Raw genomic sequence first — 72089 nt, 5'->3', positions numbered from 1 at the left:
GTGTCTGCCACCCGCTGCATCAGGTCTTGTAGTTGGGTGGTAAAGTCCGGCACTGCTTGTGCCAGCTCCTTCCGGAACATAGCCTGGATGATGCGAAACATGGCTGCCGGTGTCAGGTCATCTGATGAGGTCTGATGTTCATCTTCAGAGTGCTCGTCTGCCATGAGGGAGTGGCGGCATTCTTGGATCTAGTCTCCGCTCTGAAAATATCAGGAATAGAATGTGAAAGCCCTTGTGAACATAATGGAAACTTCTTCTTTGAGGAGCGGGACATATTCAGAGGGATCCGGCTAGGTTCTCCGGTGCTATGGAGCCGATTTTTGGCGCTGTAAGTGGCTTTTAAGGCACAGCCAGCACGGAGTTCACATCAGGTGCGTCCTTCTCAGTGCGCTGCGTGCATGTGCCCCTCCCCCCCCCAATTAATTATTTTACCCTGTGCCCCCTCTATTAATTATAATTCACTGTTCCCTGTATTAAGTATTCTACACTGTGCCTCATCTATTATTACACATTGTGCCCCCTGTATTAATTATAAGTCACTTATTATTAAGTAATATACACTGTGCCTCTTCTATTATTATACAATGTGCCCCTCTATTAATTATTATGCATTATGCTCTCTTTTTTACTTATTATACCCTGTGCCCATTTTATTATAATGCACTCTGCCCCTCTAATAATTATACTGCACTGTGCCCTCTCTAGTAATTATTATGAACTGTGCCCCCTCTTTAATTTATTATGGACTCCTCTATGTTTATGCACCTTGCCCCTTATATGAATTTTATGGACTATGCCCCTTTTATTATTATACACTGTGCTCCTTATATAAAATGTATACACTTTGCCCCTTATATTATTATATGCTGTGTCCTGTTATTATTATACAGTATGTAATTACCGGTAATAGTAATTATTACCCACTATGCCTCCTCTATTATTATTATACACTTTGCCCCTTCTATTAGTATACACTATGCCTTTTCTTTTATTATGCACTGTGCCCCTTCTATTAGTTTAAACTATGCATTCCCTTCTCTTTTATTATGCACTGTACCCCTTATATTAGTTTACACTATGCCTTCTATTTTATTATGCACTGTGCCCCTTCTATTAGTTTAAACTATGCATTCCCTTCTCTTTTATTATGCACTGTACCCCTTATATTAGTTTACACTATGCCTTCTATTTTATTATGCACTGTGCCTGTTCTAATATTATACACTGTGCCCTTTCTTTTAGTTCTTATCCACTGTGCCCCCACTATTATGCACGTTGCTCCCTTTATTAATTATGTATTGCACCCACTTTATTATACACTGTGTCCCTTCTATTAATTATTATGCCCCCTTTGTGCCCCTTTATTATTTATTATGTATTGTACCCCCTCTATTATACAGTGTGCACCTTCTACGATTATACACTCTGTCCCCCTGTAGTAATTTTGCCATGCGCCCCCTTTATTATTATTATGCACTGTGCCCCTTTAATATTATGCACTGTGCCTTTCATTTATTTACCACTAACCCCTTCTCCCCTGGTTTGTTGTGGTATGGCCGCTACATCGATGACCTCCTGTTTATTTGGGGGTCCGATGTGGCTGCCATACAGGGGTTTGAAGAGTTCATGAATTCCAATGAGCTCAACCTCCATTTTACAATCGGCCTGGGGAGTAATGTGGTTAATTTCTTGGATCTTACATTGCAGGGTGACAGTGATACCGGCAATATCATTACATGCACATTTAGAAAATCTACTGCAGTAAATTCCATTCTGCATGCCGGTTCCTGTCACCCCTCACACGTAATTGAGAACTTACCCACAGGAGAAATGATCAGGGCACGCCGCAACTGCTCGCTCGATGAGGATTTTTCGAACGAAGTGGTTGCTATTAGCAACAGACTCAAGCAACGCGGCTACCCTGAATGGACTATTAAAAAGGCGCACAATATTGCTATTAGAAAGGGTCATTGTGATCTAATAAAAGAAAATACCCATAGCAAGAAAACTCATAGCCTTAGTTCACCTGTGGTCTTTTCTACTCAATTCAGTACTGAGTTTAAAGTAATGAGCAACATCATTAAAAAGAATATGCCGATTCTACATACAGATCCTGAGTTTCGGACAGCATTGAAGGGGGGCATTAGGTGTGTATCCAGGAGAGCCCCAACTTTGGGCCAGACTTTATCCCCCAGCCTCTTCTCTACCTCTCCGAAAAAAGCTTCTACTTGGCTTAATTGCCAAGGTACATACAAATGTGGATCTAGAAAGTGTATTTGCTGTAATTACATGAACAATTCAGTGTCATTTACATCTACAAGCAATAACAAAATATTTAACATCAGACAATACATCAATTGCAACACAGCTGGAGTTGTATATCTATTTACGTGCCGTGCCTGCAATATTTTTATCAACCCACTAAAAATTAGAGTACGAAAACATCTCTCAGATATTGCACATTTCCAGGCACGACACGTATCAATGGTCAGCAAGCATTGTGCTGAGGTACATGGTGGAAATACCTCCAGTCTGGTGGTACAAGGTATCGAGAGGGTGGACAAACCACTGAGAGGTGGAAACCTGAGACAGAAGGTGTTGGATCGTGAAATATACTGGATTCTCACCCTTGAGACTAGGATACCGCTAGGTCTGAACAGGAGACTGGATACGATCTTGCACTATTGAATGAGTTGGTTGTAATGACCGTGGCACTATGATAATCCGAATATTACTATGTATGTCTTAGTTGCTTTACGTTTTCCAGTCACCTGTTCAGTATCCTTTTTCATATTTACATAGGTGCATAATAATGATTATAATAACCTTTTTTGTAATCTGTTTTTGTCATGAGATTTGACAAGCTGCATTTCTTGCTCTGGTAAATAACCGTTCTCCCAGTTCAGCATTGTGATTCTTCAGGTCCTAGTGCTAGTTGTGTATTACCATCTGATATATTCTTAAAAGGATGGAGTCCGGTTCTCTAGGTTTTGAACCAGATATATACAACTAGTGCATAAGATTTATTTTAACAATGTTTCAATTTTCCTTCTCTTTTATATAATGAATTTTGTTATAAGTGTGATGAAATAAAGATATGATACGTACGTTTTAACATTGTTTGTAATTATATGTGCAGATGGGATGTCACATGATTCGGGGCTTAGCCCCGCCCAGGACACTACCACCCTGCATATATAAACGATCTAAGTGCTTGTAACATGTGTATGACTAAGGCCTTGCTGGCCGAAACGCGTCACGTTACCTGAGTGTCCGATGTTTCCTATGGCAACTATGCAATAAAGCAGCTCAGTTTTACACGTGTGTGCGCTGGACATTCTTCCTCTTTTTCATTTATTTAGTATGCTTTGTACCCTTTCTATTAATTATAGTTCTATTAATTATAATAGAGGCAGATTTGCAGTGTGTCTTATACAAAATATATGTTCTAAAGCAATGGTGCATAAAAGATTTTATATGATAAATTTGGCCTTATCCACCACCAAAGAATGAGAAGCAGGGGCGGTGTTGGCTTATGGAATTCAGTTGTCCTACTAGAACAAAATCATAAAAATCTTCAGTGTAACGTTGTTGACAAATGAACCGATCTCCATACATTATTTTTTCCAACACAGATCAGCCATATTTCTACAAGCCCTCTCCTCAGTGACCGAACAAAGTTTCCATCTTTCTTTAGAACAGTCCCCAGTGACATTTTCCAGTCCAAAGGTCTTGCTCAGATGGTTTTGCATTTTGGATGGACTTGGATGGGGCTTCTAGCAGTGGACAATGACTATGGCCAACAAGGGATCCAACTTGTCAGACAAGAGATAATAAAGGTGGGGGCATGTGTTGCCTTCACAGAAACCATCATCCTAAGTCGACCGGATCGCAACGCTCCACACATTGTTAACACAATAAAACAATCTTCAGCCAGGGTTGTGGTTGTCTTCTCTAGTGATATTAACATGTTTCCAATATTGGCCGAGATGCTAAGACAGGATGTTACCAAAAGGATATTTGTTGTCAGCGAAGCCTTGTCAACTTCAAGTTTCTTCAAGGGAATGACTGCGAGGCTTGTTTCGGGCACCATTGGGATAGCTCTCAATAGTGGAACAATACCTGGCTTCAAGGATTTCCTAAACAAAGTCCATCCATCTAAGCCTTCAGGAGGAACATGGGCAAAAAATCTCTGGGAAAAAAGTTTTGATTGTAAATTTATTAAGGAGAACAATGTGACAAGTTCTTTAACATCTTCAGCGAAATCATGTACAGGAGAAGAAGACCTCGAGAGCATAACAAACGGCTACAATGATGTTGACCATTTACGAGTCACCTACAACGCCTATACCGCGGTACAGATCATCGCCATGGCTTTGGAAGACCTGAGATCCTGTCAAAGTGATGGAAATGCAGGTCTTCACCAGACATGTGCTGACATTTTTAAGTTTGAACCTTGGAAGGTATTTTCTATTTCAGATAAAGAATGTAGAAAAGACGTAAAAGTAATTTACAACATTAGGTGAAGGCTTTAGAAGATGTGTAGAATTTGTAGACTAGTTCAAATAGGAAAACAAATGGTTTTTGCTAAGGATGGACCGTCCATGCTTGACTGGTCCACCACTTCCACAACTCCCACCAATAAGTTGAATGAAGATTGAGCGAGTATCACATCCACATGTCTACCAGATCCATATTAACAACTAAGTGTGATGTAGTCCAAAATCGGATCAGTCCTTATAGGATGAGAGTTGGTACCTTGTTAGCCTTAGAAATATAGGAGACAAGTGGAGTAGTGATGATACCTTTATTGACTAACTGAGAAGATATAGCTTTCAAGAACTCTTAGGTCCCTTCATCGGGCATGCTGCGATCTCCTGAACGGGGCCCTGGCAGTCTGCCTAAAGCGGCCTTTCCGACCCCCGCAAGAGAGCCACAGCCAACACACCCCCTCCATGTATCTCAATGGGATACATGGAGGGGGCGTGCCAGCCAGCGCTTAATGCAGGGCCTGCATTCCCCCTTCCAGCAGGCTGCCGGGGCCCCGTTCAGGAGATCGCGCTCGGACACCATTCCCACCTCGATCTATAACTTACACTTTTCACTACAGAACTCTTTTAAAAGAATTTCCTTAAGCATATGGCTAGAAATGGGTCAACGAAGCATGATTAATCAGTTCAGGATTTTCATGACATTAGGATACATTGGGTAAATTGATTTGATTTCAGCTTATCAAAAAGAATAAGCCCCCAGTTAATATCATGGTATGGCCCAGCATTGGAGTGGCAAATGTGTATTGATTTGATTATATGTACTTCTCCCATTTGCATTCATGGTAGACAACCCATACCTCTAAACCTCCCCCCTACCCCTGGTTCTTATCTCCACAAGAAGGTTGTAGGAAACCATCAAACCTTCCTAAATAAATTATGAATTTCAAATCTTGTTTAAATAAATTCCAAGTTGTTTTGATCTTTTTGCAAACTTTTTGTCTTTTTTCACCCAAACTTTGTTTTTGTTTTGTTTTTTAACCTTTTTTTCAGCTTCTACACTACATAAAGCGAGCAAGGATAAGACTGAGTAGTGGTCAAGAACTCTATTTTGATAAAAATGGAGACCCACCGGCAGTCTATGATATAGTCAACTGGCAGCTGGGACCAGACGATACCATAAAACACATCAAGGTCGGAAGCTATGAAACTACTAGAACTTCAGCTGAAGTTTTCCACATAAACACAAGTATCATCCAGTGGCCTACCGGAGAACAGATGGTAAGAAGATAAGAAAAGGCCCACTGGTCTGTACCAATGAAAACAATGTCTTCATGGTCATCAATCCCTATCAAAGTGTGATCACTGGGGATTTGGCACATAGAATCCCAAATGAACTGTAGAATGAAGGTGGTGAGGTGCTTTGTGGATCATCTTGATCCCATTGACTACAGGGACACAACTACGTCCATATTCAATTGGTAATGTTTGGGTGGATTTAGTTTGTCATTTTTGTCTCATCAGTTGTAATCCTGGCCATAAACATGATCATAATTGATGAAATTTTTGTCCAGAATGGCTATTAATAGGATAATATGGAGAAACTTGAATTGAACCCTTCTACTTGTCTAACCTTCGGTTCTTCCAAGATTTGTGCCTCTATATACTCCATACATTTTTGATACCCCGGTACCGCATCCTATACGGTACCTGTGTATAGGTCCCCATAGCCAGAGTCCCTAGGACATCGGGGTCCTTCTTGTCTAGTCTGCCCCTTGCCACCTCTCATCTAGATAGTCATTAAGCTAACAGTTTATTCAGGATATATATAAATATAAGGGTACTAATGTATATAATTAGTTAATTACCTGTACAGAGCGTAGCAGGACCTGCGGGTCACGTGATCAGGTAAACTCTATGGTTTTTGCTTAAGGACCTTTGGAGGTCCCTGTGATGTATTGCACCCATCATTCTTTGTAACGGTGAGTGACAGTTGACCTGGACCAATCAAAACGTCCCCGCCCCTGCCCATATAAGGGCGGGGCGGCCATTACTCGCTTTCTTGTTCCTGGGTTGTCAAGCGAGGAGTAGCTCTTGTTCCTGGGTTTTCAAGCAAGCAACATCTCTGCACAGCTGTCTTCAGTGAGTTTAGGCCCGAGCCTTGCGGCGACGGCTGATCTCTTCTTAACCGTGAGTGTATCAATCCCTAAGCACTCTGCAAGATCACCGGACCTTATCTATCCCCTAAATCCGGACGGATCTTCAAAATTAACCCTAAATTCAGAGCCTTATAACACAAGTCAAGGTCCGCAACAACTGTCAGTCACTGACGTGTATAGGGACTGCTTGAATGAGACTGTTACTGTTCATTGGATGTACCGCAAGCCTTTAAGTAAAGTTTATCCAAGTTCAACTACCTTGTGGACCTTCAGAAATTATTCACATGCACCTGTCGTTGCTGGGAAGGGCGGCGATAGGCCGGAGAATTATCTCAGCATACTAGCCCTCAGCCTGGCGTCACGAACTATAGGGTTAACTTTAACCCCTGATATACTGAAGCAATACCCTGACTACATTACCCTTACCCCAGAGGCCTACCACACAAGCATCTTTAATTGGCTGTGTGCAGGGCCAGAATGGGACCCAAAATAGGCCCGGGCATTTTAGATTAAGCAGCCCATTTCGGTCCTAGATGTGGCTATGTGAAGACGGAGCCACAAAGGGGAGGGCAAAATGTCAATCATAGTTGGGAATATACAGAAATATATATTAGCCATAATATATATATATATATATATATATATATATATATATATAACAATTCCCCATGATAAACACTTATTCAGTATCTCCAAATTAATCATATAGCTACCAAATAAAAATGGAAGGAATATTATGAACATACATATTACCATCATACTTTTACTGACCAAATCCTGTAGTATACTGAGACCAATATGTGGTGCCTTGGGGGGGGGGGGGAGGGTGTATGGCAGTTGGGGTGTTGCTGTGAGGTATATCACGGTTAGAATTAACTCTTGTCAGTTGTGACACCAGGGTGAGGGTTAAATGCTGTATGGCTTGGCTTATCGCCACCCTTCCCAAGAGCGATAGGTAGATGCAGAATAAAGTATTGTCCACAACCAGAGCTTTGCTGAAAACTTTACTGAAGATTTTCTGTAACATGCGAACATAAGCAACAGTCTTTGTAACAGAGTTAATGAACAGCTTAGCTTAGATTGACAGTTGGTTGGTAGACTTGTGCACAAGAAAAATTTTTGTTTCGTTTCATATTTTCGTTTTGGATAAAATTTTCGGTTTGGTAATATTTTCGGTTTTGATTTTGCGGATACATTCGGTATTCGGGTTTTTATTTTCTTTCGGATACATGTGGTATTCGGGTACATTCAGGTAAATCTTTTTATTCTTTTTTGGACTAAACTTTTTTGGACTAAAATTTCGTAGGGTACCATAAAAAAAATAATAATAAAAAAGATACAGTAGTGATGGAAAAAATTGTATCTAACGAAATGTATCTTTTTTTATTATGAAATGTTTATACATTTTTAAACAGGGATCAATTTATGTGAGCGGGTAAAGCACAAAAAATGTAGCCGAAAATAATAAAAATGTAGTGTGTGCGTGTTTTTCACTTAAAATTTTTTTTTTTAGGTAGTACTACTACTCCCAGCATGGAACACACTTTTCCATGATGGGAGTAGTAGTTACATGTACCTATTAACAGAACGCCGGGGTCCCTTGCCATCCTCTTGTATAATGTATAGATGCGCGGCCGCTCTTCTATGGTCCCCTGCACTGACGTATATATACACCTATTCATATTTCCCGCAGAGCTGTGATTGGCCAGATGGTTCCAGCCAATCACAGCTCTCTGTGAGAAATAGGAATATGTGTATATATATACGGCCGTGCAGGGGACCATAGGAGAGCGGCCGCCGTATCCATACATTATACAGGAGCATCACAGCGGGTGTCAGGAGTGATACCCGCAGTGATCTTTCCATAACTACAAGTACTACTACTCCCAACATGGAGTACACTTTGCTCCATGCTGGGAGCTGTAGTACCTGCATTAATAGACAGATCACAGCGGGTGTCTGAAGTTACACTCACTGCGATATGTGTATAAATGCAGGTACTACAGCTCCCAGCATGGAGCAGAGTGTGATCCATGTTGGGAGAAGTAGTACCTGCAATAAGGGACAGATCACAGTGGATGTCACTCCTCCGGACACCCGCTGCGATCCTCCTGATGTGAATGTCGGGATCAGCTGTTCTCAAGGCTCGTTTCAGATCTGTGTATGCAGAGGATTACGGCGGTTTCGATGGATTACGGCGGATTCATTTTTTTTTCCTTTAATAAAATGGTTAACAAGGGCTGTGCGGGAGTGTTTTTTCAAATAAAATAATTTTTCCAATGTGTTGTGTTTTTTTTTATTGAATTTTCAGGCTTAGTAGTGGAAGCCGGTCTTATTGACGGAATCCATTACAAAGCCAGGGCTGAGCGCTAGCCCCAAAAACAGCTAGCGCTAACCCCCAATTATTACCCCCAGTACCCACCGCCACAGGGGTGCCGTGAAGAGCCGGTACCAACAGGCCTGGAGCATCAAAAATGGCCCTCCTGGGCCTAGGCGGTAACAGGGATACCGGGGTAATGATTGGGGGTTAGCGCTAGCTGTTTTTGGAGCTAGCGCTAAGCCCTGGCTTAGTAATGGATTCCGTCAATAAGATCGGCTTCCACTACTAAGCCTGAAAATTCAATTAAAAAAAAAAACACAACACATTGGAAAAATTATTTTATTTTAAAAAACACTCCCCCACAGCCCTCGTTAACCATTTTATTAAAAGAAAAAAAATTAATCCGCCGTAATCCATCGAAACTGCCATAATCCTCTGCATACACGGATCTGAAACAAGAAGAAAAAAACACAAAAAATTGGTTATGACATTTTTGGCGCTGTCCACTGGGGTGAGCACCCATGATGCAATGTTTACCTAAACAGAGAGCCACCAATTGGTGCAAAACTACAACTCTGGGCATGCTGGGAGTTGCAGTTTAGCAACAGCTGGAGTCTCCCTGTCTGGGTAGACACTGGCAGAAGGGTCTGTTCCCATTATCCAAAACGGACAATGTGAACCGAGCTTCAGACTAGCCTGAAACCCGCCTGTAGCTCCGCCCCTAATGACGTCATCACTAGGGGCGGAGCTACACGGACCTTCCCGGGACTCGAGGGAAGTAAGCGGACTTCGTCTTCTGTATACACTACATACAGCTATCTTTAGATAGCTGTATATAGTGTATACCTCCCAAAGGGTTAACCTACACTGTCCAGCAGTGTAAGTTAACTCTTTCCTTGCTGGGCTTGCGCATAGCGCACAGCTCAGCAATGGGTTAAGTGAGCCAGCAATGTGTATACTGTATACACATTGCAGGCTCACTGTAAGTTCTTGCTGGGCAGTAGGTATACATGTATACCTACGGCTCAGCGCCAGCTGTTCTCCCGGCTCTGTAGCCTTGAGTACAGCTGATCCCGACATTCACATCAGGAGGATCGCAGCGGGTGTAGGGAGGAGTGACATCCGCTGTGATCTGTCCCTTACTGCAGGTACTAATACTCCCAATATGGAGCACACTCTGCTCCATGCTGGGAGCTGTAGTACCTGCATTAATAGACTAATTACACTTCTTACACCCACTGCGATCTATCTATTAATGCAGGTACTACAGCTCCCAGCATGGAGCAGAGTGTACTCCATGTTGGGAGTAGTAGTACTTGTAGTTAAGGAAAGATCACTGCGGGTATCACTCCTGACACCCGCTATGATGCTCCTGTATAATGTATAAATAAATAATAATAAGTAATAATAAAAAAGATACAGTAGCGATGGAAAAAATTGTATCTAACGAAATAACAAATGCATTCTTTATTTTGCTATTCGTATTATCGTGGCTATTCGGGAATGTTCAAAATATGTTTTCGTGCATCGGTCCAAATGCCCGGAAACGGTAAAATTCGGTAAATTAGACATTCGTGCCGAAACTAATTGCACATGTCTATTGGTTGGGACTTGAGTAAGTTCCTCAGCTTGTAGGGATTAAGTATGCGCAGATCCGCTGGATTTAGGGTTATATTTAGGTCCAGGGTCCTTGCCGATATTTGCGGGGAAATTTAGAAGAACTCACTAACTGATTCAGCCGAGGCCGCAAGATTTTGGCCTAGTAATTGTCGTTGAAAGTTGCGAAGGTCCTACCTCATCCAGTGACAGCAACCCAAGAGCTGATGCTGCTTGCTTTGCAGCGCAGGAACAAGAGCACAAGAGAGATGATGCTGCTTGCTTTGCAGCACAGGAACAAGAGAGCGATTAATGGCTGCAGCTCCCTTATATGGGCAGGGGCTGGCCGTTTTAGGATTGGTCCACACCATCTGTCAATCAGCTTTACAAAGGATTATGGGTATCACACGACCCAGAACCTCCAAAGGTCCTTTTACCTACCATAGAGTACTAACCCGAATCACATGACCTAAGGTCCTGCGACGCTATGAAGGTAAGCATACATATTATGTACAGCATTTACATATAATTTAGCAGAATATTAACTGTATGAGGGGTGACTAGGGGATGACTAAGGAAGCGGACCCCCACAGTTCCTAGGAACTCTGACTTTGGGGACCCCTAACCAAAGTACAGTATGAAATACGGTAGCGGGACACCACAAATATTACCAACAATACCGGTATAGAAGGGGGGCTGTTGCTACCAAAAGGGAGTAACTATCTAAAGGGGCAGCTACCTACAGGAGGTACCTACCTACTTAGGCCACCTGCTTAATGGGCGTAACAACGTGAAGGGATTTGTGAAGGGAATTTTATGACCATACACATTACTATCATACTGTAACTGACCAAATCTTGTATGCGAGACCAATATTACCAATAATACCAGTATAAAAGAAGGAATATTATCACCATACATATTACCATGATACTGTTACTGGACAAATTTTGTATACTGAGACCAATATTACAAGTATATAAGGAGGAATATTATTACCATAAATATCACCATCATACTGTTACTGACCAGATCCTGTATACTGAGACCAATATTTCCAGTATATAAGGAGGAATATTGTCACCATACATATTACCATCATACTGTTACTGACCAAATCCTGTATACTGAGACCAATATTACCAACAATATCAGTATACAAGGAAGAATATTATTACCATATATATTACCATTACACTGGTACTGACCAAATCCTGTATACTGACTAATATTACCAATAATTCCAGTATAGAGGGAGGAAAAATTTCCCCAATACAGTGACCATATGGTGATAGATGTCACGATTCGGCTTACGGGTTGTGGATCCGCTGTGTCAGCGAGGGATTGGCGTGGACCGTGCTAGTGGACCGGTTCTAAGAGGCTACTGGTTTTCACCAGAGCCCGCCGCAAAGCGGGATGGTCTTGCTGCGGCAGTAGCAACCAGGTCGTATCCACTAGCAACGGCTCAACCTCGCTGACTGCTGAGAAGGCGTGGGACAGAAGGACTAGGCAGAGGCAAGGTCAGACGTAGCAGAAGGTCGGGGGCAGGCGGCAAGGTTCGTAGTCAGAATGGATAGCAGAAGTTCAGGTACACAGGCTTTGGACACACTAAACGCTTTCACTGGCACAAGGCAACAAGATCCGGCAAGGGAGTGCAAGGGAGGAGATCAGATATAGCCAGGGAGCAGATGGAAGCCAATTAGGCTAATTGGGCCAGGCACCAATCATTGGTGCACTGGCCCTTTAAGTCTCAGAGAGTTGGCGCGTGCGCGCCCTAGAGAGCGGAGCCGCGCGCGCCAGCACGAGACAGCAGGGGACCGGGACGGGTAAGTGACCTGGGATGCGATTCGCGAGCGGGCGCGTCCCGCTGTGCGAATCGCATCCCCGACGGCCATGACAGTGCAGCGCTCCCGGTCAGCGGGACTGACCGGGGCGCTGCAGGGAAAAAGACGCCGTGAGCGCTCCGGGGAGGAGCGGGGACCCGGAGCGCTAGGCGTAACAGTACCCCCCCCCCCCCCTTAGGTCTCCCCTTTTTTTTATCCGGTAACTGCCTCCCCTGGGATGAGGACACAGGGAAAGAATGGAGGGTTTCCTCAACGGCAGGCCGTACAGCAGGAGTTGGAATGGGGAGGGAGGGCAGAGGGTGAAGCTTGGCACGGGGCAGGGTGACACAAGGACGGGAGCCATGAGGAGGCACAGAGGCTCGCCTGACGGGACTGGGAGGGGGGGAGAGGCACTTCCTAAGGCAGGCAGAGTCCCAGTTCTTGATCTCCCCGGTGGTCCAATCAAGGGTGGGGGAATGAAGCCGGAGCTATGGCAGACCGAGGAGGACCTCAGAGGTACAGTTGGGTAGGACGAAGAGCTCAATCACTTCGCGATGGGGTCCGATACACATCAGGAGGGGTTCTGTGCGGTAACGCACAGTGCAATCCAGTCTGACTCCATTGACCGCGGAAATGTAGAGCGGCTTGACGAGACGGGTCACCGGGATGCGGAATTTATTCACAAAAGACTCCAAAATAAAATTCCCGGAGGCACCAGAGTCCAAGCAGGCCAGGGCTGAGAGGGAGGAGTTGGCTGAAGGAGAAATCCGCACGGGCACCGTGAGACGTGGAGAAGCAGACTTAGAACCAAGAGACGCCACACCCACGTGAGCTGGGAGCGTGCGTGCGTTTCCCAGACGTGGAGGACGGATAGGGCAATCCACCAAGAAGTGCTCGGTACTGGCACAGTACAGACAGAGATTTTCTTCCCTACGGCGATTCCTCTCTTCCTGGGTCAGGCGAGACCGATCCACTTGCATGGCCTCCTCGGCGGGAGGCCCAGGCGTAGACTGCAAAGGATGCTGTGGGAGAGGTGCCCAGAGATCTAAGTCTTTTTCCTGGCGGAGCTCTTGGTGTCGCTCAGAAAAACGCATGTCAATGCGGGTAGCCAAATGGATGAGTTCTTGGAGGTTGGCAGGAATCTCTCGTGCGGCCAGCACATCCTTGATGCGACTGGATAGGCCTTTTTTAAAGGTCGCGCAGAGAGCCTCGTTATTCCATGATAACTCGGAAGCAAGAGTACGAAATTGGATGGCGTACTCGCCCACTGAAGAATTACCCTGGACCAGGTTCAACAGGGCAGTCTCGGCAGAAGAAGCTCGGGCTGGCTCCTCGAAGACACTCCGGACTTCAGCGAAAAAGGCCTGGACTGTGGCTGTGGCAGGATCATTGCGGTCCCAGAGCGGTGTGGCCCAAGACAAGGCCTTTCCTGAAAGAAGGCTTACTACGAACGCCACCTTAGACCGTTCTGTAGGAAACAAGTCCGACAACATCTCCATATGCAGGGAACACTGAGACAAAAATCCACGGCAGAGTTTAGAGTCCCCATCAAATTTGTCCGGCAGGGACAAGCGGAGGCTAGGAGCGGCCACTCGCTGCGGAGGAGGTGCAGGAGCTGGCGGAGGAGATGGTTGCTGCTGTAGCAGAGGCAGAAGTTGCTGTAACGTGGCGGTCAACTGCGACAGCTGCTGTCCTTGTTGGGCAATTTGCTGCGATTGCTGAGCGACCACCGTGGTAAGGTCAGCGAGACTTGGCAGCGGCACCTCAGCGGGATCCATGGCCGGATCTACTGTCACGATTCGGCTTACGGGTTGTGGATCCGCTGTGTCAGCGAGGGATTGGCGTGGACCGTGCTAGTGGACCGGTTCTAAGAGGCTACTGGTTTTCACCAGAGCCCGCCGCAAAGCGGGATGGTCTTGCTGCGGCAGTAGCAACCAGGTCGTATCCACTAGCAACGGCTCAACCTCGCTGACTGCTGAGAAGGCGTGGGACAGAAGGACTAGGCAGAGGCAAGGTCAGACGTAGCAGAAGGTCGGGGGCAGGCGGCAAGGTTCGTAGTCAGAATGGATAGCAGAAGTTCAGGTACACAGGCTTTGGACACACTAAACGCTTTCACTGGCACAAGGCAACAAGATCCGGCAAGGGAGTGCAAGGGAGGAGATCAGATATAGCCAGGGAGCAGATGGAAGCCAATTAGGCTAATTGGGCCAGGCACCAATCATTGGTGCACTGGCCCTTTAAGTCTCAGAGAGCTGGCGCGTGCGCGCCCTAGAGAGCGGAGCCGCGCGCGCCAGCACGAGACAGCAGGGGACCGGGACGGGTAAGTGACCTGGGATGCGATTCGCGAGCGGGCGCGTCCCGCTGTGCGAATCGCATCCCCGACGGCCATGACAGTGCAGCGCTCCCGGTCAGCGGGACTGACCGGGGCGCTGCAGGGAAAAAGACGCCGTGAGCGCTCCGGGGAGGAGCGGGGACCCGGAGCGCTAGGCGTAACAATAGATATCAGCTCTACACAGACTCTGCAGACTACATAAGTCATTATATACAGTCTCATGAGGTGACTTGCAGGTGACATCTTCTCTGATCAGAGTTGTTCATTTTCCTTTTTCTTCTCCATGTGTCCCAGATGGTCAAGAAGATTTCTTCCAGCGACAACTGATCTCCAGAGAACCTGCCAGACAAACATTTTAGGATCTGCACTTTTCCAAACAGAAATGATAAGCCTCTTGGTGTTCTTCACAGTAGAGTGGGTAGATAAGTGGGTCAGGGAAGAGTAGGTAGGTCCCTCCCCATTAAGTAGTTAGATAGTTACTCCCTTTAGGTAGTAGCAGTCCCCTAGTAGTAGACCCCCCCCCCCATTTATATTAGTAGCAGACTCCTGCATATAGTTGTAGCAGCGGCACTCACCTTTTAGGTAGTGGTATTAGCAGTCCCCTTTAGACAGTGAAATCACTGGGAGGACACTAAAACTTAACTTTTAATATATTTTTTACACTAAAAAGCCAAAACGAAAATCAGAAAAATGTGTTAATATCCACCAAAAAATTATAAACAAAAAGCAAATCAAAATGTTATTGCCCAAAAGCCAACGTGGACTAAAAATAATCCCGAGATTGATATCTCCTGGATATATCAGATATAGAAATAATGAAATCGTGACAGCCACTTAGGCTTATCAAAATATGTATATTTTATGCTCCACCAATCTGGAGACTTGCCATAGCCGGAGATCCAGTAAATGTGCTAAAGGATAAGATGGGGGAAAAGGTAGGTGGAGGGGGGGGGGGAGGGGACGGACCTAGGGAAGATTGATGGCCTTATGGATGAGCGGCCACTACCTCCTTTCCCTACTGCACAGGTCCCTATTACTACCCCTGTACCTAGGCGGGGTGGGCGTCCTTATAAGGATGGTCCCGCACAGGAACCTACCCCTGTGATGGCCTGTTAATGCCCTGTCTATATCACAGTAAGGAGGCTCTCTGTCTCACTAGAAACAACTGTCTAAATTATGTTGGGTAGGAGAAGGGAAGATATACCTATAATCACACACAGATATCCCCCTATTCACACCCCTAAGGTATGTGGATGAGGTGGTGATGCTGAATGATTATTTGTGAATCGGGAATTAGATGTTGTTGCCCTCTAAAATATGACTAAACACATATAACAAAGCTAATAATATTAAGATATTGCACAAATAGAGACAGATGTTCCTCAAATATAGCAAATGACTGTGCATTTCTTATATATCAAAATTGAGGATGACAAACAATGATATAGATATTAAGATATTGCACAAATAAAGGTAAATGTCCCTTCAATATAGCAATTGACTATACACTGAAAATTCAGTAGTCTCGGAATATGGTATACATTCCAAAGAATACCCCAATTCAACAAGTAGATTGTAACCACAAAAGTAGACAGGAATAGATAAAACTGTATTCTCTAGTATGACCCAAAAGGTACTTAGCTGGACCCCGGGTATGGTAAGTTGTAGTTTAACAAAGACATCCCGACGCTTTTCTTGCCCCAGTCATCAGGGGACAATGAGGGGCGGTAGATGAGCTCATGGTTAAATGTAGATAATCGGATGGCTGATGATGGCAAATGCTGTCAGATGAACACTGCCCTTTAGGCAGAGGTAGCAGCAGCAGCACCCTTTAGGTAGTTGAAGTAGCAGCCCCTTATAGCCAGTTGTACCAGCATCCCTTTTAAGGAAGTTGTAGTGCAGCAGCGCCATTTTGGTACTTGTAGTGCAGCAGTCCCCTAAAGGTAGTTGTAGGCGCAGCAGCCCCGTTAAAGGTAGTTGTAGTGCATTAGCCCCCTTTCGGTAGTTGTAGTGCAGTAGCCCCCTTTAGGTAGCTGTAGGTTGGGCAGCCCCCTTTAGGTAGTTGAAGGTGCAGAAGTCCCCTTTATGTAGTTGTAGGTGCAGCAGCCTTCGTTAGTTGTAGTGCATCAGCCCCCTTTAGGTAGTTGTAGTGCAGAAGCCCCTTTAGAAAGTTGTAGGTGCAGCAGCCCACTTTAGGTAGTTGTAGGTGCAGCAGCCCCCTGTATCTAGCTGTAGTGTAGCAGCCCCATTTAGGCAGTTGTAGGTGTAGCAGCCCCCTTTTATGTAGTTGTAGTGCAGCATCCCCTTTTAGAAAGTTGTAGGTGCAGCATCCCCCTTTAGGTAGTTGTAGGTGCAGCAGCCCCTGTAGGTAGCTGTAGTGCAGAAGCCCCCTTAAAGTAATTGTAAGTTCAGCAGCCCCCTTTAGGTAACTGTAGTGCAGCAGCCTCCTTTAGGTAATTGTAATGCAGAAACCCCCTTTAGGAAATTGTACTGCAGCAGCCCCCTTTAAATAGTTGTAGTGCGGCAGCCCCCATTAATGCATAAAAAAACCATATGCACCTGGCTCACCCGTAGTCCGTAGCAGCGTGGCCTCTCTTCTCCGGTCTGTACTCCGGTGCATGATGATGACGTCCCTTATACGCCGGAGCATAGAGCGCAGAGGACGGATGCATGGGCCTCTTGTTTGCTGTCTGCATATTGCGGGCGGTCGCAAGAGTGATTGACAGGGCCAGGAGCCAATGGCTCTTTGCTCTGTCAATTAGCCGAGCCCTGCATTTAACTATAGGCCCAACTATTAGTTAAATTTGTCTTGGACCAGCTGGCCCTGGCAGTGTGGCATAAGGATTATGGAGTTTCAAAAAATAATGCATAAAAAATAGAGACGACTACATTTTCATTTCCAAATCTTGTACCCTCAGGTTCCTCTCTCGGTCTGCAGTGAGAGCTGTCCTCCAGGTTTCAGGAAGGCGACAAGAAGAGGACAACCTGTCTGCTGTTTTCAATGTGTTCCATGTCCTCAAGGGGAAATCTCCAACCAAACAGGCAAGAAACTGTTCATCGTTACATGTGAACTATCCATGCCATAACATACCAGATTGCTTATGTTTTTGTTTATTGTGTTTTTAGATGCTTTGGATTGCATCAAGTGTCCAGCGCATAAATGGCCAAACCTTGAAAAATCTTTATGTCTCCCAAAAGCCATAGAATTTCTGTCCTATGAAGACCCATTGGGATCAACCTTGGCAGTGACCGCAGTCATTTCCTCCTTAGTTCCTACGTCCATATTGCGGCTTTTCATGAAATATAAGAATAGTCCCATAGTGAAAGCAAACAACTACCATCTAAGCTGCTTTCTCCTGTTCTCATTGACTCTATGCTTCCTCTGTTCCTTGGCTTTCATTGGTCCACCCCAGGCTGAGAAGTGTCTCCTACGACAGTGTGCATTCGGTATTGTTTTTACACTTTGTGTCTCTTGTATCTTGGCCAAAACTATGACAGTAGTGTTGGCTTTCACGGCTAGGAAACCAGGCAGCTGGCTAAAAAAATGGATAAGTTTTATGGTTTCTTTCTCATTTATATTCATATGTTCCTTATTACAATTCATCTTGTGCATTGTTTGGGTGTCACTTGCTCCGCCATTTCCCCAGTACATTAATACACAAATACAACCCACTATTATCAGCTATGAATGTAACGAAGGGTCACCTATGGCATTTTGGTGCATGTTGGGATATCTTGGCCTCTTGGCCTCTATCAGCTTCATTGTAGCTTTTATGGCCAGGAGACTTCCCGACAGCTTCAATGAAGCTAAATTCATCACTTTCAGCATGTTGGCCTTCCTTAGTGTCTGGGTGTCTTTTATTCCGGCCTACCTTAGCGCTGTAGGAAAGTACACTGCAGCTATGGAGATATTTGCCATTCTTTGTTCAAGTTGGGCTCTGGTCATCTGTATGTTTCTTCCTAAATGTTTCATAATCTTGTTCCGACCCAATATGAACTCTCGAGAATACCTTGTGAGGAAAATTAGGTTCCAACGTCACAGATGACATCAAGATAATATGTGCTTTTGATAAGTGTTTTTGCAGTATATGAAAACCTTACTGTAAGTATCACTTTTAACCATTGAGGAACCCCTTCATCCATTGCTATATTAAAGAAGCTGGTTGAAGTCAATTTGTCCTCCCTACTGAGCGGAATTGGTCTTTCTACTGCTGTTTTCTAGGGATTCCATAAGTTAGGAGAATGTGCCCCAGGGTCTTCACAACTTTGGGGGCTTAGTATTCCTCAGCCACCCACAAAGGTGCATTATCCTTTGGGGGTTCGATGCATATGGCAGAATGACACACTACTTGGTACAACCAGGTGAGCCCAACCCATCTATGTGAGTGTAATAATTGGTCAGATAAAGTCTAAAAGTCATTGATCAAATAGTGGTCCCCATGAAACCTTTGGCCCAGAGACCATCACCAACCATAATCAAGCACTAGGCAACATAGGCAGCCGGGTGGAGCGCCCTCTTGAGGGGGGAGTGCCGGCTCTGCCCTCAGCAAATTAGCCAGACAGCATCCGAACCACACACTCACAGCCAGCACCACTTCCCCTGATGCCCCCCAGCGTTTGCCACATGTTTCATCCCAGTTGTAAGAAGATTACATAAGGAGGGGGTTTGTTATAGTGCTTGACCCCAGTGCTAAGGTGATTTCATGAGGAGAAGGTTTGTTACAGTGTGTCACCCCAATAGTAAAGAAATTACATAGGGAGGGTGTTTGTTACAGTGTGTCACCCCAGTAGTAAGGTGGGGAGTGTTAGGGCAAGACAATGGGCGGGGTCAAGGGAGGTGACAAAATAAGCTTTCGCCTAGGGTGTGAAAAATCCTTGCACCAGCCCTGACTGCACTCTGCAAGGTTCCATAGAATGCTAAGGTTCTTGAGAATCCTAGTTGCAAACTCTGTCAAAATTGGTTCTAAATGGCATTTACTTTTCTTGACCATACTACTGAAGATTATTCATGTATTTTCTTTGAAACTTGGAAGAGCTAATAAACTAATTATAAGAATCATATACTGTGCGAATAAATCTAATTTGTAAGTAAATGTGTATGATGGTATCCAATTGCTGGACCTCAGTATGTGCGAGTGCAAAGATATAATGTTATACTTACCGGAGCTTTTTACACTCAGAGCCCCAACATCTGAACAGGCATGTAGAGATACAATGTTGGTTCAGCAGGACTCCACTGCAGGACCGGAAGTAGTACAGGAACACGAGAAAATACAAAAGGACCCGGCTAATATTTTTCTCCAATAAACACTAGTTTTTTAGAACAATAATTGTAAAACAATCTAGGCATGGCACATCGTGTTTCAGGTACGACCTGGACCCCTCTTCAGGCATGTGCATAACAAACACCCAAACCAAAGCAAATTGAAAAAATACAAATGTGTGCCAAAGTCATTTAAGTCAAAATCACTTTATCAAAATGTTGCACATATTTCTGCAATTTTTCTACAGCAAAAAAAAAAAAAGGCTCTAAACCTGTTGATAAATTCACCCCAACGGTGCCGCCATTTTGTGGAAGAATTACTTTGCCAAGTAGAGATTGTTTTGTATTTTACCATCCCAGTGTACGTAACTTTCTGCACCATAACGTCAAGAACATCTAACACCATCAGGCATCTACTATCACAGGCCCAGCTATAACTACTGTGTAGACCCCGTTCACATTGCCGTCCTACATAGTGTAGAAGCCCTCGTGCCAGTGTGACCAGCATGATAGGTACTGGCCGTTCTCTCTCTACTGCAGCAGATATGTACCTTTTAAGCTGTCACAGATAGTTACCTGGCAACTTGACCCTGTGATAGTAGATGACTATAATGGTTCTGTGGGATCAGCGGCCTTCTCTCCTCATTCTTGAACTGTTCATACATAGTTGTCTGTTTCCAGCCCTGAACTGGAGCTAGCCCTGATCCCATATCTGCACTAATTCCATAAAGGTTTTGTATTTTTGGGCATGGGAAAGCTTGCCAGTAGGCCCTGACTCAAAATGTACATCTAGGTCACCTACAGTATACCAAAATATAGATAAAATACATACAGTATATGCAGGTAGCACAGAGAGGCAGTGTCTGGACATAAAGGAAGGTCCATTAGCTGATCGTCTGCGTATTAAAGACTACCACTTGGATATAACCACAGGGAGACTCCATGTCACCATAGTTAGGAGTGGGACACCATAATAGCTTTGGTTTTATGTGTACTTCTGACAGACTGTGGCACTTACATCTAATAGGACCACAATCTGTGTTTTTTCTTTGTGGTACACTCTCTGTGTACTGACACACTGCTATTATTTCCCCTGATGACATCATGACCAATCGTAACAGAAACGTGTAGGGTGTGCAATGTGAGGACCTTTGTGTACTGTGATGACTCGCTCTTGCGGACAGGTCCAGTTGCAGTTATAGAGGCAAGGAATCAGGATTTTAAAATCAAAGTTCAGTGTTTTATTCACACTTGGCAATAACAAAACAGTCTTAGTGCAGCAAAAGGAAAAAACCTGCGTTCCTTAGGCGTTGGTTCACACCAGAGTCCATACTGTGTGGCAATAATAAAGTCTTTTCCAGGCCTCCAGGCAGGTTGCCCACCAGCTTTCAGACTAGAGCCAGAGCATGGAGGAGTTCAGCTCACCACTAGTATTGAGCGGCATAGGCCATATTCGAATGTGCGATATTTCACGAATATATGGATGAATATTCGACATATATTTGCTAAATTCGCATATTCGTAATATTCGCCTTTTATTTTCGCATATGCGAAAATTAGCATATGCAAAAATTAGCATATGCGAACATTCGCACGCCAGTCTCACACAGTAGTATTAGAGCCTTCTTTACACCACACAAGCTGGAAGCAGCGAGGGGTGATCACTGTGATTTGCACTGTGGAAAAAAAATAAAAATAAACAAATATTCGTAATTGCAAATATATAGTGCTATATTTGCGAATTCGCGAATATGCGATATTCGCGAATAAAATTTGCATTGCGAATATTCGAAAGGAACACTACTCACCACTCACACAGAGTGGGCTACAAACATGCAATGCCCTCCAGCTGGTGGAGCAAGCTGCCTTTAAGGCCAACAAAAGGTGACCTGGATTGTGGGGAATGGCCCCCACCTAACACTTGGCCATTCCCAGTAAGAGCCATCTCGGGTTAGCTTTACAGCTACACTACGACTACAGTGTCAGTCTGCAATCTGCAGCGCAGACACTAGAAAATTACCAGCTCTTACTCCACCGAGGCCAGGAACCTCGGTGACACACACCGACCATCCACTATGGCCCCTTTCACCTTCTCACAGTACATATGGTACTGACTGCAGCTAGCTGAAGCACGTCTTAACCAGTAAAAGCCCTGGCAACTCTAGAACTGGATTAGGTCCGCCCCTTTAACCAGAAGAGAAGGGTTGGACTTGGGACTAGCTCCGGCATTAATCGGCTAGGAGACTACATGTGACCAAATCAACCATTAAGCTGTACAGGACAATGCAAGAAATGAAAAAGTATTAAACCTTTCCACTCTGGCTACCTAGGTGTATGTATGACAGAAAGTATAATGTATAATGATAAAAATTAACTTTTACCTTCACCTTCAGAAACATTCAGAAACATTAGCAGCTAAAATACAGTAAAAAACGTGTAAAAAATTCTGTAAAAAGTCTACATGTAAAACAACTCATAAACCAACAAAACACTTACTGGATAGGGGGAAGAAATAGAGGGGCAACAATTTAACCCCTTAAGGACCAGGCCATTTTACACCTTAGGACCAGAGCGTTTTTGAACATCTGACCACTGTCACTTTAAACATTAATAACTCTGGAATGCTTTTACCTATCATTCTGATTCCGAGATTGTTTTTTCGTGACATATTCTACTTTATGTTATTGGTAAAATTTTGTCGATACTTGCATAGTTTTTTAGTGAAAAATTCCAAAATTTGATGAAAAAATTGAAAATTTAGCATTTTTCTAACTTTGAAGCTCTCTGCTTGTAAGGAAAATGGATATTCCAAATAAAAAATTTTTTTATTCACATATACAATATGTCTACTTTATGTTTGCATCATAAAATGTACGTCTTTTTACTTTTGGAAGACACCAGAGGGCTTCAAAGTTCAGCAGCAATTTTCCAATTTTTCACAAAATTTCCAAAATCACAATTTTTCAGGGACCAGTTCAGGTTTGAAGTGGATTTGAAGGGTCTTCATATTAGAAATACCCCACAAATGACCCCATTATAAAAACTGCAGCCCCCAAAGTATTCAAAATGACATTCAGTCAGCATTTTAACCCTTTAGGTGTTTCACAGGAATAGCAGCAAAGTGAAGGCGAAAATTCAAAATCTTCATTTTTTACACTCGCATGTTTTTGTAGACCAAATTTTTAAATTTTTACAAGAGGTAAAAGGATAACATTTATATTTATATTTGTAGCCCAATGTGTCTCGAGTAAGCACATGCCTCATATGTCTATGTAAAGTGTTCGGCGGGCGCAGTAGAGGGCTCAGAAGCGAAGGAGCAACAAGGGTATTTTGGAGAGTACGTTTTTCTGAAATGGTTTTTGGGGGGCATGTTGCATTTAGGAAGCCCCTATGGTGCCAGAACAGCAAAAATCCCCCACATGGCATACCATTTTGGAAACTAGACCCCTTGAGGAACGTAACAAGGAATAAAGTGAGCCTTAATACCCGACAGGTGTTTCACGACTTTTGCATATGTAAAAAAAAAAAAAATTTCACTAAAATGTGTGTTTCCCCCCAAATTTCACATCGACACCACTCTGCCAGCACCCCCCCCCGGTCCTCAGTTACCGCTGCCAGCACCCCCCCCCCGGTCCTCAGTTACCGCTGCCAGCACCCCAAAATCCCCCCCGGGCCTCAGTTACCGCTGACAGCACCCCCCCCCGGTCCTTAGTTAGCGCTGACAGCATCCCCCAACCCCAAAATCCCCCCCGGTCCTCAGTTACCGCTGACAGCACCCCCCCCCCGGTCCTTAGTTAGCGCTGACAGCATCCCCCAACCCTCCCCCCGGTCCTCAGTTGGCGCTGACAGCACCCCCCCCCCGGTCCTCAGTTATCGCTGTCAGCACCCCCCCCCCCCCGGTCCTCAGTTACTGCTGACAGCACCCCCCAACATTCCCCCCCAGTCCTCAGTTGGTGCTGACAGCTAATACCCCCCCCCCCCCCGGTCCGCAGCGCTGACAGCACCAACCGCCCCCCCCCCCCACACTAGTGAGCCCGGGGACAGTTGGAGCAGCCGAGCCAGCGAGGTACAGAGAAAAAAGGGGTGCTGTGGGAGTTCTGGGGAGGGGGGGTTGTTGCTAGTGGATGATGAGTCTGCACCCCATCATCCAGCTGGGTGGGGGTGCTGGTGGATGATGGGGGTGCTATTTCTGGGGGGGGGAGGTGTTGCTGGTGGATGAGGAGGCTGCACCCCATCATCCACCAGCACCCCCCAGCAGTAGCACCACCATCATCCAGCAGGGGGGGGGTGCTGGTGGATGATGGGGGTGCTACTGCTGGGGGGTGCTGGTGGATGATGGGGGTGCTATTTCTGGGGGGAGGTGTTGCTGGTGGATGAGGAGGCTGCACCCCATCATCCACCAGCACCCCCCAGCAGTAGCACCCCCATCATCCACCAGCACTCCCCCCCTTGCTGGATGATGGTGGTGCTACTGCTGGGGGGTGCTGGTGGATGATGGGGTGCAGCCTCCTCATCCACCAGCAACACCCCCCCCCCCCCCAGAAATAGCACCCCCATCACCCACCAGCACCCCCCAGCAGTAGCAGTAGCACCACCATCATCCAGCAGGGGGGGGGTGCTGGTGGATGATGGGGGGGCTATTTCTGGGGGGGAGGTGTTGCTGGTGGATGATGAGGCTGCACCCCATCATACACCAGCACCCCCCTCCCCCCCCAGCAGTAGCACCACCATCATCCAGAAGGGGGGGGGGTGCTGGTGGATGATGGGGGTGCTATTGCTGGTGGATGATGAGGCTGCACCCCATCATCCACCAGGACCCCCCAGCAGTAGCATCACCATCATCCAGCTGGGTGGGGGGTGCTGGTTTATGATGGGGGTGCTATTTCTGGGGGGGGAGGTGTTGCTGGTGGATGATGAGGCTGCACCCCATCATACACCAGCACCCCCCCCCCCCCAGCAGTAGCACCACCATCATTCAGAAGGGGGGGGTGCTGGTGGATGATGGGGGTGCTATTGCTGGTGGATGATGAGGCTGCACCCCATCATACACCAGCACCGCCCAGCAGTAGCACCACCATCATCCAGCAGGGGGGGGGTAGCTGGTGGATGATGGGGGTGCTATTTCTGGGGGGAGGTGTTGCTGGTCATGGTGGATGATGGGGGTGCTATTTCTGGGGGGAGGTGTTGCTGGTGGATGATGAGGCTGCACCCCATCATCCACCAGCACCCCCCCCCCATTAGTAGCACCACCATCATGCACCAGCACCCGCCCCCCTCCCCCAGCAGTAGCACTCCTATCATCAACCAGCACCCCCCCCCAGCAGTAGCACCCCCCAGCAGTAACACCCCCATCATCCACCAGCACCCTCCCCCAGCAGTAGCACCCCCACAATCCAGAAGCTGATTCTATTACCATAAGGGGGAATGGGGGGGTGTTGGTGGATGATGGGGTGCTATTGCTGGGGGGTGTTGCCAGGGCACCCCCCGCCCGCCCATTCCCCCTACCCCCCTGTTCTGTGGTAATAGCATCAGCTGGTGGATGATGGGGGTGCTACTGCTGGGGGCACGGTGTGTGAGGTTTATATTCATAGAGTGTAGTGTATACTAGGGCTGCATGATATGAGAAAAATGTGCGATTGCGATTTTGGGCCTAAATATTGTGATTTCGATATGTGATGCAATGTAATAAATAAATAGTGAAATCCCCTTATGTCATGTCCAATCTCCTCAATTTTACAACTATTCACCCATTTTATGCCCACCGCCCATTTCACATCTCACATCTCCCCCCTCTTGTCACATTCTGCCCCTCTTGTCACATTCTGCCCCTCCCCCTCTTGTCATATTCCCCCCCTTGTCACATTCTGCCCTCCCTTGTTACATATTCCCCCTCCCTTGTTACATATCCCCCCCCCTTGTTACATATTCCCCCCCCCCTTGTTACATATTCCCCCCCTTGTCACATTCTGCCCTCCCTTGTTACATATCCCCCCCTTGTTACATATTCCCCCCCCCTTGTTACATATCCCCCCCCCTTGTTACATATCCCCCCCCCTTGTTACATATTCCCCCCCCCTTGTTACATATCCCCCCCCTTGTTACATATTCCCCCTCTTGTCACATTCTGCCCCCTCCACCCCTTGTCACATATTCCCCTAGGTTTGTGTGTGTTTGCAGACCTTTGAGGACTTTTACCTTTTAGCCAATCACTGGCTTGACATGTGACACCGCTGCAGCCAGTGATTGGCTGAAGGTAAAGGTCCTACAGCTTGTATAGAGACACCGGGACCGCACGGAGGTGTACAGATGCAGGGACCGGAAAGAGGTGAGCATAATGTTTTAATTATTTTTTATCCCTGCGCCCTTTACTAAGATCAGTGTTTCTCTAGTAAAGAGGTGCCTCCAGCTGTTGTGAAACTACAACTCCCAGCATGCCCAGACAGCTTTTGTCTGTCCGGGCATGCTGGGAGTTGTAGTTTCATAACAGCTGGAGGCACCCCGGTTGGGAAACAGACTTTTAATATTTAAATTTGTTTTTATCTGCCCTGGCCGGCCCGCGTTGCAGCCACACACGGGATCTGCCCGAGCAGATAATCGCAAATTTTCCCGGGGGCCATATCGATATATGGCAAAAATTGCGATTCGATTGTTTTTGCGATATATCGTGCAGCTCTAGTGTATACTAGTTTATTATATTTAGAGGATACAGTGTCTGGCAGGTTTATAATAATAATTATTATTTTCATATAGAGGATGAGAATGCGCTGACATAGTGAGGAGACATCTGGGCATCACATTCTGCAGAGAGAACATTTAGCTGGACCTGGCGTTATGTTCCATCTGAATTAGATAAGGAAAGACTATAGAGAAGACGTCACCTGTAGTCACTGATATCATTGTGTATTCTCCTCACTATAGAGAAGACGTCACCTGTAGTCACTGATATCATTGTGTATTCTCCTCACTATAGAGAAGACGTCACCTGTAGTCACTGATATCATTGTGTATTCTCACTATAGAGAAGACGTCACCTGTAATCACTGATATCATTGTATATTCTCCTCACTATAGAGAAGACGTCACCTGTAGTCACTGATATCATTGTGTATTCTCCTCACTATAGAGAAGACGTCACCTGTAGTCACTGATCTCATTCTGTATTCTCCTCACTATAGAGAAGACTTCACCTGTAGTCACTGATATAATTGTGTATTCTCCTCACTATAGAGAAGACGTCACCTGTAGTCACTGATATCATTGTGTATTCTCCTCACTATAGAGAAGACATCACCTGTAGTCACTGATATCATTGTGTATTCTCCTCACTATAGAGAAGACGTCACCTGTAGTCACTGATATCATTGTGTATTCTCCTCACTATAGAGAAGACGTCAACTGTAGTCACTGATATCATTGTTTTCTCCTCACTATAGAGATGTCACCTGTAGTCACTGATCTCATTCTGTATTCTCCTCACTATAGAGAAGACTTCACCTGTAGTCACTGATATCATTGTGTATTCTCCTCACTATAGAGAAGATGTCACCTGTAGTCACTGATATTATTGTGTATTGTCCTCATTATAGAGAAGACGTCACCTGTAATCACTGATATTGTGTATTCTCCTCACTATAGAGATGTCACCTGTAGTCACTGATATCATTGTGTATTCTCCTCACTATAGAGAAGACGTCACCTGTAATCACTGATATCATTGTGTATTCTCCTCACTATAGAGAAGACGTCACCTGTAGTCACTGATATCATTGTGTATTCTCCTCATTATCTCCTATCAGAGCTATAGTCACTTGTAAGTTCTGCAGTTAGATGAGTGAAACTTAACTCTCAGCATAACCTCACCCCTGCTTAAAGGGGTACTCCGCTGCAAAACATTTTCTTTGGAATCAACTGGTGCCAGAAAGTTAAACAGGTTTGTAAATTACTTACTTGAAGGATTCAGATTTTAACTTCCTGGCACCAGTTGATTCAAAAGAAAATAATTTCCAGCGGAGTACCCATTTAAGTAATTCTGGGAGTTGTAGTTTTAAATGGTGAAAACCTTTTAAGCGCTTTTCCATTCTGTGGCAATTGGTATATTTAATTATTATACTGGAATTTTTCACAATGCGCTACACCAGTGGCATCCGTCACAACAGGCTAAAAACTTTTATGTGGGGGGGGGGTAGGTATGGGGTGACACCATTTTCTACCGCACCGGGTGACATCAACCCTAGCAATGCCACTGCATTTATGCAAGGGTTAATAGCAGAAAATACCCCCCAAATTTGTAACCCCATCTCTTCTGAGTATGGAGGTACCCCATAAGTTGACCTGAAGTGCACTATGGGCGAACTACAATGCTCAGAAGAGAAGGAGTCATATTTGGCTTTTTGAGAGCAAATTTTGCTCAGGGGCATGTCGCATTTAGGAAGCCCCTATGGTGCCAGGACAGCAAAAAATACCCACATGGCATACCATTTTGGAAACTAGACCCCTTGAGGAACGTAACAAGGAATAAAGTGAGCCTTAATACCCGACAGGTGTTTCACGACTTTTGCAGATGTAAAAAAAAAATTAAAAAATTTCACTCAAATGTGTGTTTCCCCCCAAATTTCACATTTATGCAAGGGTTAATAGCAGAAAATACCCCCCAAAATTTGTAACCCCATCTCTTCTGAGTATGGAGGTACCCCATAAGTTGACCTGAAGTGCACTATGGGCGGACTACAATGCTCAGAAGAGAAGGAGTCATATTTGGCTTTTTGAGAGCAAATTTTGCTCGGGGGGCATGTCACATTTAGGAAGCCCCTATGGTGCCAGGACAGCAAAATAACCCCCACATGGCATACCATTTTGGAAACTAGACCCCTTGAGGAACATAACAAGGGGTACAGTGAGCATTTACCCCCCACTGGTGTCTGTCAGATCTTTGGAATAGTGGGCTGTACAACATTTTTAATTTGTACAGCCCACTGTTCCAAAGATCTGTCAGACACCAGTGGGGGGGGTAAATTCTCACTGCACCCCTCATTACATTCCGTGAGGGGTGTAGTTTCCGAAATGGGGTCACATGTGGTTTTTTTTTTTTTTTTTTTGCGTTTGTCAAAACCGCTGTAACAATCAGCCACCCCTGTGAAAATCACCTCAAATGTACATGGCGCACTCTCCCTTCTGGGCCTTGTTGTGCGCCCCCAGAGCACTTTGCCCCCACATATGGGGTATCTCCGTAGTCGGGAGAAATTACATTACAAATTTTTTCCCTTTTACCTCTTGTCAAAATGAAAAGTATGGGGCAACACCAGCATGTTGGTGTAAAAAATTAATTTTTTTACACTGACATGCTGGTGTAGACCCCAACTTCACCTTTTCATAAGGGGTGAAAGGAGAAAAAGCCCCCCAAAATTTGTTAGACTATTTCTCCCGAGTACGGCGATACCCCATATGGGACCCTAAACTGTTGCCTTGAAATACGACAGGGCTCCAAAGTGAGAGTGCCATGTGCATTTGAGGCCTGAATTAGGGATTTGCATAGGGGTATGCCTGGACAGTCAATGGCTGTCCGGCAATACTGGGAGTTGTTGTTTTGCAACAGCTGGAGGCTCCATTTTGAAAACAGTGGCGTACCAGACGTTTTTCATTTTTATTGGGGAGGGGGGCTGTGTAGGGGTATGTGTATATGTAATGTTTTTTACTTTTTATTTTATTTTGTGTTAGTGTAGTGTTTTTAGGGTACAGTCACACGGGCGGGGGGTTACAGCAAGTTTCCCGCTGCGAGTTTGAGCTGCCGCGCAAAATTTGCTGCATTGCAAACTTGCAGCCTGATACTCACTGTAAGCCCCTGTCCATGTGAATGTATCCTGTACATTCACAGGGGGGGGGGGACCTCCAGCTGTTGCAAAACTACAACTCCCAGCATGCACAGTCCATCAGTGCATGCTGGAAGTTATAGTTTTGCAACAGCTGGAGGCACACCGGTTGGGAAACACTGAGTTAGGAAACAGACAATGTTTCCCAACCAGTGTGCCTCCTGTTGTTGCAAAACTACAACTCCCAGCATTCTCAGGCATGCTGGAAGTAGTAGTTTGGCAACATCTTTAGAGCCAGATGTTGCCGAACTACAACTCCCAGCATGCTTGGAGTTGTAGTTTTGCAACATCTGGAGGACTACAGTTTGTAGACCACTAATACAGTGGTTCCCAATCTGTGCCCTTCCAGATGTTGCAAAACTACAACTCCCAGTATGCCCAAACTGTCCAGGCATGCTGGGAGTTGTAGTTCTGCAACATCTGAAGGGCCAGATGTTACAGAACTACAACTCCCAGCATGCCTGGACAGTAAGGGCATGCTGAGGATGTGTAGTTTTGCAACATCTGGAAGGGCACAGTGGTCTCCAAACTGTGGACCTCCAGATGTTGCAAAACTACAACTTCCAGCATGCCCAGCTGCCAAGGGCTGTCTGGGCATGCTGGGAGTTGTAGTATACAGGGTCCCAATACAGCAATGCATGTCGCTTTACGGCGACCGCGGCTGAAGATCAACTCACCTGTCGCCACCGCCGCCGTCTTCATCGCAGGGATCCGGGTCTTCAGGGACGAGGTAAGTACCGGGGCCGGTCCCCAGCACTCCCCCGTCCCCCGCCGTGTCCTCCGGTCTTCCTCCCGTCCTCTCCGGACTTTCAGGGGCCGGGCAGGACGGGAGGAAGTAACCGTCCCCCCCTGCGATTGGTCGGTTAACTAACCGACGGATCGCAGGGTATGGGAGGAGGTGGCAGGCTTGCCACCTCTCTCCTATGCGTTAGCATGGTCCTGGCTGTCTGTGATCACCCGATCAGCCCGGTATCGCCGCAGATCGCAAGGGCGATTTTCTACATGGCCCCCCTCGGCGTTTGCCCTGGATGCCTGCTGAAGGATTTCAGCAGGCATCCAGTTCCGATCTCTGCCCGGCGAGCGGCAGGGACCGGAAAAGGCCATGACGTTGTGGGACCTCATTGGTCCTTAAGGCCCAGGGTGCCATGACGTCCCAGGACGTCATTGGTCCTTAAGAGGTTAAACCACCATGCACTATCTCTTATATACTGTAGTAACCCCCAAAGTATGGCAGCATGTACTAGGACTCCCACTTAAACTATAGACCCAAAAAAGAAAAATGGAGTCATTCAAATATCACTAAACTTTATTATACCAAAAAACTCTTAATACAGGCACATAATGTGCAAGGAGGAAAATTACAACACATGGGAAAGAGACAACACTGCCCCGGAACCTGCGCTGTCACATAAGGTGATATTGCACTACAGAGGTAGCTATGGTAATTATTGCACTAACCCCTGTAATAAGATGGCAGTATATACATAAGTCACACTATAAGGTAGACTAAGGGAAATGTGCAAATAAATGCATAAAGTGCTATAGTAAGCTGATACCAACCCCCCCCAAAAAAAAAAATGCAATGTGCAAGTGCAGGATGTGGACAGTAGACAGCTCACAGGGTCCAAGGCAGCGTCACCCCAACGCGCGTTTCGGCACTAAGCCTTCGTCCCGGACTCGACTGTGTCTGTAGGTCAAATCACTGTCGCCTCATGGTAATTTTTCTCTTAAAAGCACACCTTGAGTAAGAAAGTGCTTTAGAACTGCACAGTGTGAACTGACACCAACCCACTTATCAGTCTAGTGAGTTCACTGGGTCATTTCCAGCACTAGCAGCCTGATGAGATGACCAGGTGCAATAATCAAACACCCCACCCAAAGCCAGAGGATTCATTGTTTTACAATGCTGGTTTTGTGGGGCTGCCCTAAAACCTAAAGTCCAATGGAGCGAATTAAGTGGTGGACATTAGAGGGACAGAATCTAATTCTTGGTTGAGTTAACCGGTCCATAAAGTGACAGTACACCTTGCTTACATATTCATGGACTGAGACTGTGTTGTCCTAGGACCATTCTCGAGATGCGTCATTCTAATAGGGGAGCCATCCTTATATTCAGGTCTCAACTCTATAACTGTATATACCGAAAGGTCAACAGGGTTATCTTAGAACCTTTACCTGTGAAGCTATTACCCATCATAGGAGTCATAGAAACTTAACTCACATCTGGAAAAATCCCATCTGCACAGAAGTCAATGTAATTTTCTCCTGCCCTGAGGTCCACGGGGACAATGTCTCTCTGAGGATGTATTTAACCATTTAGTGCCTAGCGAGATCCCAACTCGTGAGTCATTTGCAGATATAGATACAAGAGTCTCTATATATAGGAGAAATAAGTCTTCTGTCTGATCTCAGAAGACATTGGAGAACACTGTGTAAGTACAAGACATGCATAGACTCTGATTTGCTATATTATATATACTATATAAATGATCACACTTAATAGTCACTTTCAGGTCAGGTTGAAGCAATATACTACATAGCTATATAGATGGAAGCTCCCACCTGCGCAGAAGTCCATCTAATTTTGTCCTATACCAACGTCCAATGCAGAAGTCCCCAACCCAGTCCTCAAGCCCACCAAGAGTCCAGGATTTTATTTTTTTCGGTTCTCTTCCAATGGACAAACTGAAAAAAAACTGGAATATTGGTGGGCCTAAAGGAATAGGAATAGAACCAGAAAAAATATAAAATCCTGGATTTAAAAAATTAAATCCTAAAGGCCCACCAATATTCCAGGTTTTTTTCAGTTTGTCCATTGGAATAAAACACTACAAAAAAATTTTACTTGGTGGCCTTGAGGTCTGGTTTGGGGACCTCTACAATAACAGAATGAAAATCCTTAGTAGAAATACTTACATTGGACTTTGGGACAGGACAAAATTAGATTGGGACCACTGATTTAATGCATGGCGACATAGTGTCCTACATGATCTCAGAAGACATTGACCGATACGGGGAAAGAACAAGACATGCATAATTGAAAGCTAGCTATCCGTATGATCACACATATTATATAATGTATATTGGGTGGTAATATTGGCAATGACTGTGTAATGTCTCTTAAAGACATTATCTTTCTTCAAAAAGGAAATAATTTCTGGACTGAGACCTACCGTATACTGCATACTCCCACCTGCTACATACACTGACACCAATACAAACATCGATGGTCCAGAAGCCTTCTATTTAACTCAACGCCAACTTTGAAAACTACCAATGTTAATGCCCGTGAATGTGATTTGACAGGATTCGTGATACCCATGAGCTGATATGCTGAGGACTGTAGGTGATCGAGTGGTTGAGCTCAAGAAGACATCTGCAGGTTGCGAAGCAATCATCCCTATCGGAAAGTTCAAGTAAGGTTCAAGTGCACTGATACAGGGGGAGAGGAGTCTAAGGGGCATGCTATCTACAAGAGAAGAGGGTATGAGACAGAAGGAGAGCGAAGAACCTTTAGATGGTGTGTTTTTTTAGGGTGCTTCTTAAGTTTTACAGATGAAGGATGTGTGGGAGAAATGTAGGAGGTGGTTGTGTGAGGAGCAGACTTTAGGAGAGAAAGAGATCTTGAGAGTATCAGAGAATACATGTGGGACAATATGAGAAGATCAGGCCATGAATGATGGAATCTTGTATGGCAGTATAAATTGGCATTGGGTAGAGGCCATAATCGGAGGTATGAATACTGGTTTAGTCATATGGTACACTTCCGTAGTCCTATGGTCCACTTATAAAATACAGTACCTTGAAAGTTTGGGCAGAAACTTGACTGGAAACCTACATACTAACTACTAACTAATTATATTTCCAGGTACTTTTGCCTATGAGGAGAAACATGGCCAGCAAATATACGGGCGTCTGGGTGTTCATCCTCTCTAGGTGCATTGATGCTGTATACTCTGAAAATTCCCAATGCAGCCTGGATAAAACAGAGCTGGATGGAATAAGACAGGCTGGAGATATAGTGATTGGCATAATCATAACTCTGCATCTGGACAGTGTGTACCACCATAACACCTTTACCGAGAGACCTCCCTGGACCACCTGCACCACGTAAGGAAGCAGAACGTTATAGCACCGACAGTTACCAAGACTTTACTACTGCTCTTTCTTATTATTTTTCATGGACCAGCCCTATGCTGACAGCCTGTTTAAGCCAGTTCGATGAGCAAGCCAAGCCTGGTCTCACTCAAAAATTTTGGGGTAATAGAAGCTCGTTGAACTTAAAGGGGTACTCCGGTGGTGCCAGAAAGTTAAACAGATTTGTAAATTACTTCTATTAAAAAACCTTAATCCTTCCTTTACTTATTAGCTGCTGAATACTACAGCGGAAATTATTTTCTTTTTGAAACACAGAGCTCTCTTCTGACATCATGAGCACAGTGCTCTCTGCTTACATCTCTGTCCATTTTAGGAAATGTCCAGAGTAAAAGGAAATCCCCATTGCAAACATATGCTGCTCTTATAGGGGATAAGATGTTTCACCGCGTGGGACCCCCGCAATCTTGTATTCACCGGGTGACGACCACGGGGCCGGAGTATCGTGACGTCACGACTCCGCCCCTGTGTGACGTCACCCGCCCCCGCTATGCAAGTCCCATAGACTTGCATAGCGGGGGGTGACGTCACACGGGGGCGGAGTTGGACGTCACAATACTCCGGCCCTGTGGTCGCCACCCAGCTGTTTGTCGATGTGTCCTTATTTGGTGACTTCTCGATCCATACATTATAAAAGGTGTCATTCGCCATGCATTCATATCTCCACTAACTTTCCATATAATTTAAAAATATTGATATGTTTTCTATCTAAAGGTTTGGTCTTGGGAACTACCAGCAGCTCCAAGCGGTGATCTTTGCAATTGAAGAGATCAACAGAAGTCGTGAGCTTCTCCCGAACATCACGTTGGGTTTCCAGGCCTATGATTCTTGCCTTTTTGTCCAGCACAGTATAACTGGATTGTTACAGGTGGTAACAGGACAAACCAAAGCCGTTCCCAACTACAGATGTCTAGAAGTTCCCTTAGGCTCAGTCATTGGTCATACATCCTCCACACATTCTATTCTCATGGCTCATATTTTGGGTCTTCTTAGATACCCTCAGGTAATGAATGATACATTTATACATTGGTGTCTGTAGGAATTTGGGCAGTGAGAACGGGGCTGGACAAGTCCAACTAGAAGACCACAGGATCCTCATGTAGACATAGATTCAAAAGGGTATTGGGCAGTTACAACAGGACTATATTGGCCAAAAAGCTACCGGATGATCGTCTAGATGGCATCTTATGATAAATAAGCTCAGCCAGGACAGATTTCATGGGGTCTACAATGGTCAACCTTATTGGCAGAGGTGGTGTTTAAATATTTGGTTGCTTTAAAAATTAGTTGTTGGGCCTTACAGATTGAAAATAAAAAAAAATCCATAAAAAATACCTTTTATTAAAGGGGTACTCCGGTGGAAAACTTTTTTTTTTAATTGACTGGTGCCAGAAATTAAACATATTTGTAAATTACTTCTATATTATTACTTTTTAGCGGCTGTATACTACAGAGGAAATTATTTTCTTTTGGGATTTCTTTTCTGTCACAACCACAGTGCTCTCTGCTGACAGTTCTGTCAATTTTAGGTACTGTTCAGAACAGCATATGTTTGCTATGGGGATTTTCTCCTGCTCTGGACAGTTCCTGAAATGTCAGCAGAGAGCACTGTGGTCAGACTGAATAGAAATCCAAAAATAAAAGAATTTCCTCTATAGTATACAGCAGCTGATAAGTACTGGAAGGATTAAGATTTTTAATAGAAGTAATTTAAAAATCTGCTTAAGTTTCTGGCACCAGTTGATTTAAAAAAGAAAAAAAAAAGTTTTCCACCGGAGTACCCCTTTAACGACCATGGACGTGTATACTCGTCTACGTGCCATTAACGGGGTATGGTACGGGCTCCTGACTCAAGCCTGCATCATACCGGCTGGCCCCCAGCTGATTCCTGTAGCTGGGGGGCGGCGTTAATAGCCAACATGCCGCGGTCGGCTATTAACCCTTTAGATCGCTGCTGTCAAAGCTGACAGCAGCATCTAAAGGTGCATTTATCCCGTCCATGGCGATCCACTTCTGAGGTAGCCGGAGGGCTTACCTTTCCTTCCATGTGGGCTCCTGCCCTGCGAATGATAAAGCTTGGCAGGACCAGGCTTTATTAATCGAGCGCAGAGCACACAGATCAATGTGGTTCTATGAAACCACATTGATCTGTATGAGGAATCAAATGATTCCTCCTAAAAGTCCCCTAAGGGGACTAAAAGTGTAAAAAAAAGTTTTAAAAAAAGTTTAAAAACACACCCATTAACCCCTTCCTTATTAAAAGTGTGATATTGCCACATGCGTAAATGTTCAAACTATAAAAATATATCATTAATTAAACCGCATGGTCAATGGCGTACGCGCGAAAAAAATCCAAATTCCAAAATAACGTATTTTTGGTCACTTTTTATACCTTAAAAAAAAATTAATAAAAAGCAAACAAAACAAAAATGGTACCAATAATATCTTCGGCCCAAAATACGAGCCCTCATACAGCCCCATACGCAAAAAAATCTAAAAAGTTATAGGGGTCAGAAGAGGAGAATTTTAAATGTATTAATTTTCCTGCATGTAGTTATGATTTTTTCCAGAAGTACGACAAAATCAAACCTATATAAGTAGGGTATCATTTTAATCGTATGGACCTACAGAATAAAGATAAAGTGTCATTTTTACCGAAAAATGTACCGCATAGAAACGGAAGCCCCCAAAATTTCTAAATGGTGTTATTTCATCAATTTTGTTGCACAATTATTATTATTTTTTTCCGTTTCACCATAGAGTTTTAGGTAAAATGACTGATGTCATTACAAAGTAGAATTGGTGGTGCAAAAAAAAGCCCTAATATGATTTTTAAAGATAAGGAGGAAAAAACAAAAGTGCAAAAACGGAAAAACACTTGGTCCTTAAGGGGTTAAGTCATAATAAAATATTACGAGACTCATAAAAATTACAAGCCCTATGGAATATAATAGGTAGGTATACTGGGTGCACAGTGTAAATAATATGTGTTTGCTCAGACATACACATGCATAAAAATCCAAAATGATACAAAACACCGGACCTAGGGGACTCCACCACAGTGAGTAGTATGAAAAACCCCAAATATGCACATTAAGAGCATGAAGAGGCAAATATATGAAAATCCAATAAGTGATGTGCAGTAAAAATATATGTCCTGAATTCTGTAGTAATGGACAACATGTATAATTAATTAAAGGGGTACTCCGATGGAAATTATTATTATTATTATTATTATTTTTTTTTTCTTTTCAAATCAACTGGTGCCAGAGAATTAAACAGATTTGTAAATGCCATTCTTTAAAGGGTACCTCTCATCAAATAAACTTTTGATATATTTTAGATTAATGAATGTTGAATAACTTTCCAATAGCATGTTAATGAAAAATATGCTTCTTTCTATTGTATTTTTCCCGATCAGTCCTGGCAGCAAGCATTTCTGACTCATGCTGGAGTCCTAAACACTCAGAGCTGCCAGCCTGCTTTGTTCACAGCCAAACAGGCTGTGAACAAAGCAGGCTGGCAGCTCTGAGTGTTCTCCTTTGTGAACAAAGCAGACTGGCAGCTCGTAGTGTTTAGGACTCAAGCATGAGTCTGAAATGCTCAAGCATGAGTCTGAAATGCTTGCTGCCAGGACTGGTAGGGAGACCCCTAGTGGCCATTTCTTCAAAGTGGAAAATTAAATAGAAAGAAGCATATTTTTTAATAACATGCAATTGTAAAGTTATTCTGCATACATTAATCTATAATATATCAAAAGTTTTTTTTATGAGAGGTACCCTTTAAAAATCTTAATCCCTCCAGTACTTATCAGCTGCTGTATGCTTCAGAGGAAGTTATGTTCTTTTTGAATTTCTTTTCTGTCTGACCACAGTGCTCTCTGCTGACACCTCTGTCTATGTCAGGAACTGTCCAGAGCAGGAGCAAATCCCATAGCAAACCTCTCCTGCTTCGGATAGTTCCTGACATGGACAGAGGTGTCAGCAGAGAGCACTGTGGTCATACAGAAAAGTCCTTAAAAAAAGGGAACTTCCCGTGGAGAATAAAGCAGCTGATAAGTACTGAAGGGATTAAGATTTTTTTAACAGAAATCATTTACAAAAATGTTTAACTTTCTGGCACCAGTTGATTTAAAAAAAAAATGTTTCCATCGGAGTACCCATTTAAGTAATACACATATATAAAGTGCAATACGTTATACTCAGGGGCCTTGGTGTGCCTGTGCATTCTCAATGGCTGCGACTATAGATGAACACATTTTTTCTAAACTAACTTAATTCACTTCAAATTTTTCCCTCAACAATATTGGATTTAAACTTCAAATCCAAATTTTTGGGGATTTTTTAATTTTATTTATTGGTGACTCATGCCAAAGTTAACAGTCTCTGGACTGGCCCAGAAGATGTGTTGGCCACCTGGAGGTAAGCAGCAATGCTGTATGCATCATCGCTTTCTCAATACATTTGGAAACTGCCTGCTGCGTCAGATGTTTATTGAGCCACAAGACATACAGTGTATGGCATTGCTAAAAGAGAAGAGGAGGCACAATTCAAAATCCTGAGATTAAAAGGGTATTCCAGGCAAAAACATTTTATCCCCTATCCAAAGGATAGGGGATAAGATGTCTGATCACGGGGGGTCTGCTGCTGGGGCCCCCCGCGATCTTCCTGCAGCACTCGCATTCTATGTGGGGACTGCATCTCCAGTTTAGGAAACCTCCGGGTTTCCAGGACTGGGGACGTGACGTCACGCCATGCCCCCTCCATTCATGTCTATGGGAGGGGGCGTGATGGCCATCACGCCCCCTCCCATAGACATGAATGGAGGGGGCGTAGCATTACATCAAGTCTCCAGTCCCGAAAACTCGGAGGTTTCCTAAACTAGAGACGCAGCCCCCGCATAGAATGCGGGTGCTGCAGAGAGATCGCGGGGGGGCCCAGCAGAACCTTTGGATAGGGGATAAAATGTTTTTGCCCGGAATACCCCTTTAATTAATCCAGCACCTGGGAAATTATGTGAAGACAGTGGATCTATATCAAATAGTGGGGTGTTATGAGTGGTGCACGGATAAAGAGGGAACATGGATAATACAGCAGTAAATGATAGTGATGAATCCCGCACTCACCGCGTCCACCACTACAAACAAAGAGGCTTCATGGAGGGTGAGAGACTGTTGACAGGGGCTCAGAGGTAACGACGGGTGCTTTCGTGCACAATAAAGTGCTCATTAGCACGAAACCACCGGTCGTTGCCTCTGAGCCCCCGTCAACAGTCTATCTCCCTCCGTGAAGCCTCTTTGTTTATAGCGGTGGACGCGGTGAGTGCAGGATTCATCACTATCATTTACTGACATGCAGTGTATGCTTAATCACTCAGTGTACAGGAGCAGGGTCGTTGACAGGAGTCCCTGTTCCTGTACATACAAGAGAATCTGAAACAGAATCAAGTTCAATGACTGATATGGGTGCATCAGCCTTTCCCTTTATGCACCATTATTTTCTTCAGCCAACAAATGAGGCCCTAGACTGTGTATCACCTGCAACATGGCAGATATTCAGAATGTGTTATATGAAATGTAAGGCCTAAAGGAATGGTTCATAATGGTGCTACCTGAGATTTGGCCTGCCCAACCACCAAACAAAAAGAGTTGAGCAGTGTGTTGGCTCACAGAATTAAGTAGGCAGTAGATATGTTTATAAACTAGAAGCTGTCCTACTAGTTGAAGAACATAAAAAATCTTTAGTGTTATATTGTTTACATGGAAACCCATCTCCATCTATTTTTTCCAACACAGATCAGCCATTTTTCTACAAGCCCTCTCCTCAGTGACAGAACAAAGTTTCCATCTTTCTTCAGGACTATCCCCAGTGACGTTTTCCAGTCCAAAGGTCTTGCTCAGATGGTTTTACATTTTGGTTGGACTTGGATAGGACTTCTTGCTTTGGACAATGACTATGGCCAACAAGGGATTCAACTTGTCAGACAAGAGATAATAAAGGCGGGGGCATGTATTGCTTTCTCAGAAACTATGATCCTAAGTCAACCAGATCGCAACGCCCCACGCATTGTCAATACAATAAAACAATCTTCAGCCAGGGTTGTGGTTGTCTTCTCGAAGGACATTGACTTGTTTCCAATATTAGTTGAGATGGTAAGACAAGATGTTACCCAAAGGATATTTGTTGCCTGCGAAACATTGTCGACCTCACAATTCTTCCAGGGAATGAACACAAGGCTTGTTTTGGGCACCATTGGTCTAGCTGTAAACAGTGGGACAATTCCTGGATTTAAAGATTACCTAAACAAAGTTCATCCATCCAAACCTTCGGGAGGAACATGGGCAAAAATTCTCTGGGAAAAAACTTTTAATTGTAAATTTACGGAGAACAACATCACAAGCTCTTTAACTTCTCCATTAAAACTATGCACAGGAGCAGAAGACCTCGAGAGCATAACAAACAGCTACAATGATGTTGACCATTTACGAGTCACCTACAACGCCTACACCGCGGTACAGATCATCGCCATGGCTTTGGAAGACCTGAGATCCTGTCAAAGTGATGGAAATGCAGGTCTTCACTGGACATGTGCTGACTTATCTAAGCTTCAGCCTTGGAAGGTATTTAGTGTTTCAGATAAAGAATGTAAAAAATAGAATTTATATGTATGGAATTGTTGGAAAGACGTCATGTGTCAAAATACGGTAATGGTAGAATGATGCAGATAGAAAAAAAGACAAGAAGTTAAAGGGGCACTCCGATGCCCTGGCGTTCGGAACATTTTGTTCCGAATGCTAGGTGCGGGCGGCAAGGTTGTGATGTTGTGTCGTTTAGAACGCTTTTTTGTGTGCGGCTGGGTCGTGATGTCACAGTCATGCCCCCTTATGAAGTCACATCACGCTCTCTCAATGCAAGTCTATGGGAGGGGGCTTGGCACCACCACGCCCCCTCCCATAGACTTGCATTGAGGGAGTGTGGCCTGACATAAAGAGGGGCGTGACCGAGACATCACGACCCCGCTGCCAGCACCTAGCGTTCTAAACGAACGCCGGGTGCTGACCCATCCTTTGGATAGCGGATAAGATGTCTAGGGGCAGAGTACCCTTTAATGTTTCGGGGTGTTAATGTTAAGAATAAGCTGTCCACATGCTTTCGAATCTTCTATACTTTATAAAGTGCATATAATGTTACATACAACATCATGTCTCACAAAAGTAGACACTTTTCATTTTATAAATGCCTAAAATCCACCCAGTCACGGCAGAATCCAGGACATCAGATCATATAGCAAAAAATTTTTACAAAGAGAGTAGTGTCCTATCTTATTCCTGCAACAGTTTTGAGGGGTGTCGATTGGTTCTCATGGCAGCCCAAAGCCTTTACCAGGCCTGGGTGCCTGCTGTGACTCCTAGTTAATGATACAGCCGACATATAGCAGACGATCTATATAAGCAATTTATTTATATAGGCTATTCTGATGATTGCTTATGCAAGGCCTCTAAAAGTGTTTAAAAATGTTAAAATAAATATATATAAAAAAAATCCCCTAAAAAATATTCTAATCTGCCCCCTTTTCCTATTTGTTTTTCAAATAAAAAAAGTTGAATAAATAAATGCATAAAGGATATTAGTTATCACCGAACTAATAAATTATCGCATTCCTTTGTGTTCCATATCATATCCCAGAAAAAAAACTGAATAAAGTGATAAAAAAGTCAAAACAACATAAAAGTGGTGCCAGTAAAAACTACTGCTGTGTAAATTATAAGAGTTTAGCTGGGTAGATGTAGGCCAATGGCAGTAAACAGGTGTCTGAGACAATGACACTGAGCTGTATTTACATTGGCATAAAGCAAAACCTGCTTGTCCAGCGCTAACTAAACACTTTAACTTGCCCTTACTCTACAAGTGGCTTACTACCAGCCACCCGACAAAACAGACATTAAGTGGCCAAGTGGCCCGCAGGAGGCTAGCAGATGTCAGGACTTTAGGTCAAGATCCTTACACAGATTCTCTAGGCAGACTGGCTCTCAGCTATTCTTATTGCCCAGCGATGAGCACTCTCAGCACCTGTGTTAGGCTCTTCTTAAAAAACAAAACTCTAGTGGCTCAGGAAGTGGAATAAAGGCCCTACTACAAATTGTAATGACTCGACCCAGATTTTTCCAAAGGCTTATACCTTTCTAGCTTCTGGCAAAGCTTTCTGTTGCTGTGGTTACACCCTAGCCTATACATGGTTCTGTCTCTTTGGAATATTAGGTGCCTTGTGTGACTACACCTGGTCAGTTGCCTATTTAAGTGTGCTCACACGCCTCGCCTCTGAAGCTCTCTGTAGCTAGTGTTAGTTACTTTTATACTTCCTAAAGGACAGTAAGTCCTACAGTACTTCCGTATCCTCTGTCCCTCCACCACTCTTCACCAACCCTAAGCTACCTCCCAGGGGCCTCCTATCCCACCTAAAACCCTGTCATGTCCGGCCTCCACTGGGCTGTGCCATCACCCCAAGCCCTCACTAATGCATGTAGGTAGACAACCCATATCTCTGCTTCTCTCTCCTGCTGGTTTTATTCTCAGCAAATGGGGCATAGGAAACCTGTTCTTGTGATTGACGGAATTCCCAATAGCCAAACCTCATATGATCAAGCTTTTAGGCCTTTCGTATGCTTTAATAAACTTTTGAAGACCATCTGTTTGATACGTTCACCCAATACTTGTCTGTAATGATCTTTTGTCACAGCTTTTAAACTACATAAAACGAACAAGGATTAGACTGAGTAGTGGACAAGAACTATATTTTGATAAGAATGGAGATCCTCCAGCAGTCTACGATATAGTAAATTGGCAACTGGGTCCAGACGATACCATAAAACACATCAAGGTCGGAAGCTACGACACTACTAGGTTTTCAGATGAAGTTTTTCATATAAACACAAGTATCATCCAGTGGCCTAATGGGAATCAAATGGTAAATAACATAAGAAAGTACCTATATATTTGTATGTACCAATGAAAATATATCTTCATGGCCATTCATGGCTACCTGTATGTGATTGGGGTGGAGGATAAAAACTAAGCCCACTAATAGGTGTTGCAGACTTGATTTTCAAAATGCAATGAACCTGGAGCAAAGCAGATGGTCTAATCTAAGTTTGTTCCGTCAAAGTACTGTATTTAGGTTTTTATCATCGCCACTGTATATGGTGGCTCCTACGACTCTATAGAAGGTGTCATGCGTGCGTATTTGATGGGCTGTGTGAAACTGGAAATATGGAGACTTATTATAACAATAAATAATGGGAAAGGCTACTTTTTCATTTCAATGTGCATACCCTTAGGTTCCTCTCTCGGTCTGCAGTGAGAGCTGTCCTCCAGGTTTCAGGAAGGCGACAAGAAGAGGACAACCTGTCTGCTGTTTTCAGTGTGTTCCATGTCCTCAAGGGGAAATCTCCAACCAAACAGGCAAGAAACTGTTCATCTTATCTACACTCAGTGTGAAAGTAGCATTACAATGAGTTACAATGTACTAAATTGTATAAATTTTTGTTTATTTTGTTTTTAAGATGCTTTGGATTGCCTCAAGTGTCCATGGGATCAATGGCCAAACCTTCAAAAATCTTCATGTCTCCCAAAAGCCATAGAATTTCTCTCTTATGAAGACCCATTAGGCTTAACCTTAACGGTGACCACAGTCACTTCCTCCTTAGTTCCTACCTCTGTATTATTGTTTTTCATAAACTATAAGAACAGTCCCATAGTGAAGGCAAACAACTACCATCTAAGCTGCTTTCTCCTGTTCTCATTGACTCTATGCTTCCTCTGTTCCTTGGCATTCATTGGTCTACCCCAGACTGAGAAGTGTCTTCTACGACAGTGTGCATTCGGTATTGTTTTTACACTTTGTGTCTCTTGCATCTTGGCCAAAACTATGACAGTAGTGTTTGCTTTCATGGCTACAAAACCAGGCAGCCGGCTGAAAAAATGGACAACCCTTAGGGTTTCTTTCTCATTCATATCAGTTTGTTCCATATTCCAATTGATCTTGTGTATCATTTGGGTGTCACTTGCTCCTCCATTTCCTCAATATGTTAATACAGAAATACAACTAATCAGCTATGAATGTAATGAAGGGTCAACTATGGCATTTTGGTCCATGTTGGGATATCTTGGCCTCTTGGCATCTATCAGCTTCATTGTGGCTTTTATGGCCAGGAGACTTCCCGACAGCTTCAATGAAGCTAAATTCATCACTTTCAGCATGTTGGCCTTCCTTAGTGTCTGGGTGTCTTTTATTCCGGCCTACCTTAGCGCTCAGGGAAAGTACACTGCAGCTATGGAGGTATTTGCCATTCTTTGTTCAAGTTGGGCTCTGGTCATCTGTATGTTTCTTCCCAAATGTTTCATAATCTTGTTCCGACCCAATATGAACTCTCGAGAATACCTTGTGAGGAAAGCTAGGTTCCAACGCCACAAATGACATCAAGATAATATGTGCTTTTGATGTTTTTATTTAGTATGTAAAAATTTTTACTGTAAGTAGGTCACAATGGTTACATAATACATTCAGATGAAAGTGTATTTCTCATAGGAGATCTTAACCCGATTATCTTAACACATACGGTTTTGGAGTCATAATTGAAGATGGCTTTATCTCCACAGACATATTAGCTATTGGGGCAGCTACACATTACAATGCAGGAGCTCTTAGGACATCCCATTCTAAATCCACGGGCATTAAAGGATAGGGGATAAGATGTCTGATCCCGGGGGGGGCATGCCCCATTTTTTGATCTGAAGTTTTTATTGGTACCATTTTTGTTTTGATCTGACTTTTTGATCACTTTTTATTCATTTTTTAATGGTATAAAAAGTGACCAAAAATAAGCTTTTTTGGACTTTGGAATTTTTTTTACGCGTACGCCATTGACCATGTGGTTTAATTAACTATATATTTTTATAGTTCGGACATTTACGCACGCGGCAATACCACATATGTTTATTTTTATTTTTATTTACACTGTTTTATTTTTTTATGGGAAAAGGGGGGTGATTCAAACTTTTATTAGGGAAGGGGTTAAATGACCTTTATTAACACTTTTTTTTTACTTTTCCCATAGGGACCTATAACACTGCACACACTGATCTCTCATGCTGATCACTGGCATGTATTAACACGCCTGTGATCAGTGTTATCGGCGCTTGACTGCTCCTGCCTGGATCTCAGGCCCGGAGCAGTCATTCGTCGATCGGACACCGAGCAGGCAAGTAAAGGCCCTCCTGGTGTCCTGTTAGCTGTTCGGCTCCCGAACAGCCTGACTGAGCAGCCGGGTTACTTTCACTTCAGACGCGGCGGTCAGCTTTGATCGCCGCGTCTGAAGGGTTAATACAGGGCATCACCGCGATCGGTGATGTTCTGTATTAGCCGCGGGACCCAGCTTTTGATTGCCACCGGGACCGACCCGATATGACGCGTGACCCCGCGGCATATCGCGGGAGCCGGTGGAGGACGTAAATATACGTCCTTCGTCGTTAAGGGGTTAAAAAAATTTTTTTTTAAATAATAATTTATATAAAAAAATTCCACACAAAAATCTGTAGCAAAAAAAGAGGAAGGGATCAAGAGAGGGGGACGGGGGGAAGGAATGGGAGAGGAGGGAATGCGGCCAGAGAGAATGGTTGGACAAATTAACGAGCATTCTCTATGGTCTCATTCAGACCATGCGGTGTTAAAGTTGAAAGTGTAAAAATCCAGTATGATTCTCTATTGATTAAATATTGGAACCGATTGGGTTTATTGACTGAAATGGATTCAAGAGATGAAATATCATTATTGTGAACTATAGTAAAATGCCGCGATAAACTGTGTAATGTGAATTGGTTCTTAATATTCGAACGGTGTTCAGACATATGGCACCGTATGGTCTGAATGGCACGTCCAACATATTGAAGCTTACAACTAAGGGAAAGAAGATATATTGCAAACTGGGTGTTACAATTTAAAACTTGATTAATATTCAATGATTTTTTTTGTATATGTAGAAGAGAACTTATTCGTAAAGGGATCCATCATACCACAACATAAACACCTATTTTTTCCGCAATGGGTGCATCCTGGTTTCAAAATAATTGGGGAAGAGTTGTCATTAGATATATTTTTTTATCTATTAGGGGCTATCATATTTTGGAGATTTTTTGATCTCCTGTAAGTAATGCCACATCCTTGAGAATAGGGTCGTTTAAAATAATATGCCAATTGCGCTTGAAAATATTATGTACCGTATTTATCGGGGTATACCACGCACCGGCCTATAACACGCACCCTCATTTCACCAAGGATATTTGGGTAAAAAAAGTTTTTTACCCAAATATCCATGGTAAAATGAGGGTGCGTGTGTGCACGTGTATACCCCCGATACACCCCCAGGAAAGGCGGTGGGAGAGAGGCCGTCGCTGCCCGCTTCTCTCCCCCTGCCATTCCTGGGGTCTAGAGCCCTGCTGCCGGCCCTTCTCTCCCCCTGGCTATCGGCGCCGCTGCCCGTTCTGTCCCCCTGACTATCGGTGCCAGCGCCCCATTGCCGGCGCCGATAGCTAGGGGGAGAGAAGCGGCGCCGACAGCCAGGGGGAGAGAAGGGGCAGCGGCACCCATTGCCGGCGCCGCTGCCCCGTTGCCTCCCCCCATCCCCGGTCGCATAATTAACTGTTGCCGGGGTCGGGTCCGCGCTGCTTCAGGCCTCCGGTGTACGTCCCCTGCGTCGTTGCTATGCGCTGCACTGCGCGGCGCACTGACGTCATGCGCCGCGCCGTGCAGTGCATAGCAACGACGCAGGGGACGCACGCCGGAGGCCTGAAGCAGCGCGGACCCGACCCCGGCAACAGGTAATTATGCGACCGGGGATGGGGGGAGGCAACGGGGCAGCGGCACCGGCAATGGGTGCCGCTGCCCCTTCTCTCCCCCTGGCTGTCGGCGCTGCTTCTCTCCCCCTGGCTATCGGCGCCGGCAATGGGGCGCCGGCACCGATAGTCAGGGGGACAGAATGGGCAGTGGCGCCGATAGCCAGGGGGGGAGAAGGGCCGGCAGCAGGGCTCTAGACCCCAGGAAAGGCAGGGGGAGAGAAGCAGGCAGCGACGGCCTCTCTCCCCCTGCCTTTCCTGGGGGTGTATCGGCGTATAACACGCACATAGACTTTAGGCTAAAAATTTTAGCCTAAAAAGTGCGTGTTATATGCCGATAAATACGGTATCTGTGTGGCTGCTCGATTGTAATTAGTTATAAAATTATAACTAACTATGCCCAGAATAATATTTATTATAAATTTTTGCTGAGTCAACTTCTTCATTTTCATTTTGTACTTTGTCACCTTTAACTAAATCACTTTGTTTTTTATTTTCAACACTGTGGTATGCTTGTGTTAACAAGGGGGCTGGATAACCCTTCGATAAAAATCGTTTTTTCAGTATTTTTGCTTGTGTGGAAAAATCTGCATTCGTGGTGCAATTTTTACGGACCCTCAAATATTGTCTGAAAGGGACCCCCTTAAGCCAACTTGGATAGTGGAAGCTATTATAGTTTAAAAAACTATTCACGTCTACCGACTTGAAATGTGTTTTAGTACAGATATGACCGGCTTGATTTGTGATTTCTAAATCTAAAAAACTAATATTATTCGGGGTATAGTTTAAAGTAAATTGTAACCCCCATTGGTTGGAATTTAAAGTGGTAACAAATTCGTGGGCTTGTTCTTCTCTGCCCGTCCATAGAAAAAAGATCATCTATATATCTCCGAAAATGAAATATATAAGGTGAATAGATCAGGGACTGTGCTATGTGGAGGGCTTCGAAAGCCCCCATAAATAAGTTAGCATAACTGGGGGCAAAGCGTGTCCCGTAGCACAGCCCCTGATCTGTTTATAAATAATATCAAATGAAAAAACATTGTGTTCGAGAATGAATCATATGGATTGTAAGAGAAACGTGGCTTATTCAGTATGTAAAGAAATATCACCAAAAAGGAGATCTTGAATAACCATCAGACCTAGGTCGGTATCAATGTTGGAATATAACGAACATACATCTAAAGTAAGAAAAGAAAAAGAAGAAGGTAAACTAATTTGTTGAAGTTCAGAAATGAGTTGTGAAGAATCTTTCAAATAAGTGATGAAATGCTGGAAATAATAGGGTGACCTGGGGGATTAATCAAACTTTTATGTAGTTTTGGTAAATAATAAAAATGAGGAAGAGAAAAATGGTTAATATTAAGAAAAGATAGTTCTTTTTTATTGAATATACCTTTGGCTGAGGCACCATTGATGATACCGACATAGATCCGATGGTAATCAGAGGAAGGGTCTGAGGGAAGGACAGTGTAATCATTTTTATCTGAAAGAATTCTCAAAGATTCAAGGATGTAGTCCCCAAGATTAAGGATGGCAACCCCTCCCCCCTTATCTGCAGGGCGTATGATAATTTGTTTATTATTTTGTAAACTTTTTATAGCTGCCCGTTCACTGTTAGTGAGATTATCACTTTTTTGAAATGTAATGTTGGTGTTATTAATATTACTGAACTCAGTCATGACTACTGCATAAAAAGTTTCTAAAAAGTTCCCACGATGATGTAGTGGGTAGAAGTAGGAGGGTGATTTTACTTCAACATGTTTAAAGGAAGAGTCAGAAGTGTTTTCACAATTAAAATTTGTAGTAGTAACTGTGTGTTGGTTATTCGTTAACATAGAAAAATGTCTGGTGAGTGTTAATTTTCTAATATATTGATTTAGGTCCAAAAAAAAGTTGAAACTGGTTAGGATTGGATACCGGACAAAATGATAATCCTTTTGAAAGGAGATCTATTTCACTTTCAGAAAGGAGATAAGAGGATAAATTAAACAATTTTCTTTTTTCTTTTTGGATTGTTCCAGGTTGTGTGGAATGGACTCTGCATAAATGTTCTCCTCTACACCCTCTATAAGATGTTTTCTTTTTAATGAGGGTTTGTTTGGATAATTTTTGGTCAGTAGTGGAAAGTAGTGAGTTATGTGTTGGGGTAGTGTACTGGAGGCATGAGGGTGTAAATGAAGGACATGAGTTGATTCTGAACGGTAATCTAAAAAAGAAGTGTCTGATAGTGGAGAGGGACAAAGGGTGAGGGATGACAGGTGTAATGCCTGGGATGAAGTAGAAGTGTTAAGATTGGAAGGGCTGTGTATAGTGAGTATGGATGAATTGTGAGAAATGTGCAAAGGTTGAGGGGGGGTCAGATTGGAAGAAGCAAGGGCAGGTAACAACGAACAAACCATGTCATATTCTTACCTATGACCGATTAAGCTGCTGCGGCAGTGAAACGCATTGCATTCTGGGAAATAAAACACCTTGGCTTTTACCTACCTGCTGCTTGTGTCCTGCGCCACGTTGAAGCGTCTTTCTTGAAGCTTTTCTCTCCCGATTACCATTACTGACCGGAAGGCTGCGGACACTTCTATATTATATGCTCACCGTTGTTGTGTATGTGGGTACACAACTTCATCAGGTGAGCGACTTGTTTTTTTATTTCCACACAATCCTCTTTTATCACACCACGGAGAGCTGTCACCTCCATTTTCAGATAATGTCATTGCTATGACATGCATATTCCTTGACTGCTTGCCCCACAGATACACGTGTCAGTCAGCCAGGATGCCAAGAGGGGTTTCACATTGGACTTAAAGGGGTACTCTGCCCCTAGACATCTTATCCCCTATCCCCGCCGTTGGGGACCCTCGCGATCTCCCTGTGGCACCCAGCATTCGTTTAGAGCATCGCAGGCTCGTGACGGCCATCACGTCTCCGCCCATAGACTTGCATTGAGGGGGCATGGCTGTGACGTCACGAGCCTCCGCTCCGCATCGCCCGTCATCCAGCATGGAGCGAAGTTGTCTAGGGTGCCGCAGCCGAGAGCGCATCAATGCATCAATGAAAAAAGTGTACTCTAGTACATATTTTTGTGTGATCAACCCTCTTTATCTATTCTTATGATTTAGATGAAAAATATTATTGAATGTAGGTCCTGCAGAGCCAGAAATTGTATATTCAGAAACATATGGAAACTTTCTAGCACAACTTTATGAGACCAGGGCCTCCTGGGGGCTGTAGCTGCTCTTACTTCATAGTGTAGTTATGTATATTGTACCTGGTTCAATGTATGTAATGCCTATAATACACTATGTGAGTCAATAATAGTCCAACAGCCCTCTTGAGGACACAAGATTATTCTTTAGGGATAGACCTGTGGGATAAGTGTGTATATAAAGAGATGTCAGTGGGAAGAAGAGTCAGCGTTACCACAGAGAGGATGAGGTAGGATTCAACGTGTATTTTATAGTGTAATGTGATCGGCAGGATTATTATACAGTGTGGGGAGGCTGTTATCACATTAGTATTATACATTATGGTTTAGGGTATATTGACGATTAATTTTATAATATAGTATTGTGTAACCATAATTGTATGTAGGTAGCCAGCAGAATATAAGGTCATCATGACTAACCAGTATTGAGTATGGCATATCTCCAGGTCCTGTGGGTATCAATTTTCTCCACTAGGGTTTTACTCAACTAGTCAACGCTATAGGGTCAACGCTCTTTGGATACCTCAAAAATACATCGACACTCCAACAGAATCAACTATCTTCAGGCCTTGACCACATTTGATAAAGACCCCTGAGCAGGTTAAAAAACATTGTTCATTTGCATTTTGGGTATTTTACCACAGGGTCAGTCATAGGAGCTGACCTCTTCAGCCAAATGGAAAATGTGACCATTATAAGTGTATACAGGCATTCAATATTGTTATATGTGGTCATTATAACCTTTGGAGATGACAGGGTTAAAAAATACAATAGCAAAGGGAGGAAGACTTCTCTAGTCATCCGAGAAGACTCTCAAGGGGGTTATAAGACATAGTATAAGAAGCACTATATAAGATAAGTCAGATTACTAATAAAATGTAATAGCCTAACAGGGAGTATTTTTATTCTTTGCCTCTAGTGAACTGAAAATGTCAAAGCTTTAAAATTAGACTGAACTTAAAGAGGTTATCCAGGAAAAAACTTTTTTTTATATATCAACTGGCTCCAGAAAGTTAAACAGATTTGTAAATTACTTCTATAAAAAATTCTTAATCCTTTCAGTACTTATGAGCTGCTGAAGTTGAGTTGTCCTTTTCTGTCTAAGTGCTCTCTGATGACACGTGTCTCGGGAGCTGTCCAGAGTAGAAGCAAATTCCCACAGCAAGCCTATTCTGCTCTGTGCAGTTCCTGAGACAAGCAGAGATGTCAGCAGAGAGCACTGTTTCCAGACAGATAAGAACAACTCAACTTCAGCAGCTGATAATTATTGGAAGGATTAAGATTTTTTAATAGAAGTAATTTACAAATCTGCCAGTTGATCTAAAAAAAAAAATTTTTTTTTTCTTTGAATACCCGTTTAAGCAAATGCCATTAACTACAATATCATGTTCCCCTTAGACGCAGCTGACTGGCATTGTGCTATTTAGTCTATGGCCTAGAACAGGTGGGGGGAAAACCTTTCTTCTGCCAAGGGTCATTTGGATATTAATAAAATCATTGTTAAAATTTAAAAAATTATCAATTTAAAAATATTTGGTCAAACACTACATTAGCTCACACCTAATGTGAGGGCTGGAACGGCTTCTCTATGGTGAGGCATGCGATGTTACTGGTATTGGTGATTGATGCTACACACAAATGTTTTTCCAAGTCATTATAGAGGTACCCTAGCTTGCCCCTGTATGTAGTTTGCCCTTTCTATATGTAGACTGCCCCTTTATAAGGGACAGTGCCAAAAAAGAAACACTATTTCCACAGCCACCTCTCTGTTAACGCTTGAGTTCCTTTGACAATTTTTGATTGACAACTTCAGTCCTTCATAAAACCAGTCTGTCTGTGTCATATATGACCCACCAATCATGCCAGGGAATCCTTATTCTAAAGGGTCTATACACTAAACAATCTACCTGTACATCTGGAGACTTACCTCTATCTCGGACAGAGGCCTACAAAATGTTCTTGAGTTAGGTTGGAAAGAAGTTATTCCAAGGAAATGCTTATTTCTTTCAGGCAATGTAACTTTGTTCCCAAAAAATACAGGTCTAGGTTTAGAGTGTTCTCATCATGTCATATACAAACTAAAGAGGACCCCGCCAGAAACTCACCATATCTTCTTGGACTATGTGAGTGCAGAGGGCATTGGGGAGTGGGGTATTGAAAATGGTTGTCCAACAAAATCCTCTTCTGTACTTTTTTGACCTGTCAGATGATGATAAAAAGGGGGTTGAGTCCCACCGTTTCCAAAAACAAGGGTCCTCATGTACCTTTTCCAAGTTGAGAGTTATTTGCTATATAAAGGAATGGGAACATTAAAAATAGTCAAGTTCTCGCATTAAGCTGTGTCTGATGCTCCTATTGGTGTCTATGAAAAGTCTGTACAAGTACTACCAACTCTTAAGCCAGGAATGAGAACACAAGGTCTCTCGAATGTTGGGTGCACCACACCAGAAATTGATGGTAAAAATATTTTTTTTATATATATATATATATTAAACAGTGGACTGTGTTTGCCTTATACCAAGACCCAATACTATACTATGTTCGCTAAGATCCAGGGCCCTACCACATTGTGAATATGGATTTATGCTGATTCCAGTAAGCCCAATTCAGAAAAAGGTTCTCTACCACCAGCCAGAAGGGGTTAAAGCGTTAGAAACAACTTATTTTCATTTAATACTTCCTTAAAAACTAAGCATTTTCCTAATATACTATATTAAAAAATGTGATTGCTAAAGATGTGAAAAAAGGGTATAAAAAATGGCCACTAGCGATCTCTGTCTTATTAATTTTGCCAATGAACCCAGAAAATACAGCCTTTTTGGTCCTTTAAAATAAAAAAAGAGCAAATTATGTGAGGGGAGGGGGAGGGAGGTGTGGTTATCTCTATTCTCTGCCTCAGAGCACAGACAAGATCCAGACAGCTGCAGTCTTTGAGAAGCATCCACATGCACAGTTATAAGCAATACAAGGTGCTAAACTATTATTTATATGCAAAATGGTTTCTCTTTGGTCCTTTGACGAACTTATTTCTTGTGTATTTGCACCATATAGGTTCACATAGCTGCTTTAGGGTTATAAAAAGCATGCACTTTGCTTACAAAGATGTAAAATATACTGTACTTTCACATGGCTGCATTATAATTATTTAGAGCATGCATGGCTGCATTACAGTGATATAGAGCATGCATGGCTGCATTAAAATTATATAGAGCATGCATGGCTGCATTAAAGTTACATGGAGCATGCATTTAGACAGTATGTTTTGCAAATGTAAAAATGTTTGTGCAGAACTCATGGCAGGGGAGAGGGGAGGGGGGGAGCAGAGGAGCTTATCATATTCCAGGGGAAACACCCCCAGCCTCTGAGAGAAATTCAAAAGACTAAGAAAGACTGAGCACAGGAAAACATAGATCAAAAGGTATTTTATATATTAACACATGCATATTATTATGCATACAGGTCTTAGGACCTATTACTACACTGATTTAAGCATTTTTTTTATTCTTACTAATTCTTACTAATGACAGTAAAGCTTTAAAGTAGAGTTGACAAATTCAAATATTCACAATTATTATTAATGGGGGTGTTATGTTAGATTTTTCATAGCTATGTCTTCATTTTCCTTGTGTTTGTTTATTTTTCATGATTATTATTTTGTTGTCCACTGTAGGACAATAGCCCATATCTACAGATCCCTCTGGCACCTCATCGTCTACCTCATTCCAGTCTCTCATGGAACTGGGGGAAGCTGCAACTTAAGATCATCGGACCTCTCACTGATATATGAGACTGGAGATATCTTTATAGGAGCAATAATCCCCTTCCATACAGGCCACGTGGCCCCAACAATAACATTCACAGAGCCCCCCAATCAGGGTATCTGTACCTGGTAAATATAATGTCTTGCTTAGGCTGAAGGTACATTAACCTATGAGTGTTGTCCTTAAAGTGACCATTTTTGAGAAACAGTATTGTTGTCTATTGGATGACATTGGATGAAAAATTCAAAAACATCACTGATGCTAGAATGTTTTAAATATCATAAATGAAAACCAGCTGGTAATGAAGACCTGTTGATGTTGAGAACATCATGATATTTCAGATCAAACATCATGTAAATTGACAAAGCACTGTCCCAAGACCGGGAGGTGAGATTGGGTGCCCTGACATGTTTTGCACCTAAGAGCTTCATCAGAGCCAAGACCTCTTAAAAGCAAAACATGCCAAGAGTTTTTAATCAACCTGTGTTGCCAGTTCATGTTTATTATCTGTTGTTATGACTGCAGCCATCAATAGTTATAAATTATGTAAGAGTCACAGCGTTGTGTGAAAGCGGACGCTGGCCCCACACTGACAGTAAACACGTGAAGCACTATAGGCACCTTCATACTAGCAAATGTGTTGTTAATCACATGTGTTGGAGTTATGTTTAAGAGTAGGGATTATAATAAAGGGTACTAGTGATCCCTGGTTAGGGATCTTGTGAAATTTGCAGTTGATAACTTACCCGTTTTTCCACTGGGGTATTTTCATGTGTTATATTGGGTCAATATCTATTCTATCTGGGACATGTACTGGGAGCATAAAAAAAAAAAAAAACATGCTCACCCCTCCACTCGCTCCTGGTCTAGTGCCGCCACTGCTTAGAACTCTTTCACATAGTTTGTTGGAGCACAGCTACATGGTAACTTACTGATAAAAGTCCAAAGGGTCACACTTCCAATAAATTGTTCTAATGATTTTCAAGTTGAAAAACTATTTAGAACATTGGGAGTATATTTCATATGAAAATGTGTAATAGTGGATTAAGTTTTTTCACCAACCCTCTTGTTTTACCACCACAGGTTTTTATTTGAGACTTACCAGCAGTTCCAGGCTTTGAGGTTTGCAGTGGAGGAAATCAATAGAAATCCAGAAGTTCTTCCAAATATCACCTTGGGCTTTGTGGCCTATGACTCTTGTTCTGCCTTATACAAGGAGTTGGAGGGAACCCTAGGGATGATCACTGGACAAAATCATGCAATACCAAATTATTTATGGTTGGGAAAGCCACCACTGGCTGCAATCCTTGGACATTCAATGTCGACCTACTCCATTCTTATGGCTCATATTCTGGGTCTTTACAGATATCCACAGGTAAATGTAATAGAAGCCCTATATGATTCGTAAGCTGTTCATGAACCTGAGAGCCCAGGGTGATGTAGGTAGAAAAGTTAGGGTTCCTTATTGGAGCATTGGTTTAATTTCAAAATATAGCTCTTCAATAGCCAACCCTCCAATTGGTTTACAATATTATGTAATGTGGACCTCTAAAAATTCTTCACAGATGTACCAACCTGATCTTCAGCATGTCAGAACAGTCATGGCAAGGAGAAATCTAAATGACATTAAAGGAGTCATGCACTAACCCTTGCAACTTTTTAGTTTTTGCGCTTCTGCCGTGCACGTGGTAGAGTAGTAGAGCACTGCCGGCACTTATCAATAGGATGCACCTCTTGATAAATGTCTACATATATTTACACGCAACATTTGAAAGCCCTGTTGCAACAGATTTGTGCATCAGATATTTCAAAATATACCATCTCAGCAAACATTCATACATGTGTCGGGGAGAACACCCACAAAGTTCAGACACGTTTTCTTTGACATGCTTTAAAAAAATGTAAAATAAAAAAAGCCTCACTTACATGTCCAAGTTCCTGTACACCAGCTTCTTTCTTCTGTTGTTCTGCCTTTTGTGGCCATGATGTCATTAGAGGCAAAGCTGCAGAATCAAGAAGACCCTGTACAAGGGCAAGGATGTCTCCTTACAGTATACAGTCATATATATAGATTGCTGCATACTGTATATCCCAGAAGGGGTTAACTAAGGATGCTAAGCATATCTAGTTATCCCCTTGTGCTTGGCCAGCACAGAGCGACAGGGGACAGTGTCCAACGATGTATAGACACCACTGGAAAGTGTCCCCAAAGAGTTAAAGGGGTTATCCAGAGACCTTGAAAGAAAAAATGGTGTGGAATGTACTAACATAGTCCCCTTGACTTGTTTCTCGCATCATTTACTAATCCTCAATGCACCATCCTCCTCTGCACAATGCTGCATTTTCTCTCTGCTCCATCCCCCTGCACACCCTATTAAAACTAAATTTTACAGCATTTCTCCCCGCAGACATGAGTAGAATTGGGCTTGACTTGTTTGAATGACATCAGAATAGTGGGGCTTAACAAAATAGTATGCTGGTATCAACCCCCCCCCCCCCTCCTTGTGTCATGCATTGTCCAAGTATGGCATTAGGTTTCATGCAAGCTTTGTTTGAAGTTTTACTTGTCAATTCTTACTAATAGAGTCACATCTGATCACAAGACCTGAGTGGCATTGCAGCTCAGCGCCATTCATGTCCTTAAGGGGTACTCCACCCCTAGACATCTTATCCCCTATCTCAGCTGCAGCACCCCAGACATCCGATGCATGGAGTAAAGTTCGATCCGTGCCAGATGACTGGTGATGCGGGGCGGAGGCTCGTGACAACATGGTTATGCCCCGCTTGTGGCGTCACGGCCAAGCCCCCTCAATGCAAGTCTATGGCCATCACGCCCCCTCCCATAGGCTTAAATTGAGGGGGCCTCTGGCGCTGTACCCAATGCTCTATAAGAATGCTGGGTGTGGCAAGGAGATCACAGGGGTTCCCAGCAGAGGGACCCCTGCTATCAGACATCTTATCCCCTATCCTTTGGATAGGGGATAAGATTTCTAGGGACAGAGTACCCCTTTAAAGCCAAACTACAATATCAGATACAACCACAGACTGCAGTAGCACCGTTCTTGGAGGAAACCCAGGGCTCAAGTCCTGCAGGAACGCTTGGGAACTGAGTCCCTGCACCTTTTATTTTTTTCAATAGGAACACCATTCCCATTAGCAGGAGTCCTGCATGACCAGCCCTTGAGTAGAAATCTTGCTTGAGTTCCCACACTTTTATTCCCAGGACTTGACCCCTGAGGAAACCTTTTGATTTTTATACCTGTATTTCTCTTCTCTATCCCCACAGATAAGTCACTATGCTACAAGCTCTCGACTAAGCGATCGGTCGCAGTTTCCTTCCTTCTTCAGGACCGTACCCAGTGATGCCTTTCAGTCACAAGGACTGGCTCAATTGGTCTTGCATTTTGGATGGACATGGGTGGGAATGGTGGGAATGGGAAATGACTATGGACAACAAGGGATGCACATCATTACACAAGAGATTCTAAAAGCTGGAGCTTGCGTGGCATTTACAGAATTCATTCATCTCAACCGGGCAGATAGAAATGCTCCACACATCACTCGTATTATAGAGCAATCCACGGCAAAGGTTATTATCATGTTTTCCATCGACATCTTCTTCATCCCAATTTTAGATGAAATGATCAGGCAAAACATCACTGGAAAGATCTTTATAGCAAGTGAAGCTTGGTCCATTTCCTCTGTACTTCTGGTAGACAAATATACTTCTCTACTATCTGGATCCTTAGGGTTTGCCTACCACAGTTCAACCATCCCAGGATTTAAGGCCTATCTGAAAAACATCCATCCATTTAAGATAATAGGTAAAATGGAAACTCAAAATTTTTGGGAAATGACTTTCAGCTGCAAATTTTTGGACCACAATAATCTGGTTCTGAATGGTTCTTCAAAGGTGTGTTCAGGAAACGAGACTCTTGAGACTGTTGAGAACGTCTATACTGATGCCTCCAACCTGAGAACGTCTTATAATATTTACACATCAGCTCATGTCGTAGCCCAGGCCTTACAAAACCTCCAGTCATGTCAAGAGAAGAAAGGCCCCTTCAACAACAGGAGCTGTGCAAATCTACACAACTTCACGCCTTGGCAGGTAGAACGTTGATAAAATAGAATAGCAAATTTAACATTGACATTTTTAGATCCTATATCTAGTTTTTGGAAATTATTGTAAATGTTTGGGGAATTTTTCTGAATTTTTCTGAAAATTCTGGTGGTCCTTGTCAGTCATGATACATGTTATTATGTTTCTAGGCCCTGACAGTGCTAAAGAGCACTTCATGTGTAGAGCAACAATGCAAGTAAGTGCGCACACAAGGTTGTAGTTGAGCCTATTTTATGGGGGCGTGCTTGAAACACAGCACCATTTAATACCTAAACATCTGGCGTGGCCCAATCATAGATAGAAAACCAATGTACAGTAGCTTTCAACCAATCGTCAATTTTTATGTAAAAAATTTAAATTTTCAACTGTAAATAAGTTCATTTGAACATCTGATCAACAGGGGTAGAGAGAGTTGGACCCGCACCAATCTAATATTAAAGGGGTACTCCATTCCTTGACATCTTATTCCCTATCCAAAGGATAGGGGATAAGATGTCTGATCGCGGGGGTCCTGCTGCCAGGGACCCCCACGATCTCAGCTGTGGCACCCCAGACATTTGGTGCACAGAGCAAACTTCACTCCATGCCAGATGACTTGCAATGCGGGGTGGAGGCTCGTGACGTCATGGTCATGGCCATGCCCCCTCAATGCAAGTCTATGGAAGGGGGCATGACGGTTGTCACGCCCCCTCCCATAGACTTGCATTGAGGGGGCGTGGTTGTGACGTCACGAGCCTCCGATGCTGCACCCAACACTCACAAAACTAACACCGAGTGAAGCAGGGAGATCGCGAGGGTCCCTAGTGGCTGGACCCCCGTGATCAGACATCTTACCCCCTATCCTTTGGATAGTGGATACAATGTCTAGGGGCGGAGTTACCCCTTTTATGACCTAGGACGTTACAATTGCACTTTATAACCCTTGACCATCATGGATGGTGCTCCTACCCTGGTGAACTAGGTTGCTTTGTCCTCTAGGCCACCAAATATCACCAGAAATTTTATTATTTACCACTAATTATCACTCATCCTAGATCATCATCGATATCAGACTAATGATCAAACCCTAATGCACTCTGTTCCAAATTACTATGCAAATTCTATTTAAGTGTCAAAAAGATTAAATATTTTGTTGTTCAGTTTAACTCATGGATGGCATTGTGTCTCTTTTGATCACTGAAAAAATCTCGGACACCTGTGATAATTAGATTTTCAGGTGACCCAATTTAAGGAAAAACTACTAAAGGTGGGTGTTCCACATTATTAAGCAGACAACATTTTCAAGCAATATAGGGAAGAAAAAGGATCTCTCTGTTGCCAAAAAAGAGTGAAATAGTTCAATGCCTTGGACGAGGTATGAAAACATTACATATTTCATGAAAATTTAAGAGTGATCATCTCACTATTAAGAGATTTGTGGCTGATTCAGAGCACGGATGGGTTTGTACAGTTAAAGGCACATATAGGAATATTTCTGCCGGATCCATGCATCGGATCAAGAGAGCAGCTGATAAAATACCATTACATAGTAGCAAACAGATATTTGAACGAAGCACCAAGCGGCGTGATACAGTCCGTGGCCAGTGTCTGAGCTCCCCCCGTTCCATCTACTGCCTCCCTGCCATGAAGCTGAATGCCGAACTGTTCGGAGTCTGCCGGTCTGGACGAAGATCGAGTGAGTGCTCCGTTATCTATGTTCGTATGTTGTTTAGATATTTGAAGCTGCTGGTGCCTCTGGAGTCCCACAGAAATCAAGGCGTAAAGTCCTCCAGAGTCTGGCAACTGTGCATAAACCTTCCATTCGGCAACCACTAGCCAATGCTCACAAGCAGAAATGGATGCATTGGGCAGAAAAATACATGAATACAAATTTTCAAACAGTCCTGTTCACTGATGAGTGTCGTGAAACCCTGGATGGTCCAGATGGATGAAGTAGTGGATGGTTGGTGGACGGCCACCTTGTTCCAACAAGGCTGCAACATCAGCAAAGCGGTGGTGGCGTCATGTTTTAGGCCGGAATCATGGGAAGAGAGCTGGTCGGCCCCTTTAGGGTCCCTGAAGGTGTAAAGATGACCTCTGCAAAGTATGTGGAGTTTTTCAATGACTACTTTCTTCCCTGGTACAGAAGGAATAACTATGCTTTCCAAAATAAAATTTTCTTCATGCATGACAATGCACCATCTCATGTTGCAAAGAATACTTCTGCATCAATGGCTGCTATGAGTTAAAATGAGAGAAAGTCATGGTTTGGCCTCCTTCCTCCCCTAACATCAATCCTATTGAGAAACTTTGGAACATCTTCAAGTAAAAGATCTATGAGGGCGGGAGGCAGTTTACAGCCAAACAGCAGCTCTGGGAGGCTATTCTGACATCTTGCAAACAAATTCAAGCAGAAACTGTACAAAAATTCACAAGTTCAATGGATGCAAGATTTGTGAAGCTGCTATCAAATAAGGAGTCCTATGATAAAATGTAACATGACCTGTTAAAATGTTTAAAAAGTTAAAATGCTGTTAAAGTTTGATTGAAATAGCTTTTGATTTTAGTAAATATGCTGCAAACACAACAAATGAAAATTTTCTGTTCTTTACAACCTTATAAAGTGTTTTTAAAAAAAATCCTGTTTTTATCTTTAAATAAAATTTGAATTGTACTCTTAATAGTTGATGACATGAGAATTATGCCAACTGTTATTTACATCAATTATTTAGGTAAATGAGAAAAATATAATTTGCATAATAATTTGTAACAGGACGTGTACAGTATATGGCACTAGATTACACTTGTCAATAATGGAAACCATAATAAATCATTGAGCCACTGTAAGGGACTTTTGTTGGTCATCTGGACATATGAGAATACAATATCTTCTCTCTTACCTCATCCTGTCATGTTCCTTCCATCATCCAGTTCACTTGTGCCTTCTCATGGGGACCCCTGCGAACTCGGCTGTGGCACCCCATACATCCGGTGCACGGAGCAAACTTCACTCCGTGCTGGATGACTGGCGATGCGGGGCAGAGGCTCATAATGTCACGGCCATGCCCCCTCAATGCAAGTCTATGGGAGGGGGCATGACAGCCGTCACGTCCACTCCCATAGAATTGCATTGAGGGGGCAAGGCCGTGACGTCACGAGCCTCCGGCGCTGCCCCCGATACTCTAAACAAACACCGAGGGCAGCAGGGAGATCGCAGGGGATAGGGGATAAGATGTCTAGGGGTGGAGCACCCCTTTAATAAGATTTATTTTAATCTGTGATGTTTTTTGTTGGTCTCTTCCTTACACCTGCAGCTAACGCATTATGTCCAGAATGTCAAAGTAAGGTTGAAAGACGGAAGAGAGGTTTTCTTCGATAAAAATGGAGATCCCCCAACTGTGTATGACATTGTCAACTGGCAGCTAGGGGACGATGGGGTCATGAAGCAAGTCAAGGTTGGAGAATACAATTTGACAACCAACAGTCCAGATGTCCTGACTCTCAACAGGACTGCCATACAATGGATATATAGGCGAAGACAAGTAAGTATTAAAGTGCAAGGTTGAAGAGAGGTGAATAAACCTTTAACCAGGAATAGCCAAATTAATATTATAGCAAACACTCCTCTTACACCGATAGCCTGGAGTCTTGGCCACTAATCCACATCCATTGACACAAGAACTAATAATCTGACACTTTTTGGTCAATGCATGACCTTATTCATGGGCTCATGATTAAATGGGCACTCTCATTAAAACAAATTTTTTTGCTATTGCAAAATTGCAGAAAAATCTTTCTAATCTACTTTGTTTAAAAAAAGGAAGTTTTCTATGTTTTATTTGTGTTTAAAAAAGCTGACACTAGGTGTCTCCCTACTTGTCCAGTGCACATTTTCCCCCATCTTTTGCACAGACTTTGGACTCCGGCTGGCCTGGCAGAAGTCCAAAAGCAGGAAATGCTGAGGGGTGGGTGCAGCCTTATCCAATCATAGCTCACCTCAAACTGAACTGCTCTGGGCTGTGTGTAGCAGAGTGAGGGAGGAATTTCTCCCCTGTATGGCTTCAGATGTCACAGCCTGCTGGGTAATACTCCTTCTCAGTCTGTAAGTCTGAACAGAATATACAGAGCAATATCAAGATCTCTTTAAGGTCATGCATTGACCGAAACGCATGAGATTATAGTTATTGTGTTTAATAAACTGAAGTTTTACTAGTTTTCTTCTGCTGGTTCTTTCCTTTTGGAAAAAATTATGCATGAGAAATAGCCCAATATTTCCAAGTATAAAAACCTGGAGGTCAAAAATATAAACAATTGAGTTAGGTGTTGGTCTGACTTTTGAAACCTATGAAACCCCTTGTTCTTGGTAGCTTGGGGGGCTTTCAAGAACCAAGGGTATCACTTTCCCATCATTCTACACATTGCACAATGAGCCTGCACAATTCATTTCAGTCGAGATCATGAGGAACAGCCAAATTAACATGTTTGGCTATTTCCGATGGTCCTGTCCATATTTATGGAGAGGCATTGGTGCGTGCTAGGCCTGTTCTCCAGCTGAGTATTAGTATTAATGTGTTGTAAATTCAATCAGCTTGGGTTTAGACACAGCAGTCAATCCGAATAACTTCAGCTGCAGTGTAAAGCATGGGGGAGAGACAAAGCAGTAACCTGAGCATCTTATATGAAAGAAACAATCTATTATTAAAGGGGTACTCCACTGCCCCAATGTTTGGAACATTTAGTTCCGAACGCTGGGTTTTGGCTACGGGGGTCGTGACATCACGCCATGCCCTCGTAATTCAAGTCTATGGGAGGGGGCATGGCGGCCACCACACCCACTCCCATAGACTTGCATTGCGGGGGCGTAATGTGAAATCCTGAGGGGGGGTTCTAAGTACTTTGAACGCAGGGGCAGTGGAGTACCCCTTTAAATCCTATTTACACAAGACTCAACTTTTTATATATTTTGTATACAGGTTCCTACCTCTGTCTGCAGCAAAAGCTGCTCTCCAGGTTTTAGGAAGGCCCCGTTAAGAGGACAGCCTGCCTGTTGTTATCAGTGTGTTCCATGTCCACAGGGGGAGATCTCCAACCAGACTGGTAAGACAATAATCAGGTACTTGAGAATATTAATTACAATACTTTATTAGCCTTGGTAACAAGTGTTTTCCATTTAGACTCTGTAGACTGCTTCAGATGTCCATGGGACAAGTGGCCAAACTTGCAGAGGAACAGCTGTGATCCGAAGCCCATAGAGTTTCTTTCCTATGAGCAGCCTCTGGGGGCCACACTTGCCGGTTCTGGAATTTCATCCTTCACCGTACCACTTTCCATCTTGGGCCTCTACTTAAAAAAGAAGGACACGCCAATAGTCAAAGCCAACAACTACTCTTTAAGTTGTCTTCTCCTGATATGCCTTTCCTTTTGTTTCCTCTCTTCGCTAACATTCATTGGGTATCCTCGATCTAGTAAGTGTCTCCTGCGCCAGGCCACATTTGGCATGGTATTTGCCTTATGTATTTCATGCGTCTTGGCCAAAACTGTCATGGTGGTTTTTGCTTTCATGGCCACAAAACCGGGAAGCCGTTTAAAAAAATGGGCTACACTGCGGGTGTCCTATGGGATTATTTTTGTCTGCTCCCTCATGCAATTCATCTTATGTGCTTCATGGATGACAATTTCTCCTCCATTTCCAGAGGATGATGTTCAAACCCAACCTGGGACTCTCATTGCTGAGTGCAATGAGGGGTCTAGAGCTGCTTTCTGGTGCATGATTGGTTATCTAAGCCTCTTGGCCTTCATTAGTTTTGTTGTTGCCTTCTTGGCCAGAAGTCTTCCAGACACCTTCAATGAGACCAAGTTCATCACGTTCAGCATGCTGGCCTTCCTGAGCGTCTGGATTTCGTTTATCCCAGCCTCTATCAGCACCAGAGGCAGATATGCCATAGCCATGGAGGTGTTTGCCATAATCTTCTCGGCTTGGGCCCTGGTGATCTGTATGTTTTTACCTAAGTGTTTCATTATATTGTTCAGACCTAACATGAACTCCAAGGAACATCTTCTGGGGAAGTTGAGAAACAAAACATTACTTTAAAGGGGTACTCCGGCCTTAGACATCTTATTGCCTATCCAAAGGATAGGCAATAAGATGTCTGATCGCAGGGGACTCCGCCGCTGGGGACCCCCAAGATCTCGGCTGTGGCACACCAGACATCCGATGCACGGAGCGAACTTCGCTCTGTGCTGGATGACTGGTGATGTGGGGAGGAGGTTTGTGATGTCACTGTCACGCCCTGACCGTGGAGCGTGATGGCCGGAGGTTCGTGTCATCACGAGCGGGACGTGGCCATGACGTCACGAGCCTCCAACGCTTCATCCGACACTCTAAGCGAACTCTGGATGCAGCAGGGAGATCACACATCTTATCCCATATCCTTTGTATAGGGGATAGGATGTCTAAGGGCGGAGGGCCCCTTTAAGGGGCAGGGTAAGCCAACTGTGCAAAAGTATGGATTACCAAGGGTGCAGAAGTAGTAAATATTCCATTTCTTCTACATGAATTTGCATTGTAAAGAAGACGGAGAAGTAGTTAGTAACGTGCACCGTCGCTTATGTCATCACAGAATGACACTTCTCAGCATTCAGGTCTGGATAGATGGTAAAAAAAAAAGAAATCCTAAAGCTTAAGGCCGTGGTCTGTGTGGAACCTTCCCGATGTTGTAAATATAAAATTATAAGTGACCAGGTCGCTAGTCACCAGCTCCAGTGAAGACCATTTGTTCTGATCCCTCTGACTTAGATTCTTGTTGAAGGACATTTGCATCCAAAATGCTCACCACCTAACATCTGAACCCCTATTCTTAAGAACTTTTAAAGGGGTATGCCGGTGGAAAATAAATGTTTTTAAGTCAACTGATGACAGAAAGTTATGCAGATTTGTAAATTACTTCTATATAAAAATCTTAATCCTTCCACTACTTATCAGATACTGTATGCTCCAGAGGAATTTGTGTGGTTCTTTCTAGTCTGACCACAGTGCTCTCTGCTGCCACCTCTGTCCGTGTCAGGAACTGCTTGCATCAGGAGAGGTTTGCTATGGGGATTTGCTCCTGCTCAGGACAGTTCCTGACACGGACAGAGGTAGAAGCAGAGAGTAATGGGGTCAGATTGGAAAGAACTACACAACTTCCTGTGGAGCATAGAGCAGCTGATAAGTACTGGAAGGGTTAAGATTGTTATATATAAGTAATTGACATATATGTTAAATTTTTTGTTGTCTGATTTCCTCTGTACAGGTCATCTTTACATTGTAAAGTGGTGCAATACATGTACATAAATAAAAGTTATTATTATGAATGCATTATTGTATCAGTACTGGAGCCATTCAATGAAAGTCTTCACTTTTGCGCTTTTCCATTAAGTGGAGTTCAGTCTTTTTTTATATATTTGATACTAGATCACCAGAGGCTTGACTTGAAGTTACTGGGACTCAGTACAAATCTGTATCAGGCCTTGTAGCTGCAATTAGCTTTTTATAATATTGGTGTCTTCTTCAGGACAAGGGCGACTGCTCCTTCTGTGTCACCTGTAGCTACACCCATGCCGATAACGTTTCATGCTCTAAAGGTAGAAGAGAGTCAATCACTGTCCCTGCACAGTGAGAAAGATTGGAGAGGTGAGATTTCCAGGGAGACCTAAAAGAGGGAGCTACAAGGACTTTAAAGTTAAGATAGTTCATAATATATTGTCTGTACCTGTGGGGATCTTGCAATACTTATGTGATCTTTGCCCCGATGTTCATTTTTAGCAGCATGCAAAATGACTGTCGTCTCAGCTTTTTCCTAGACATTACATTACTAGTCAGGTGTTGAAAGGGAGCCTGTCTGTGCTTCAATGGATGGAGCGACCTCTGGGTGGAAAGGAGATTATTCTCCACAGGGCTGCAGGGAATTGTAGTTTCAATCACAGCACAAAATGCATCTGACATACAGGTCTATATTGGAGCTTCATACTCATAACAACAGGAGATCAAGACTATTTATAATGTTGTTATTGGCCGTCTCAGAATGTGCCCCTAGGTCTTAACTCTTGGGCAGTAGTCTGGCAGCAATAGGTTTCTATATGATGAGGCATTTGTCTGTGTATACAGGATGATATTATATGACCCTGGGCTTGAAGAACTTGAAGAAAAAATCTTCTGCGGTGGCGCTGCCTTGGTGGATTCACACGCGGAGTCAGGTTCGGGTACAAGTATCATATATTTTATTCATACATGGAGCCAGTAAAGGAAAATGCAAGACGCGTTTCAAAGGTATGTTCCCTCTTTTGAAATTGAAAAAGTGGGCACATACCCTTGAAACGCATCTTGCATTTTCCTTTACTGGCTCCATGTATGAATAAAATACATGAAACTTGTACCCGAACCTGACTCCGCGTGTGAATCCACCAAGGCAGCACCACCAAAGAAGACTTTTTCTCCAAGTTCTTCACGCCTAGCCCACTACCGACCCCTAAGAGGTAACCGGTCATCTCTGCAGGCTGCAACCGACGATCCCACTTCGCTACCCCGCTTTTTAAGGGGTGATATGCATGAAGCCAAGTTTCACATAAGGTAAGCATATTTGCTATCAAAAGGGGATTTGGGACATTTAGCCCACAGAATTATGCGAGGTGCTGCCCTCCTTTTTCACTTCCTTACCCTCTCATTATATGACCCTAGCTGTCTGGTGTTTAGTCACTTGGCTTCCAAGTATTCAATTAGGACAGTATGAGCACTTTAGGGAGCAAACACGAGGCCTACTGTGCCTACTGTACCGGTTGAACTGTGAAATCCGTCATATGTTTCATTACATGACATGTTATGGGGTTATTCTCCCTAGACACCCTGGTGCAGCTTTACTAAATCTGTGTAAGAAATGCCTTGCTGTACATATTTTGTGCCTTATTTATTATAAAAATTAGACACTTTTGCCCCAGTTCGAGAGTTAACATGGTTTGGCTAAAAGTAGGGTTGGCTTCAAGAAAAAGGGGTGTGACTTGTGTGACTATTTTCAGACAAAATTGGGGTGTAAAATTTAGTCTATACTTAAACTGGACAATCTAAAAATGTAATAAACAGCAGTGAAAAATCTGGTGCATTTTTAGATTGTCTATTCTGAATTTGCATCTAAGGATATATTTAGAGATGGACAAATCGAATTAAACGAAGTTCATGAACAATTCGATTCGGACCGTATCCAAATTTCGGCTTGATTCTAAATAACGAATTTCTTCATTAGCGATCAAAAAAACGGATGGAGATACCTTTCTTGTTAAAATTTTGTAGGGTACCATTAAAAAAAAGATACAGTAATGATGGAAAGAATTGTATTAAACGAAATTAATATTTTTTATAACTACACTTTTATTTATTTTTAAACAGGGATCAATTTATGTGGGCAGGTAGGGAACTAAAAATGTAGACAACGATAATAAAAATTTAGCCGATGATAATAAAAATGTAGAAAGGGGCCATTTAAATCTAAAAATAAATTAAATTAATTTTGTTTATCTTTTTATTAGTAATGTATTTTAATAATGTGTTTAATAAAGTGCGTGTGTTCTCAACTTTTCCCCCTTTTTTTTAATTTGTTTTAGGTAGTACTACTACTCCCAGCATGGAACAGACTGTTCCATGATGGGAGTAGTAGTACCTGTACTAATTGACAGATCGCCCGCGTGTCACTTCTGACACCCGCTGCGATCGTCCTGTATAATGTATAGATGCGGGCGGCTTTCTCCTGTGCTCGCATCTCTGCAATAGATAGTATGATCGCATCGGTTGTCAGGAGTGACACCCGCTGTGATCTATCCTTAACTGCAGGTACTACTGCTCCCAACATGGATACACACTAATAGACAGATGGCAACAGGTTTGACTTATGACACCTGTTGTGATCTGTCTATTAATGCAGGTACTACAGCTCCTAGCATGGAGCAGTGTGCTCCATGTTGGGAGCAGTAGTACCTGCAGGTAAGGACAGATCACTGTGGGTGTCACTCCTGACACCTGCTGCGATCGTCCTTTATAATGTATAGATGCGAGCGGGCGGCCGCTCTTCTCTGGTCCCACTGTAGTATGAGCATATGCCATATATATACCTATGATTCATATTTCCTGCAGACAGTTGTGGTTGGCTGGAACCATTTGGCCAATCACAGCTCTCTGCGGGAAATATGAATAATAGGTACATATACGACATATACTACAGACCATACTACAGTGGGACCAGAGAAGAGCGGCCGGCCGCATCTATACAGGAGGATCGCAGCAGGTGTTATACCCGGGGCGATCTGTCTATTACTACAGGTACTACTACTCCCATCATGAAACAGTCTGTTCCATGCTGGGAGTAGTGGTACCACCTAAAAAATTTAAACACACACACTTTTTTAAACACATTATTAAAATACATTATACATTACATTTTAAAAATACATTATTTTTACATTCAAATGGCCTCTTTCTACATTTTTATTATTGTTGACTACATTGTTAGTTCCCTGCCCGCCCACATAAATTGATCCATGTTTAAAAATGTTGTTATTGTAATTTATTTTGTTGAATTCAATTTTTTCCATCACCACTGTGTCTTTTTTTTTTTTTTTTTTTAATGGTACTCTACGAAATTTTTATAGAAAAAAGGCATCTCAATCCCTTTTTTGGATCGCTAATGAAGACATTCTTATTATTCACTATTATTATAGCCCTGAAATAGCCATTCCATGTATATAGATACATATTAAAACAAACATGCTGTTATTAGCTCCCATTAAATTCAACGGGGAATGTTCATAAACATGTGATTTTCAAAATACAAAATTTACTTGCCTCCCAGAATGGCCATAGTGTAAATATTATACAGGTGGGACCCCACCTTTAATCTGTGTAGGTTCATGGGGCACTATTACCCTTATTGTCCCCAATCCACTAAAACATAACTTTTATTACTTGCTAAATAATATGCACTAGTGATGCACCTAGGTACTAAGCAACCTCTTTAGAGTGGCACCACTAGTGCATATTTGCATGGCAATCTCTTAAAGGGGTTCTCCTCCCCTGGACATCTTATCCCCTATCCTTTGGATAGGGGATAAGATGTCTGATCATGGAGGTCCCGCCCCTGGGACCCCCTGCAATCTCTGTGCAGCACCCAACGTTCGTTTAGAACACTGGGTGGGGGGCGGCCGTGACGTCACAGCCACGCCCCCTCTTGACATCACACCTCTTCAATGCAAGTGGCCACCACGCCCCCTCCCATAGACTTGCATTGAGGGGGCGTGGCGTGACATCATTAGGGGGTGTGTCCGTGACGTCACGACCCCCGCCACCTGCTCCAAGTGGTTGGAGCAAAATGTACCGAATGCTGGGGCAGCGGAGTACCGCTTTAGGTTGTGCATATATTCAAATCCATTTGGTGCCTTATGACTATATTCTCGGGGTGCCATTGGTAAAGTGTTCTCTCCCCATAAGGTATTTTAATTGGTTCTGTGATTTTCAACAATTTTGTATCCATATTATGTAATTTTAGCGAACAATAAAATATATGTTTTAGTGGTAAGGGGACAAAAAGGGCAATAGTGCCCATTTGGTACATCAGTTGTGGTATTTTGTAGCACCCTTCCCCTATCTATGGGCAATTTTTGTGTCTCCCTCACTCACCTAAGATATGATAGATATGTATTGGTCATAACTTGTAGCTTATGGGCCCCGATACAAGAACTGCAACAGGGCCCCCAATTGTCATTAAAAATACTTGTCTCTTAAGATGTGCTTTGGGGCCCCTATGAGTACCAATCTGGCCAGGTAGGTTAGTGGATAGGTCCCGCATCACTTGAGAAACCTTGGCGTGATGTGCGGACTCAGGTATGTCCTTCATATAAGGATATACTGGCTAATGTCTCAATTTTACATCAGTTTTGAGGATTAGCTAATATCAGTATATATATGTACCACAGGAGTGAAACCACATTCTGGTCCAAAGGTGCGGGTCCTCTACTCCAATGTATGTGCACAATTGCACTTGGGGTTGAACACCTGTTATCACCTTGAGACTATGTGTTTTTTTTTGTTTGAAGTTAGTCATGTTGTATGTATCCACATACACGTTTATCAGGTGTCAGGATGGGATTGTGGCGCTTGTGACCGTCTGCAGGCATCATCCATTGTATGCAATTTTAGCTGGGGTTCACCCATAGCAGCGGTTGACAAGCGCAGGACCTCCACCCCAGCGAAGGTGCACAATTGCACTTGGGGATGAGTTTCCTGCTATAGCCATGTCCATGCAAATATAAGCCAGCAAGCGTCTTTTAAGGCTTATACCAATGCGCCCTTTTATCTTATCGGGTATCGTTGGGGTTTCACCTGTGAGGCCTGCTATATATGTACCAGCAAGGGTGGGGCTTGTAACCTGTCTCCCCCCCCCCTCCCATTGTATGTGTGCTTAGTTTACACTGGAGGTAACTGAGGAGCATTCTGCAAGTTGGACCTATGGCTGCTGTAATTTGGTTCCTGGTTTTATGTATCTGGCCAGGTAGGTTAGTGGATAGGTCCCGCATCACTTGAGAAATCTTGGCGTGGTGTGCGGGCTCAGGTATGTCCTTCATATAAGAATATACTGGCTAATGTCTCAATTTTACATCAGTTTTGAGGATTAGCTAATATCATTGTATATATCTACCACAGAAGTGAAACCACATTCTGGTCCAAAGGTGCGGGTCCTCTACTCCAATGTATGTGCACAGTTGCACTTGGGGTTGAGCACCTGTTATCACCTCGAGACTATGTGTATTTTTTATAAGTACCAGGGCCCCGATACGACTGCTACCTCTATAGCTACGCCCCTGGTATTGGTTTCTGAAGAAAAAAAAACACAGACGTCAACATATGTGGACAAGGCTAGACATGCCCTCGGTAATCTTATGCTGTATGGCCTATGAGGTCCAATGTAGATGCATCTATCATGGGGCACACAATTCCTAGGGGATCTCAGATATGTAACCGTGGAGACTTCCTGTGTTGCTATGAAGATGTGGTGTCCCAGCACCAAAGTCTATTCTGTGGCTTCGGACTTCCTCAGGCAAACCTGCAGCACAGGTGTTGGGCCCACTAAGGGACTTCTTATTGTGTTTATTATGCCCCGGCACTTTGATATTTAAATGTGTTCTTGAACCTTCAAGCAGAGGAGCAGTACACCCCATGTGACCTTGTCTGCCCATGGGAACCCCTTAATTCTTGCCCATATAGGGAAGTGGGGAGGCGTTGCCCCAGTTCATCTCCAGTAGTTCCTGAGCACCAGTGTGTAAGGTGTGAGGTGTGTGGAGAGGCCTCAAGGGAAGGCCCAGATCAAATCTATTTTATCTGGTCCTTCTGCAGGGATCACCCACACGGTGGATGTTCATGCCCTGGTGAAGAAAGCTACAGGACCTTGACAGAACCCTAGCTACCAGTGTAATAAATGTATATGTGTGTATAAATACATTTTATGTACTTGCTTGAAAAAGGTGGTGGATACCACTGAAACGTTGCATCCGAACATGGTTTAAATAAACATTGTTGTGTTTTTTTTCACTTGAATCCGTGAGTGCTAGTTACATAGTTACATAGTTAGTACGGTCGAAAAAAGACATATGTCCATCAAGTTCAATCAGGGAATTAAGGGGTAGGGGTGCGGCGCGATATTGAGGAAGGGATGAGATTTTATATGTTGGATTTATTGCTGGAATTTATGGATGCGGTCTGCGACTGGGACCGCAGTTCTTCATATTGCAACCGGACTACTACCTAGAGACGAATAGTGGTTGTGCTGCCCTCCGCTTTTTGGGAATCCATTTTATATACTGTATATGTAAAATGCCCATTTAGGATGAAAACTCCACATTTATGTTACTTGTCCACTCCTCCCCCATCTGCTCTCCCCAATCTGCTCTCCCCCATCTGGGCCCCCACCATCGTGTAAAGGAAACAGGGAGGACAAACCTTCTCCCCCATCTGCTCACTCTGGTATCACCCCTCCCATCGTATGAAGTCTTTGAACAAAGAAAGCCCACGAAACTGCTGTGCAGGAAAGGCATAGTAGGGGGGTGGGAACT

The 72089-nt window shown here is 43.5% G+C and overlaps 3 protein-coding genes across 3 annotated transcripts in view; all 3 read left to right on the top strand.

Annotated features, from left to right (window-relative positions):
• LOC130367280 (extracellular calcium-sensing receptor-like) overlaps positions 1-18766 on the top strand; it is a 40463-nt gene extending 21697 nt beyond the window's left edge. Inside the window, exons 3-6 of the mRNA XM_056569686.1 lie at positions 3636-4463; positions 5544-5771; positions 17639-17762; positions 17847-18766. Of these exons, the coding sequence (XP_056425661.1) occupies positions 3636-4463; positions 5544-5771; positions 17639-17762; positions 17847-18766 (2100 nt within the window). The remainder of the gene's footprint in view (positions 1-3635; positions 4464-5543; positions 5772-17638; positions 17763-17846) is intronic.
• A 14975-nt stretch (positions 18767-33741) lies between these two features.
• On the top strand, positions 33742-57983 carry LOC130367279 (extracellular calcium-sensing receptor-like). The gene is made up of 8 exons (XM_056569685.1): positions 33742-33959; positions 34719-35007; positions 39799-40623; positions 42741-42968; positions 43339-43462; positions 43564-44458; positions 54944-55235; positions 57147-57983. Exons 1-8 carry the CDS (start codon positions 33742-33744, stop codon positions 57981-57983), a joined length of 3708 nt encoding a protein of 1235 aa, XP_056425660.1.
• Positions 57984-59616: 1633 nt separating this feature from the next.
• Positions 59617-64053, top strand: LOC130367278 (vomeronasal type-2 receptor 26-like). The gene is made up of 4 exons (XM_056569684.1): positions 59617-59658; positions 61277-61504; positions 62936-63059; positions 63137-64053. Exons 1-4 carry the CDS (start codon positions 59617-59619, stop codon positions 64051-64053), a joined length of 1311 nt encoding a protein of 436 aa, XP_056425659.1.
• The last annotated feature ends 8036 nt before the right edge of the window (positions 64054-72089 follow it).

This window comes from Hyla sarda, chromosome 4, assembly GCF_029499605.1.
Source record: "Hyla sarda isolate aHylSar1 chromosome 4, aHylSar1.hap1, whole genome shotgun sequence".
In the NCBI taxonomy this organism is placed as follows: domain Eukaryota; kingdom Metazoa; phylum Chordata; class Amphibia; order Anura; family Hylidae; genus Hyla; species Hyla sarda.
The sequence above is the reverse complement of the archived record's forward strand: the minus strand, read 5'-3'. Positions and strand labels throughout refer to the sequence as shown.

Coding starts and splice junctions, on each gene's coding strand:
- LOC130367279 (XM_056569685.1), top strand. CDS start 33,742: ATGGCCAGCAAATATACGGGCGTCTGGGTGTTCATCCTCTCTAGGTGC. Junction 35,008..39,798: donor GTCTTCTTAGATACCCTCAG/GTAATGAATGAT, acceptor TTTCCAACACAG/ATCAGCCATTTTTCTACAAG. Junction 43,463..43,563: donor GGAAATCTCCAACCAAACAG/GCAAGAAACTGT, acceptor TTTGTTTTTAAG/ATGCTTTGGATTGCCTCAAG.
- LOC130367278 (XM_056569684.1), top strand. CDS start 59,617: ATGCCGAACTGTTCGGAGTCTGCCGGTCTGGACGAAGATCGA. Junction 59,659..61,276: donor CCGGTCTGGACGAAGATCGA/GTGAGTGCTCCG, acceptor TTACACCTGCAG/CTAACGCATTATGTCCAGAA. Junction 61,505..62,935: donor GGATATATAGGCGAAGACAA/GTAAGTATTAAA, acceptor TTTTGTATACAG/GTTCCTACCTCTGTCTGCAG.